This window comes from Urocitellus parryii, chromosome 11, assembly GCF_045843805.1.
Source record: "Urocitellus parryii isolate mUroPar1 chromosome 11, mUroPar1.hap1, whole genome shotgun sequence".
Lineage (NCBI taxonomy): Eukaryota > Metazoa > Chordata > Mammalia > Rodentia > Sciuridae > Urocitellus > Urocitellus parryii.
In genome coordinates, this window is record NC_135541.1 from 94,676,784 (window position 1) to 94,748,872 (window position 72,089).

A 72,089-nucleotide genomic window follows, 5' to 3' on the forward strand; every position below is an offset into this window, starting at 1 on the left:
GTAAAGCTTCACACAAGTTGCCAAGGTGGAATGAAAATAATGGTACCTCATATCTGGGTTTCTTTCCTGGGCCATCCAGACACTGTCATTTATGTATTAGATAGTCACCTGTGCACTTATTTCCCTATTTTGAGCACTGGTAATTTTATCCAATGGAAATATTGCCTAAATAATGGTCAATTGGGTTGCCTATTTTTAGACTGTCATTAATGTCTCTGATTCTACTTAAGTGGATAAATTCCTTATTATTACAAGTAACAAATATGAAACCAACCACAAATTGATTGCTTTCACTATCTGTAATTATGGATAGAAAGAAGGGAGCCAGTTACTAATGTTTATCAAATGATATGTACTAAGCTCTATACTTCCACTTAATCCTTTCAACATCCATGTGAACACAGGTAGCATTCTCTTGATTTTTCCCATGAGAAATAAATGAACAAAAACAAAAAACACCTAATGCTTAGAAAGGGTATATGACTATCTGGGATGATGAGATAATCTGTGTTTGTCATTCTTCAATGTGTTAATTAACAAAATTGATTTGTCTCCAATAATTTGGATGTGATAATGTTGCTACTGAGAAGTAGAGCCAGCAGATATACCAGGAGGATATTCTGAGAGTCAAAATATCTGAGTTCAAATTGAAGCTCTGCTGCTTATTTGCTTTCTGACTTGAGCCATATAATTTATTGTCATGAATTCTCTGCTTACTCATGTACAGAATCAATGGTTAATGAATGGATGCTCTGATTTTTGGAAAAGTGATAAGGTAATATTTCACATATCTACATATGTATAAAAATACTTCATAAAATTCAAAGACTACACTATGTGGTGGGTCAACCTATTCAAAATGTTTAATCAATAGGTACAAACATTTCTTGCTTTGCATGGTAGTAAAAGCCAGAAAATGAGCTAGTAGGCTGAAAAGACACAATCTTAGCAATCAATGGGAATATTTATAATATTTTTCTATGGCTTGAAAACTCATTGTGAAAAGTTAAAATCTTGTGAGTTCAAAAGTATAAGGAGTCCCTGTATGTTAAAATACACTCTTGTATGTCTATAAAGAACAAATAATTTTTTTTGAAAAGCATGATGTTAAATAATGCTGCACAGAAAATTTTTAAAGTATAAGGAGATGAAAAAAAAATTAACATTTTATTAGTACACTATACTTTTAAACACTGCAACATTGAAAATTAAAAATATTTAATTTTGTTGTAGAAACTCATACTGAGTAGTTTGAACAGTGTTTGCTTTCTTCATATTGGATGACTTTCAATATAAACTGAGAATTTTTTCTATGCCTTGGCAAGTTGTCATGCTCCTTTCTATATTTGGGCCAGGTTCCAACATTTTACTCTTTGTACATATCATAAAATATTTCCAAGAATTTCTTTAATGTAAGTTTTGGCTGCCATCACTTCCCCTTGGACAGGATCCTTTTCATCACAGCCACTTTCCTCATTTCTCTCAATAAAGTTTTCCTTCAGTTCTCTGGTGACATGCATACAGTGTCAGAATTAGACCATGATTAACCTCCAAGGGGCTACCTCCTTCTTCTGTAACATCATTTACATTTGATTCACATTCCATCCTTAGGTTTACCACTTCTTTTTCTTTGCTACTCTTTGGTCTTCTTTGGCCAATTTCCTCTTTTGATTATCCATTTTTATAAAATGTAACATGGGTTCATCTTAAGAAGACAAGGAGACAACACACCCATACACTTTAATGTCTGTATACAAACCAAGTAACAGACTCACCATGATTAATCACTGGCATACACTTAAAGAAGTAAAGTGATTGGTCACTGATCATGATGTATAATGGTTATTTGTAGATGAGTTTGTAGATGGAATATGTAGCTGCAAAACCCTTTTTTGCAATAACTTGTATTTTAGATAGGATGCTAAATGAAATTTGGGTTGTTATCTTTGGAGACTTGCATTATTTATACTAAGGTAATTACAATGAATATTTATCAAATTGAGAAAATGAGGACTGTCTGTTTGATAAGCTGTTTGATTTCAAAGTATGTATGTAGCTTTTTGCTCTTCATAATCATCCAAGCTAGAATCTATATTACACAATAAACACATATTTGAGGATTTAGATATTGAAAAATGCTGATTTATGGCAATCAGCTAATAGAAATAATTATAGAATCTATAACTTAGGTAACTTCAGTACTAAATCTAGGCCTATGACCTACTCAGTGTACTGTCTCTGGAACTCTGCAATCACATCAAGGCATGCCATGTATCAGCAAAAGATTCTCTTGGACTTAATACTTCCAAAATTCCCTTTAAGCTCATAGATTTGAAAACTTTTTCTGAGAGAGTTATCAGTAAGAATCATTGAACATTTTCTCTGGGACATATCTGTTAGACATTACAGATTCATTATTTTGAAACTTTTTAAGTGATATATCTGTTGGACATTACACATTCATTAATTTGAATCTCAATCATAATGCTGCCAACTAGGCATTAATCATTGTCTGTAATTATAGTTAAAAAATAAAGGCCTAGAGTCATTGGGTAAATTTTCAATGTTAGACACTTGTGTCTTAACTGGCAAATCCTAGCTCTGTTTTCTGAGGTGATGCTTTCCAGGTTGAATAAATATTCCAAGGAATACTTGAAGATATGCCAATACATAGATTCAACCTAGAATGTTAGAATTAAAAGCAATTCTCCTTCATGAATTAAGAAGCATGATTAAGCTTTTGGGGTTCTTTGTATATCCTGGAAATTAACACTTTATCTGAGGGGTGAATGGCAAAGTTTTCCCATTCTATAAGCTCTCTGTTCACACACTTGATTGGTTCCTTTACCAGGAAGAAACTTTTTAGTTTGATACCATCCCATTAATTTATTGTTTATTTTATTTCTTGTGCTTTAGGAGTCTTGTTAAGAACTTGGTTCCTCAATAAGACTCCTCAATTGAATGTTGAGTCTACATTTTCCTCTAGTAGATGTAGTGTTTTTTGGTATAATACCTAGGTCTCTAATCACTTTGAGTTGAGTTTGGTACATGGTGAAATATCGGGGTTAAATTTTATTCTATCACATAGGGATTTCCAGTTTTCCCAGCACCATTTGTTAAAGAGGTTATCAAAGAACCCAATCAATAAATGGGCAAAGAAAATAAACAGAAACTTTTCAAAAGAAGAAATATAAGGGCCAACAAATATATGAAAAAATTTTCAACATTTCTAGCAATTAGAGAAATGCAAATTAAAATTGCACTGAGATTTCATCTCACTCCAACCAAAATGGCAACTATCAAGAATACAAGCAATAATAAATGTTGGAAAGGCTATGGGGAAAAGGGTACACTCATATATTGCTGGTGGGACTACAAATTAGTGAAACCACTCTGGAAAACAGTATGGACATTTCTCAAAAATCAGTTATCCCACTCCTTGGTTTTTACACAAAGGACTTAAAATCATCATACTACAGTGACACAGCCACATCAATATTTATAAAAGTTCAATTCACAATAACTAAACTATGGAATCAATCTAGATACCCTATAACAGATGAATGGATAAGGAAATTATGGCATATTTACATAATGGAATATTACTCAGCCATAAAGAATGGCTATCCAATTCCAAGGAAACAAAGGTCAAATAGTCTCTCTGATATGTGGATGCTAACCCACAAAAAGGGGAAAGAGAAGAATAGAAGTTCAGTGGATTAGACAAAACAGAATGAAAAGAAGGGAGAAGGATAGGAATAGGAAAGACAGTAGAATGAATCTGACACAACTTCCCTATGTACATTTATGAACCTCAACATCATGTACATCCGCAAGACTGGGATCCTAATTAGAATAAAATATATTCCATGTTTATGTAAATATATCAAATAGTTTATACTGTCATGTATAAAGAGAACACACACACAAAAAGAAGCATAGTTAATATATACCCTCTAGCTCATGGAAGTCTAAGAAGCTTTTTGCTTCTTCCAGATAGATCAGTCAGCATAAATCTGGTCCAAAGGAGTTTATTGTGCCTTTCTTACCTCACTTCTACTGAATATAATGAATGATTACAAGTTTTCATAACATGTATACCACAGATGCTATAAAAATTATCACAGATGCTATAAAAATTAGCTCATGATATATTTGTACAAATACAAAGGCTTTTCAGTGTTAGTAGCTTATTTGTTTTCTTCATGTGTTTGTTTTAAGGCCACTGCTCATTTCCCTATATTTGATCAAGCTATTTTTTAAAAATGATCTAATTTAAGTTGCAATTTTAATATATCTTGAAAGGTAATATATACCGAAAAAGGAAGATCAAAGAATATAAATCATTGTAATTTTGCCATATGGTATTGTCTTGCAATTTTTTGTGAAATATAAAATGTACTTTTAATTTTGAAATATAACAAATTGCATCTTTTATATTACCATAATAAATGTAGAGGTAAGGAGAAGCATTTGAAGTTTTCACTAAATGGCTCAAAACCAGTTAGAAAAAGTAAGACTTTTACATGGGTAAGTCTTGAAGAGTATGGATAAGTGATAATTTTCTCACCCTATTTTGAAAATATTAGAGCTATAAAATTGAGAAACTGCTTACCATTTAATGAAGATTTTTTAAGGCAAAATAAAAGAAATATTTATCATTATTTTCTCTTAAAGTTATCTTACAGCTTTATTCCTTAATAATATATTCTTCTTCAGTTTCTGGTACCCCACATATTACCTTGTCTGCAACCATCCCATCTTAACTCTTCCCTTCTTGTGTGTCAGGATGTCATTCCTCCCCTCTATAGTCAAATCCTCTAACCTGTGCTCTGGATCTTATCTTCTCCTTTACTCTTGACTCATGTTCCATAAATTTTCCTTCCACGTTTTTTTGAATCTCTCTTTATTCTTGGTCATAATGATAAATGCTAGCTCAAGTCTTCATTAAAACCCTTCAATGACCTTATAACATTTCTAGCTTATTTTCTCTCCTTTTCTTGAAGTAATTATAGTCCAGTCACATTCACTCTGAAACTGTATTCTGCTTCTACTACCCCACTGAAATTGCTTTGTAAGTATTGCTGGTTATCTCCCAAATGCTAAAACTATGGATTCCGAATCCTACCTTCCTTGACATTTCTCAGCATAGGATTCTGGAATGATGTTTTTCTTGAAAATCACTCTTTCCTTTGCTTCAATGATTGATTTTTCTGGTTTTCTCCTTTCTAAAATTCCACTTGTTTCAATCTGCTTCATTTTTTTTTTACACTTTGATGTGCCATTACCCTTGGCTTTCTCCTATTCTCACTTTACATAAACTTCTTAACGATCTTATTCTCACTATTCCTTGTCTAATGTAGATATAATAGAAATCATGTGTATACATTTGTGTGGATCCCTCTATGAAATTTAAATAATATTCATAAAATGTCTCTTGCGTATACCCTGGTACTACAGTGTCAATTTTATTTTTCTTACTAAAGTTGATCTTTCTCTTGCTCTTCTTATTTTATTTAATCACACACTGTATTCTCAGTCCCCAGGTCAGTAATATCAAAGTGTTTCCCTTAACCATATTTATTCTTCACCTCTCATATATGCTCAGTTATCAATATCTGGGTAGTTTCATCACCTAGATTTTTTTTAATAAGCCCCCTCCTCTTGACTCCCACTTCCAGTGACTAAATATAGCCCTAAAATTTTGGGAATTGTTAACTGGCATTAGACTTTATTTTTTCCTCTCCTAAATCTGTCTTCAAAGCACCATTGGAATGACTTTTACAGGCATAAAGATTGTTGTGAACAGAATATGGCATATTCCTCTGCAAGCTACCATTGAACTACAGGAGAAATGCAGGCCCAAAATAATGTTGATAAGAGGAATCCTGGTTACCTTTAAGGGGGGATATTTTGTGACCCTTTTCACAGATCAGATCCCCAAACTTGGGAAGATAAGAATTATTCCTCCTAACCATAAAATCTGTAAGAAATTATGGCTAAGAATACAATTAGAACTGGTCACCATGGACCAAAATAACCTAGAGTTGTTATGGCACTGGAAACTTGAAAGTCTGATGTCATCTTGCAATCAGTCAAAAATCAAGAGGTGGACCTGGTGGGATTATCTGGAAACTTCTCTGGAATCCCCAATAAAACTGGAGTGCAACCAGGCACTGTGTGACACATGCCTGTAATTCTAGTGGCTTGGGAAGCTGAGGCAAGAGGATCACAAGTTCAAAGCCAGCTTCAGCAAAAGAGAAGTGCTAAGCAACTCAGAGAGACCCTATCTCTAAATAAAATACAGAATAGGGCTGGGGATATGGTCAAGTTCTTCTGAGTTCAATCTTTGGTACCCACAACATGCACACAGTAAATGCATGCTGTCCCTCTCCTCTCTGAAAGGACCCCACCACTCTCTTCCTTGAGAGTGTTCCTATTCCTTTTTTCTATCCCTTCAATAAATTTATGTCGTTATTTTGAGTGGCGTGTTTGAAATCTTTCTAAATTGATCTCAAGATTTGGGATTTGAAGTAGGGTCTGTTCACTGACTCAGTTTCTCCAAAGGCCCTAGCTCTGTAACAGTCACATGATCAGTCTGAAGCTCCTCCTCCTGTCCTCTAGCTGGGATGCATGCACTCTTTACATCAGCCATGCAGATGTGCTGGCAAGCCTTCAAAGCATGGGGCTCTCTTACTCCTGTGGTTAGAGCAAGGTCTTCCTCCTGCTGGAATGCTCACTTCCTGGATCCTTACATGTCCACTTCACTGCATTCAGGATGCCCCTGCTGTATGACACCTGTGCAAAGCATGCCCTGACACCACAGTGTGACACAAGTGCCTTTGTGCTTTGTGTTCCCTCTTCCTATTTCAATAACATACATGTACGTGGTGTCCCTTGGTTTTAGTTTTCATCCCACTTTTACTATGATCCTCAGTTTATTGTCTCCCATGCTAGACTGTTAACACCCTAAATATTGTGTGGACCTCACATCTGTATATGCATTGGGTACAGTGTCTGGAATTCAATAAGACCTAACTTGTGGATTTATCTAGTTATTAATTTTACTACCACTGAAAGAGAACACCATTGATTTTTCTTACTTGGGAAATGAGAACTTGGGCTTCCATAATCACTCACATCATTTTGGTGACACTGATTACAATTTCTGTGTGTCTGTGTAAAGTACTGTTCATATTCTTAGAATGTATAAGTATGCTAGGCCCTGAAATATGTTTTACTGAACTTAGATTTTATTTCTTTTAGACACAAAGGTATGGAGTCACATTTCTGAAATGCATGTACATGTGTGTGCACGTTCAGACAGGAGTGACAGAAAGTGATGTAGTATACACTACAGAGAACTTATTGGTGCACACATGAGGTTTACTATTGGACACTCAAACAATTGGTGATTTTAGTCAACTAAGAAAAACTACAGGCCACTTTTGTGTGTATGGGGTGTTTGGGGGTGGGGATCCAGAATATTTGAGCTGCTAATTTAGCCAAATTAATTCATTAATAATGCAATTATTTATTTCAATTTAATCAAAATCAGCTGTGTTAACAGAGCTCATGGTATCATATATATTCTTACATAGTCATTGATGGCATTGAGAGATGTAAAAACACTATTTAATTTTGAGGAAGTATATTCAGAAGTAAATACTTATATAGGCTTTCATTAGGTTGTCACATTCAGAGACCTGGGATCAGAAAAGAAAGATTTTGAAAATAAATTCATGCTAGAATTCATAATTCAAATTATTTAATTGTTTCAAATTCTCTGTTTAGTATAATGTGAAGCATACTCAAATACAAATAAGTTCCTAAAACAAAATTTTGATAAGTACACTACATTTTGCCCAATCTGGGTAGTAGTTTCTTGATTCTAATGGACAATGAGGACCACTATGTTCAGGTATGGATATGTAACAACATATAAAGGTTGAATCCATAAAAGGTAATGGGAATAATATGATATTCATGTAGGCATCTTATTTTACCTAGGCAGGATTTATGAAGGTTTACATAGCTGCATAAATACTGCACAACTAGATGTATCTATAAGTAAGGAAAATGTGATTAAGAGTAATTAATTGTACAAAAGCAAGAGAGAAACAGGAAAGTGTTGAACATACAAATTCTTGGCAAATGAGGCGCTGCATCCTTAGTCAAGGAAGACAAAAATTAGTTCTAAGATATTTTTAGGAGTGGTAGAAGACAAAAAAAGTCAATGCTACATGTCATTGCACCTTTAGGGTAGAAGCATGTCTATGCTTGGGAACGGAATGAATTATTCCAGTTACTGTGAAGTACATTTATTCTATAGAGTTTTCCAGAGATAATTCTGCAGTATAAAAGCAATGATGTAACCAACTGCTTTTGACGTTATCCAATATAGTTTGATAATCTATATGCCACAATTAAAATCAGCACAATCCTTTTAGTAGTGGCATCAATTTAATATGCTCTCTCTAAGTGATATCTTTGTCTTGGTTGACAAAAGAATGGGTTGTAGAGACCACAAAAATTCACTCATGACTCAAGCAAATAAGGGATATTAGAATAAGACAAGTAGGTATTAAATATCTTACTGAGCACATCCAAACCAAGGGATATAAATACAATTTTAAAAGTAATAAACCATTTACACAGATTTGGATATGAAAACTAGATTTGGCCAGCAGTTTTCGAATTTTGTTTTAGAGAACTAAGATGCATGAATATGTTGTATAAACTCCAAAAATGCTGCATAAGTATTGCTTGTCTTAGCCTATGTTTTGTAAGTTACTGAGTTAATGATGCCAAGATTTTACTCTCTGGCAAGTGTGTGACATCTAGCTGTTCAGTTTTAGCAGTAAAACAGCTATTAAGTAGATAAACTGGGGTAAAAGTGATATTTACCTGCAAAAAATTGAAAGGAAAATTTAAGTATAAACCTAAACAGAGGGGCTTTCTGCTTGGACTGTTGATATTTCCCTTAGAATGTAATTTTGAACTTCTTAGGCATACATAAAAAGATATTAGAATGTAAAAAAATAAAACCCACAAATTTGATGATTCTACAAAAGATAGGACACAGATGGAGTTTTGTAATGAAAACAACATTCATGAAAACCTAGCATGTCAACAACAAAAAGAAAAGCCTGAATAGGATTTTGAGTCACCTGAAACTACCAGTGCTAATTCCTTCCACACATTTTGTAAATGTTCAATTCACAAAAGTAGCACTTGAATAACTAACTGCTCTCCACTGGCCAAAACTTAAAAGTTAACGTGCACTTACCTAGCATGTTATGCTTCAGTTCCAATTTTCCATTAATTTTTAAAAATTGTCATCACCTATTATTTAGCAAAATCACTTTTTTTTCTTTCTCTTTTTCTTTTAATGGTACTGAGGATCAAACCAAAGCCCATCCCTCATGAATGCTGGGTCGGTGTTCTACCACTCAGCTACACCCCCAACCCTTTTTATTTTATTTTTACATGGGTCCTTACTAAGTTGCCAATATTGGCTTGAAAACCTCTAGGCCCAGTCTTCTGAGTAGCTGGGTTGACAGGTGTGCACCATCACACCTAGCTCCTATTATTTTTAGTAAGCACAGATAGTACATTTTTAGCAACAAACCTCACTATTAAATCTATGCCTTTCCTATGGAATTATCGAATTAACCAAACAGTAGCACTCAGTCACTCCTTCTCTCCCAAACAATAATTATTAATCTTTATCCCTTCACTTGGAAACATTTTTCTTCTCTAATGCCACTTTGGCCACTTTAAATGGGAGGCATTTATTATGTGATTTAATAATCCATATTCTTCAGATGACCTCAAAATTCCCTTATTATCAATCATATCACACCTAATTTAGTATAAGTCTTATTTGAATCCTTGTTCTATGTATGGCACAGGTTGAAGATCTCCAAAAGGTACTTGACTCCTTATGGCCTACGGTTCTACTGCTACTGGACAGGGGATAGGAACCAAACTCACCTTGGGTCATAGTGACTAATCTTAAACTTATTCAAGAAACAAAGGGAAAATTGAGACCCATAGTGTCAGGAGTATTAGAAAAAGTAATCTAATATTTCTATACTACAAATTCTTTGACTTAAGAAGGTCAGTGGAATTCAGGGCATGGATTAAGATACCATACCAGACATTTATGCCCAGGAAGTGACAGATCCTAATATTATTTATTCTTTCCTCAACATGACTATGCAGTTCTGAACCAATGTTATTTCTCCTTCAGGATCTCCTCACCTTCAAGTGTTTGATACTTGATTATCTTTACTTAGTAAAACTAACAGGGTACATGAATTGTCATGTACCCCTGGATTGTCCTTGTTCCAGAGAATCAATGACTTTGATTTTCATAAACTTTCAGGATCTCAAGTTCTTTTATAATTTGATTTTTAATCTAATGATGACCTTCTTCTAGCATTAAGTACCAAGACAAATTTCATAACCCTCTTATTGTTCTATCCTCTGAAGGAAAAAAAAAACATATTGAAGAAGAAAATGCATTTTTTCAGCAAATTCTCTTTCTTCTTTCCTTCCTTCCATCCTTCTTTTTTTCCTTCTTCCTTATTATTTATTATTTAATGATTTTTCTCATGAAAGTACATCATTTATTTCTGAGTGACAAAAAGCCATTTATATCTTCTCTTCAATAATTATTAAAAGAAAATGCAGGAGATTTCTAGGTTTTCTTGGCTATTGTATACTATGGATTTCTACATTTTTTGAAATTGACCTGATGAAACAGTGACACAAATTTATGTTTGAGAAAACGAATATGAACATATATTTTAAAAACTAAATTTATCACTTTAACTCTCTCTAAGTGACCTGACTACTTTTTGCACAATCTGGCTATATCCATGATATTTAATCCTTTTGATTCTGTGGGGAAGGATTTGCCACCTGTTTATTAAACACTTGGCAAGTTCCTAGAGAATTCTGCTGATAGATAAAACCTTAAAGTCTCTTTTAAACCTAACAGTTCAAATATTATAATGCTGCAAAGTCTTTGTTAAGTTCTGAAAGTATGAATGTATCTCAAAGAGCCAGCTTACATATGAATATTTTTTTCTCCTTTGGAAGTTGCTATCCATCACTATGGCAGTTAGAATGAAGTCAGTCATGTTTATTTCTTTACTAGAAAGAGAGAGAAGAAAGAAAATAAATTGCTAACAAATTCAATTTTTTCATTTTAATACAAGTTTAGTTTCTGAGAATTTCCAATGTTCCAGGAGGGGTTATTAGATATTTATTTGGATAATGCAGATCTGAATGTGCTTGATAATGACTCATCAAAAGTGAGAAACTGTCAAGATGGCAATGCCAGAAAAGATCTCAGTTCATCCTTGGATTGAGGTGGGCAGGGGGCAAAGCAACAGACCTGATTGCCCATATGAGAACATTAAGTTTCCAGAAATGAGAAAGTTAATATTTACAGAGTTGACATCTCATTCATACAGGACACTTTAGGAGAAGCAAACCTAACCTCAATAGCAATCCTTGAAGGTCTTTCCTTTTAACTTTTTTACCAAGAAAATATTTTTTTGAAGTTCATCAGACCTATTTTTATAAGATTGTAATGGGGAACTACATTTGTGGCTCAGTGGTACAGCACTTGCCTAGCACGTGTGAGGCACTGGGTTTGATCTTCAGTGCCCACATAATAAATAAATAAAAGTATTATGACCATCTACAACCAAATTTTTTAATAAAAGATAATAATACCAGCTGGGATTGTGGCTTGGAGGTAGAGCGCTTGCCTAGCATGTGTGAGGCACTGGGTTCGATCCTCAGCAAAACATAAAATCAAAAATAAAGATATTGTATTCACTTATAACTAAAAAAATAAATGTTTTATTAAATGATAATAATAACTAGATTCATATTCATAGGAATATCATCTGTTATCCAAGACACTGCCATTTTGTAAGCAAATTTATCCAAATAATATACAGGATCCATGTGATACAGACAATACTATCTTCAAGTTCTAGTCAGTCTTTCCTCTGTCTCTTCCCAAACAGTATATACTGATGGGGACTTGGTCTTAAGAAATGGCAAAGAAAAACATTTCTTGAAAAGGAGCTTATATTACTGTTATCAATTAGCAAAGAAAGTCTATAAGCTTCTAAATACTAAAGTAACACAAAGTAAGAAAGGTGCACTTACTTTCGTTAGACAATAGCATTTTAGAATTTTCTATACAGAGTTTTGCAAAACAGAAATAGACAATAGAATTCAATTTTCTCATAAGCAGTTTATGTATCTGAGGAAGTGAATTTCCACAATAATAAACACTAGTAGAATTTATAGTACATGTTTGGAGCATTTAAGTATATTAGGAAGCTATTTGATGATAAACAAACTACAAAACCCACATGGTACTTTGTTTCATGCACATGTTGATCATCTTTCATAAATCATTAAAACAAGGTAAAAGGAATAAAGAGAACAAAGAAGATAGAGAAGGAAGAAAAAAGAGAGGGAAAGAAGGAAAATGGTAGAAAAAGAAAAAGAAAAAAAGAAAAGTAAAATATAATTTTTATCTTCTAGATGAAAATGAATATAGGTTATGTGATGTGAGAAACATGCTTAACTGCCCAAAGAATGGGCTGGAAAACTTGAGGTCCAGCTAAATATAAAATGTGAGATTTTAATGACAATCTCAGAAAATCCAGCGCCTGGTGGTCAGGCACACTCAGAGCAGTTACAAGCAGCATTTTAGCCCCTAGAGCATAAGATCCCTTCCCTGGTTGCTCATGGCTGAGTACTATGGAATGCACAATCTTCCCAAACTTCCCATAGGTCTTATGGTCTCTTAAATAAACCTTAGTTGTTCCCATTTCCCTTTGTTTTCTTGGGTCAGGAAAGTCTTCTTGTGGTGAATGCATTCTGAATGCAGCTCTTACTTCTTTACCTAAGTTACTATTTCTGAACAGAGAAATTTCTATCTCTGTTGGTCAGATCAACTCCTTCCCCCACCTCCTGTTTATCAAGGGGCTGTTGAGGTGCAGGGACTTTGGATCTGCCACATTCATAGTCTGTGGTGTTATTTTGTGAGTTAACTGCTTACAACTTTTCATTCCACTCTATTTCCCCTCTGGCTGCTTTTCATACATCCCAATTTTATACTTAAGGCTAATACTGCATTATGAAAAGACACCACCGAATTTTCTATTTCTCACATGTGAGAAGGAAGAATCATGGTAGACAAAGTTCATAGTATGCCCCCATTTTGATGTATATAAAATTCATTTACGGATATTAGTCCACTTGTCAGAGATTATATTTCTATTGGTTTGGGATGAATTCAAGAATTTAAAGAAGCAATCCTTTAGGTTTGGCTGAAAACAGCCTGAGGACTTGGCTTTGAAAAATACCTTTCTATTTGCCAAGGAGAGGGAAGGGAAGTTCAGATCACAATTCAATTCTTTTTATTAGCCCAATTTTATTCTTACTATTGTCTCTTTTTCTCAGGGTTAATATTTTGAATTGTGGGTAATTTCAGCTTTTCAAAGTACTCTTTCCCAAAATACATTTTTACTTAAAAAAGATGGTTCAAGAATGATGATGTCTACTGTTCTGTTTATATAAATTTGAGCCCTCTCTTTTTATTTTCTCCAGTGGACATGTACTTCCTGGAGGATTAACATTCTCTTGTGCATTTTATTCATTATAGTTCTTCATCAGAGTAAGTCAATTTCTGCTTAGAAATATCTTACAATTTCTTATATAATTTACTAAGTATCCGTGATAATCCACAGGTAATAATCATTACCCACTTTGGGTTCAATAATGTATAAGCTATATTTATTCCCAGTAACCTGAATGTTGCATGAGGGTAAGGAATTTCGGCACTCCGTTTTGCCGACATGGAGATATTTTTGTATTTCTATTACCCTCAGAGGAGGTGCAGAGGCAGATGTAGGGTTAAGGAATGGATAATATTGACTCAGAAGCAGGTGGCAACTTTCTTTCTTTGTGTGCCCTTTATACTACTCTGCCACCTGTTCATAAGTTATTCTTCTGGTTCTTTTCAAATTAAGGAAATAAGTAACAATAGAGACCAGCCATGCTGTTAAAAACAATTGATCTAATTTTCATTCTCCTTTATCTATGGTTTCAATTCTTCTATTGTAACATTTAGTAAACATAAACAAGACAGAAAGACACACATGGCCATTAATTTTACTATAACAACTAGAGAAGAGAAATGAAGCTCCTACTATTGAGATGTAGTTTGAAATGTAAAATAATGACAAGTGTGCCTCAGGCACATTTCAGCCTCACAGATCAATTCTAAAGAGCCCCAATTCCCTAAGGATCTTTGTTCAGGTTACAAATTCTGCCAGTAAATCTTGAAATAAGATGAGATTTTTCTATCTAAAGCTGATTCCTTCAGAGGCTTGAAATGCACTTTTTGAACAGCTTCTTTTCTGCCAAGTTCTTTAATGGTAAATGGGAAACAGAAGTACCTAGAACTGGGACATAAATATTCTAGACTTTTGAATGTACTTCTTTTCAATTCACTTGATTTATGTTAAATGTGTGGATATACCAGCTGCAAAGTGGAAATCTTTCTGCTATTTCCTAAGCTTTTTTTTTCCTCTTAAGAACTGCTTTCTCAGAAATTATGTACTTTTTCCATTTACCTTTTCCCATTCCTGCATCCTGGGGCAGGGCTGTGTGTATGTGTGTGTGTGTGTGTGTGTGTGTGTGTGTGTGTGAGAGAGAGAGAGAGAGAGAGAGAGAGAGAGAGAGAGAGAGAGAGAGAGATGGATGAAGGGGAGATTGGAGCAGTTATTATGACAATATTGTTTGAAAGTGTAATACCTGAGGGGAAAAATGAAGAACTAAAGGATTGCTTTATAGTCACTAAATTATCATGAAATTCAGCAGACTTTTGATAAATTGGCCAGACCTTATGAATAAAATGACTTTATGAAATAATGAAAATATATAAAAGACTGATATGAATTTTCTTTCCTCTGATAATAAATAGACTGAGTACGAAAGGGCGCACAAGGAAGTCTTGTCCTCCAGTTTGACTTTCCTTCATCCTACTTATTTTGTGTACCCCCTTTTGACTCTCATGTTCCATTTTTTGAGACTACAGGATTAACAAGTGATTGACTTAAAATCATAGCCCTTTAGAGAAAAGGGGGCAAAAGGGGTTAACGTTGTGTTTTCACATGCAGAAGAGATGGAAGGATGGAAAGGGGAGGCAGTCCTCTGGAGCCCCTTCTATAAGGGTATGATTCCTGGTTGCCACAACTAAATCACCTCTTCATAGCCCCAGCTTCTAATGGCATCACTTTAGCATTAAGATTTCCACATGGAAATTTTGGAGGGACATACACATTCAAGCCTTAGGGTAAGATAACAGAAACCCCTGATGTGCCCATTTTGATCCAGGTTTATATCTGTTATCCTGGTACAACTATTACTAACACCTTTGTTCACTCTTAAACATGAACTAGTTTTGTATGACAAATGGCAAAGGCATTCCATGTGGAAATTCTATATGGAAAATAAGGTATAGAAGTTAAGAGATGTGCCCAAATTTGAATAATTATTTACTTCTGTCTTTAGGGCCCAAATTCAAACCAGCTTAATCTTCCTAGAGTTCTACTTATAGCACTTCAGGGTTTTCTTACTTTATATCTCTTTGCATTGCAATTCATTAATGATTTTAGAACACAGATGGAAAGGGCAAATCCACCACCCCCTAAAATAAAAGAAGCAGATAAATTCTCCAACATGAACCATCTCCTACCTGATATAAACCAAAATGTTCTGTTTACTTCCTTTTACACTAGTGTATATTGTCTTTTTTGATATCAAAAGATGTGTATGGGATTTTTTTAATAAATGAAAAATCCACAGCTGCTATAGACTAGGGGTAACATAATTCATTCACCATAAGAAAAATCAATCATCAATCAAACAGAACTCACTATAGTCTTTTAGTTACCCAGGACATACCAGCTGCAAAATATTTGCTTCCTGCTATTTAGCTCTGGGTAGCAGGATCTTGCTGTTAATGGGTAATTATGTCCTACTAAAATGAATTGGTACTGAATGCCTCCTGAACCTCTGGTTGGAAGGACTTGAATCTGAAGATTGTACCCCATCAGGGCACCCAATAAACATAGGGCAAAAAGGGTAAAAGAAGTCTTGTTGTTTCTCTATTCATTTCCTAGGCATTAGGCATTGGGCAATCTGTCAGGCATCTGCTCCGTCTAGGCTCTGTGTAATGATCTGGGAGGATCACAAAGTCTAATCTGACACAATGGCTATGTAAATGTCATATGAGTCCCTTGTACATTTGCCTGAGGGCTCCTTTTTTTTAAAGAGAGAGTGAGAGAGGAGAGAGAGAGAAATTTTTTAATATTTATTTTTTAGTTCTCAGCGGACACAGCATCGTTGTTGGTATGTGGTGCTGAGGATCGAACCCGGGTCGCACGCATGCCAGGCGAGCACGCTACCGCTTGAGCCACATCCCCAGCCCCTGAGGGCTCCTTGATAGGGCACATTTCAAAAACGATAAAGGTTATAGCACCCTGTGAAGGATTTATGCCATGCAGTCTACTGGCCATGATTTAGTTTTGTAGCAGACATTCCATTTTAAATTTAGGAATTAATCATTTAGCCGAGCTAGTTTTATTGGGTACTATAGAATATACAGGAAAGAATAAGGAAGGAGATTTTTGTACACCATTGATTTTGTTAAATGAAAATAATAAATTCTTATATTTTTCTACATTTGATATAATTCTATAATTCTAGTAAGGAGACATTAAATTAAGCAAAATCCGCTTTTGCTTTAGAATGGTCCAAGAACTTTATAATCAAATAACTTTGGCAATTAATCATTAATATAACCCAACAGTACAAACACCTAACTCTAAAAGTCAAATATAATATTCTTATATTGAATACTTAAATAATTTATGGAGTATCCTAATAACAATGGAGATTCACATATATACATACATTTAACATACACATAGTAATTATTATCACCAAACCAATTTGTAAAGACATTTCTGAAACGAAATAATTGTTTTCACCTCATAAACAGTAAGGCACCTGAAGAAACTTGAGACATGTTCATCTATTAAAATTGCTCTTTCATCCTGTAAGCCCAGAGTTCTCATCCCAGCCATGTTAAAATTGCTATGACTGCTTTTAAACAATACCAACACCTGAAAAACTCACCTCCTTTCTTCTTGTGTAGGAAGCTATGGAGAAAGCATTACCAAAGCCCACATTTGTAAGATACATGGCACAACCTAACATAAAGGCAAAATATTCATAAGAAAGTAAAGATCAAAGCATGTTAAGAAGCATGTTGACACAAATTTAGGAAGGCAATAATTAGTCTGGGGGATCTTGCTATATTTATCACACATTATTTGAAGGAATTCATAAAGTTGTGAGAATTGAATATTGTTGAAAGATTCTGAAATATGTATATCTGAAAATAGCATGAAGTAATTTTAATAACTGCTGTTTTATTTCTATAAAAAATTACTATGCTGTTCATGTTCATCTAATAAAGCAACCAACCATCCCAGTCTGTCTAGGCCTAAAGTATTTCTTGGAAATGAGACTTTTAGTGCAAAAATTGGAGAACTCCTATCTACTCAAAACTCTAGAAAAGAAGAGAAGGAAATTGCCAAATGTCACCTAAAGTTTAAAACTACGTATTCACATCCTCCTGAAAAAGCAGTAAGTTGAGGTAAATGACCAGCTCCACTAAATTTTTTTTAATATTTATTTATTTATTTTTAGTTATATGTGGACACAATATCTTTATTTTATTTTTATGTGGTGCTGAGGACTGAACCCAGGACCTCACGCATGGCAGGCAAGTGATCTACCTCTGAGCCACAACCCCAGCCCCTCCACTAAAAGTTTTGATTTACAGCCCAGTGAATTCACACTATTGTGGATATGCTTTGCCCACATTCCCCAATGCTTTCCCAGATAAAGAGCTCTTTGATTTTGTCCTTCTTTATGGTTTGTTGTCCATATTTCTAATAATGCTGTGTTGATTCTGTGAACAGACTTTGGAATAAGTTCCAATGTATTTTATTGTCTATCCTCATTTATCTTTGTCTATTTTTATTCAAATTGTTCCTCTTCCATTTCATACTGTGGCTATTTTTTACACGTTGATTCATTTTTCATTTTATTTATGTTCTTTGTTTAGCTTTTCAGTATGAATGTCTTTTTATTCAATATGAAATATTTCAGACATACAAAAAAGGATTTAAAACAAAAATAAAAGCACCTATAAAGCCACTGCTAAAGGTAAAAAGAGCATTAAAATAAAGTCAAAGCCCCCTTACTTCAATTTACATACCTTCTCTAGAGCAAAGGACTATCCTAAATTTGATATGCACTTTTCTCAAGTAATCTTTACAGTTTACAACACAAATATACATGTATATGTATATAAGATATATTATATACTAATATTATATAGATTATATTATATACTTTTAATATTCATATAATGAAATCCTACTATATGCATTATCCTTCAACTTAAAATTTTGTTGTGTATGCAAGATTCACAAGATTCAGCTGTTTTATATATATATATATATATATATATATATATATATATATATATATTCAAATATTTTAAGGGCCTAATAGTATTTCATTACATAAGTACACTTTAATTTATCCCTTCTCTTCCATTGATTAACATTTAGATAACTCTTCAACCTTTCGCTATTTAAGATAATCTATGTATCTATTTATCTATTAGTCATCTCCATAAGTACATGTGAGATATCTCTAAAAAATGTACCAAGGAGGAGTTGATTGATGATGAGGGATATTCACCACTTTCTGACATATCATGAAGACCAATGGACTTAACTATTTATGTACCCACCAGCACAACATGGACGCCTCAATTGTTCTCTGTATTTCCCAACACTTTTCACTTTCAGTGTTTCAGTTTTTGTCAACCTATGTCTGAGAAAAATTGTATTTTTGTGGAATTTATTCATTTCACTGAATATTAGTGAATTCAAGAAGTTTTTATTGAACTTTTTGACTATTTTGTTTTTCTCTTACATTAATTTTCTGCATAGATACTGTGTCCATTTCTTTGCTGGTCTGTTTGTCTTTTGCTTGAATTTTTACAAGAATTTTTATATGGCATAGATATTAATTTGTCAGTTCAACTTATTCTCTGTGGTCTGTCTTATCAGTCTGTTATAAAAAGTTTAAACTTTTAAAAAACATTTTTCTCTTTATAATTTATGCTTTTAAATATTGTTAAACAACATTTAGGCACTCCATGTGTTTATGTTTGATTTGAGATATGTTGGGATTGAATTCAGAATCTTTTGCATGCTAGGCAAGCACTCTACAACAAAACTACATAACTAGCTTCCTACATCCCAGCCCAATGTGGTCTGATATTGCTGTTTTAAGTACTAGAGTTTGAACCCAGGTCTTCTCACATGCTAGCCAAACTCTATCACTGAGCTATTCCCACAACTCGCTACCCAATGTATTTTCTTCCAAACATTTTGAAGTGGTCTTTTCCAAATTTAGGTTTTTGACTTACAAGATGATTATCATGAACAGTATAAAGGAGTCTTATGGGTAGAAGTGTGCCTTCTCCAAGTTCCTTCATGAAGTTGCAGCCTCAGTACCTTAGAATATGACCTCATTTGGAGGCAGAATCTGTCCAGAAGTGCTCATGTTAAACTGGGTCATTAAAATAGGCCTTAACCCAATACGACTGATTTCCTAATGAAAAGCAAAACTTGTGGACAGATACAGCACATAGGAAAATACTATGGACAATAAAGGCAGAAGCCGACAAGAACTTACCCAAGACCATCAGCAAACCACTGAAGATAGGAAAAGGGGATGGAAAAGATGCTTTCCTAAAGCACTCAGTGGAACCATCTTGGAGTTCCAACCTCCATAACTATGACATGGTAAATTTCTATTCTTGCAGTCCCTTGGTTTGTAGTACTTTGTTATTGTAGCCCTTTCAAATTAGTGGCTTTATTTATTAATTAAGTTTTCAATATTGTAGATAGATTGTCCCAAATCCTTTATAGAACACTATGTCTTTTACTTGCATAATTGAATTATCCTATTTCTGTGAAATAATTATTTTCCACACATCTGTATATTTCTTATCTCAATACTTCTGAAATATATATCAATATGACCTTGTGAATTGCCTTATTTAATTTAGTGAACTGTTTTATTTACTATAGCTTAATCACTATTGCTTTGTGATATGTGGTACTGTGAGATCCTTCCACCTACCACTCTACCTCAGGAGATTTTATTTTTCACATTGCTAATCCATATAAACTTTAGAATAAACACATTAATTGTGATGGTTTAGATATTAGGTGTCCCCCAAAAGCTCATGAGACAATGCAAGAATGTTCAGAGGTAAAGATTAGATTAGAGCTGTAACCCAATAGGGGGGTTAATCCACTGATATGGGTTAATTGGGTGGTAACTATAGGCAGGTAGATTGTAACTACAAGAGAGGGTAACAGCGGGGTGTAAATGTGGGGTTTATGTTTTGTTCCTCATGAGCAGAGCTGTCTTTCTGCTTTCTGGCTTTCATGTCCTGAGTGCTTTCTTCACCCACACCTTTCCACCATGATGTGCTGTCTCGTCTTGGGCTCAGAGCTATGGAGGCAACTGACCATGGAATGAACCTCTAAAACTGTGAGCCTAAATAACCTTGTCCTCCTCCATGTTGTTCTCATCAAATATTTTAGTCAGAGTAGCAAAGGACTGACTAAGAAAGCCTTCTTTCTTTGGGTCAAAATATATTTTTCCTCTTCTATGTTGTTAGGGCTTTTGGTCATGGTGAAAAAAAAAAAGATAACTAAAACATGAATTTGACTAAATAAATAAATAAATAAATTTTAAAGAGAGCCAGCTTCATTTGAAATGGAGACAACTGAATATTTATGATAGAGTATTTCTATACATGATACTTCATATCTCTCAATTTGATATCCTAAAATAATTTTAATAAAGTTGATTCATTTATTTCATAAAAGTATGGTATCTTTTGATTGATTCATTCTTTATTTATTTATTCATTTTATTTATATATGACAGTGGAATGCATTACAATTCTTATCGCACATATATTGCACAATTTTTCATATCTCTGGTTGTATACAAAGTATAATCACACCAATTCATGTCTTCATACATGTATCTTGTATAATAATGATCATCACATTCCACCGTTATTTCAAACTCCATGCCCCTCCCTTCTCCTCTCTTCCCTTTGCCCTATCTAGAGTTCCTCTATTCCTCCCATGCTCCTGCTCCCTACCCCACTATGAATCAACTTCCTTATATTAAAGAAAGCATTCAGCATTTGACTGCACCAATTTGCAGTCCCACCAGCAATGTATGAGTGTACATTTTCCCCCACATCCTCTCCAACACTTATTGTTGCTTGTCTTCATCATAGCTGCCATTCTGAATGGAGTGAGATGAAATCTTAAAGTGGTTTTGATTTAGATTTCTCTAATTGCTAGTGATGATGAACACTTTTTCATGTGTTTGTTGATTGATTGTATATCATCTTCTGAGAAGTGTCTGTTCAGGTCCTTGACCCAATTATTGATTTAGTTATTTGGTTTTTTAGTGTTTAACTTTTTGAGTTCTTTATATACCCTAGAGATTAGTGCTCTATCTGATTTGTGAGAGGTAAAAATTTGCTCCCAAGACATAGGCTCTCTCTCCACCTCACAGATTGTTTCTTCTGCTAAAAAGAAACTTTTTAGTTGGAGTCCATCCCATTTATTGATTCTTGATTTTAACTTTTGCACCAGAGGAGTCTTATTAAAGAAGTGGGGGCCTAATCCCACTTGATAGAAATTAGGGCCTACTTTTTCTTCTATTAGACACAGGGTCTCTGATTTTATTCCTAAGTCCTTATCCATTTTGAGTTGAGTTTTGTGCATGGTGAGAGATAGGGGGTTAATTTCATTTGTTGCATATGGATTTCCAATTTTCTCAGTACCATTTGTTGAAAAGTCTATTTTTTTATCTAATGCATGTTTTTGGCACCTTTGTCTAATATAAGATAATTGTAATTTTGTGGGTTAGTCTCTGTGTCCTCTATTCTGTACCATTGGTCTACCAGTCTGTTTTGGTGCCAATACCATGCTGTTTTTGTTACTATTGCTCTGTAGTATAGTTTAAGGTTTGATATAGTAATGCCACCTGCTTCACTCTTCATGCTAAGGATTGCTTTAGCTATTCTGGGTCTCTTATTTTTCCAGATGAATTCCATGAATGCTTTTTCTATTTCTATTAGGAATGTTATTGGGATTTTGATTGGAATTGCATTAAATTTGTATAGTGCTTTTGGAAGTATGGTCATTTTGATAATATTAATTCTATCTATCCAAGAGCAAGGTAAATCCTTCCATCTTCTGATATCTTCTTTGACTTCTTTCTTTAGGGTTCTATAATTTTCATTATATAGATCTTTCACCTCTTTCGTTAAGTTGATTCTCAAGTGTTTTATTTTATTTTATTTTTATTTTTTGAGGCTATTGTAAATTGGGTAGTTTTTCTCATTCCCATTTCTGAGGATTTATCACTGTTATAAAGAAATGCCTTTGATTTATGGGTGTTGATTTTATATCCTGCTACTTTGCTCAATTCATTCTTAATTATGTGTTTTGTTCTGTTTTCAGTCACAACTATTAGTAAGTTAGTAAGAACTATTTCTTTAAAAATACATTTTCTTATTGGTGGGAGAATGCAATTGTTTTCTATACATTAAATTTACATATGGCCCAGTGATTTGGCATAGGTCTGTAATCCCAGAGACTTGGGAGACTGATAATCTTGAGTTCAAAGCCAGCCTCAACAAAAGTGAGGTGCCAAGCAACTCAGTGAGACCCTGTCTGTAAATAAAATACAAAATAGGTCTGCAGATGTAGTTCAGTGGTTGAGTAACCCTGAGTTCAATCCCCAATAACCCCCCCTGCAAAAAAATTAAATATGATGATATTGTTGAATTATCTGGTTAAGTTAGTGTTTCGAAATTCTCTTAGTTTCATATAAAGTTAATCAAATAATAGGTAAATAGCCTTCTACTTTTCATTAATTTTTAAATTTCATTTACTAAGGCCTGTTGGAAAATGTTTAATAACATATTGTTGTTTTGTTTGTACCTTAAAAAGTTAATGTCTCTGATTCCTATATATGTTGATAAGTATGATATTTTATAGTTTTTTTAGATAAATATACTTTAATCAAGTCAAAGAAACATTTCAAGAACCAATGTCTCTGGAGTGGGGAATCTCAGGGCATATTCAAAAATAGTCTATGAAATACACATTTGAACTTCTATTTTTACCTAAAACTATTTAGGTAATATATGAATTGACTGAAGTACATGCAAATTATGTTTTTAAATGCACTTATAACTATTTAATTAATTAATTTATTTAGTCAGTCAGTCGGATCACAGTCTAAAATAATTGGAGACCATTGTCCTAGATGAAAATATCTCAAATTGTTCTCCAAAGTGTACTTGGTCCATATCACCAAAGCCCCTTTTCACAACAATGAATTACTAAATAATCTGTGAAATAAAGTAAGAGTGCTGGGGACATGGAATGCAAAATTGCTTTTTTACTAAATTTCTAAGTCATTATTATGCAAAGAAAAGTTTCAGGACCATTATCCTAAATTATAAAGATCAAGAAGTTTCTAAATATCCTTTTAGTCTCTTCTTTTTGTATGTGTGAAAACTAAAACTTTGGTTCCTCCAATTTTGCCTTTCTCATAGGAGAAAGTCAGTACTAAGTATAAATATCCAATTTTTTACTTATATATGACAGCAGAATACATTACAAATCTTATTACACATATAGAACACAATTTTTCATATCTCTGGTTATATACAAAGTATATTCACACCAATTCATGTCTTTATTCCTGTACTTTGGATAATAATGATCATCACATTCCACCATCATTAATTACCCCATCCCCCTCCCTTCCCCTCTAACCCCTCTGCCCTATCTAGAGTTCCTCTATTCCTCCCATGCTCCCGCTCCCTATCCCTCTATGAACCATCCTCCTTATATCACAGAAAACATTTGGCATTTGTTTTTTGGGGATTGGATAACTTCACCTAGCATTATCTTCTCTAACTCCATCCATTTACCTGCAAATTAAAAAAAAAATAAGAAAAGCTAAAACAAAATTCTCATTCCTATAAACTCAGTTCATCATTTTAGCCCGGTTGTTTTTATTGTGCTTCCAGAAAAGAGATGGGAATGATCATGATCTGTATATACAGAGAGTTTGGCTTTAGTGTTAAATAGCATTTGCTTTGCACATTTGTGAACTACTTTTTGTCCAACTGTTAAAATGCCCTCTTACATGTTAAGATTTTTCTCATAACTTTCATCCTAACATTATATTAAATAATTATAGTAAAATGGAAACACCCTACATCCCAACCACTTAAGACAAATTTGACAGAATTTTGGCCTTCATTTTTCACTGATTAGGAATCTGTATTCCTCACCAAACCCCATTTTCCCTAGGAGATCTCTAAGAGGTTCATCACAAAGTCCCCATATTCCATTCAAAAGGATACTTGTTTCTGCTTCCACTTCTCTGGCTAAATAAAGCAGAGTACACCCTTTAGTTTTTTCTCTTTCAAGGTCTCCTATTTATTATCCTCCACTTAGGCTTAACTTTTTTCTCCTGTATTTTTTAAGGCCTCCATTGGAATAACACATGTAGGCGAAACCAATAAAATCATCACACTGCACTGCCTGTGTAGACTACTGCATGACTAGGTTTGCTTCACATAAAATTATACCAATCACCACAAATGTACCTACATAGCCTATGATTATAACCAATATGTAATAGTAAAATATGGCCTAAATACATTGTTTAAATTCACATTAATATCAATTTATTCTACATGTTGACTCTTTGTCAAACAAAGGTTTGGAGAAATTATTCTCCTGCTAAAAGTTCTCAGCTGGACTTGAACTATTTATTTTCTATTCATTTCAAAAGGATTTGTGCAGAAAGCTTTATTTCTTTTTAAAAATATTTCATTTAGAAGCATGTTGAATGAGGAAAGTAATAGATTATATTAAATTTTGACCACTGTTTGTGATTTTAACTAAATGATAAATATTAATTACTATTTAAAATACAGCAAAAAGTTAAAGCTCTTAGTTGCTAACTATTGTGCACAGCAATCTACCCAGTTAATACAAATTTAATTTATAATAATTACTTTTCTAATACATAAATTATATGGTACAGTATAATAAGTGATAATAGTACATATTACAAAACAGGCTGACATCTTAACAAAAAACATCCTAACACATGGCTATTATACTGGAGGAAAATAGTACTGGGAAGTAGCTATACTTGCAATTCATTTAGAAAATGAATCATAATGCATTAATGCCTCTGAATAATTTGCAAATAAATGAACCAAAAAAAATTACATAAATGACCAGGCATAGGTATTTATTTATTTGATGTGGGGGGGAAATGAGAGGAATTGGAATAAAGCCTGTGTTAATAAGTGCATACACATGTGCTAAGCCATTGTATCATTTAACCAGCAGAGGTCTGAAATGCAATTACTTTCTATTTATTATTTTGCTGATTTGTTTTCTAATAAAATGTTATTGCCCAATGATAATGTTGAATTAACTACATAATGACGCTCTTGAAGATTAAGTAGATTAAATCACAGAATCCAATGACTGAAGAATTACTTCAGAGATCATCCAGTCACTCCCAAGTCTCCTAGTAGCAAAATCCCTTTTAAATCATTGCATTAAGTTGGCTGTTAATTCTGTCTATGACAATCCTCCAACCAATATTCAAACTCCTCTCTCACTAACAAAATCTTAAGCCTTATCAAGACTTCAAAGTGCTTTATTAATTCTTAACCATCTCAGTCAGTCTCATAGTTAAAATTGGCCATATAATATAGGCCAGTATGTTCCAGTATACACACACACACACACACACACACACACACACACACACAAACACACACACAAATTGTATACACACACACACACACACACACACACACACAAATCGGAAAAAGCAGAAATCACCTAGAATTCTGGGAAAGCATTTTATTTTCTGACCAAAGGAGCAATAGCTATATTTTTTTCCTTTCTGAATATTGAAGTAATGGAAGAACCTACATCAACTTGTGGTCATGAAAGAAAGGTCAAAAGAATTATTACCGACATGACCCTGACATCTGTGAACCCTAAGCAGCATCTAACTACTCTCAAATAATTTGTTATGTGAAAATAAAACAAAAACAACATATTTCATAGGCCATAGTGATTAGATGTTCTCTATCTCTGCCATTTATTATAGTCTCAGTTTGTAAGCTATCATGAAAATATTTCAGAGGTGTAAATCGAAAATCTTTATTAATATATCATTACCAAAATTCTTTCAACTAGATTTCCATAGGTGCTTTCAACATCATCCATCCCAGGTTGAAATAATGATGGTCATCTTTCAAGCCTACTCATGATTATATACTTCTCAACTCAGTTAAGGGAACCGTCATTCACTGAGTCACTGAAACCAAGAGCTATAAGTGTATCTCCCCTCCTTATGGGCTCAGTATGTTCTCCACATTGGTTCATTTAATCATTCTAACAACCTGATGAGTCAAGTATTGATATTGTTTAATGTAAAACTAAACTAAGGAAGTGTTAAGTATCTTTCAAATCTTACACTACTATTTAGTAACAGAGCTGGAATTTAAACATAGACAATCTGATATACCTGAAGAATCCTCATGTTTTTATTTTCGACTCAGTCTTTACATTTATTAGTTTACTGTACCCTTGATTGCTCTACTACTGTCTGCTTCCTGTTAGTGTTGCTTTGTCTTCTGCAACCATGACTACAAGCAGATCTTGATCCTAACACACCACCCTTTCCCTGCCATCTTCACATCACAGAGAATATTTTCCGAAAATGCGAATCAAGTCTTATTACTCCTTTACTCAAAGCCTCAAGCAATTAATTAATAATTAATCAGTCATTCTTTGTAAATGAAACAAACAGTACATTAGACTAGGCTATCTGTTAAATTTCAGACCAGAGCTCCAATAACTGATTGCTTTAATAATTAACTAAGCATGTTAACCATACATTAAAAATTTAAGGAGAAATCATTCTTCTTTATGTGCCTAATATAAGATTGAATCGTTGTGCACAGAATCAATAAATAAAGAAACAATGGCAAAGTACAGTGAGCAGACAGATCTCACTTGTTCCATATAGCATTTTAAAAAAATGTTATGAGGGTCTGGAAACAATGGTCTTATATTCCTTTAAGGCAACTATTGGCTAGAACTGCCCACCCAGTAATTCTGTTTAGGCCCTGAAATAACCTTTTGTGTTTATACTCAGCCTACTGTACTATTTGCAGGATGGTTTAGTGTCATGTAGATTTGAGCTTGGGAATGTTGATCATTGATAGTAGAACCTTATCACTGTTACATTTGCAATCATCAGTAGCAGCAGAAGCATTATCATTTTTACTTATGTGATAGAACAAGAGTATCATTGTGGGGGATTAAGTCCCCCACATGGGCACACCCTGCCCATGGTGACAGAAAGGAACCTTGAGTTGAGAGAAACAATTTATAAGCTATGAAAATTAAAATATTTATAGCAACCATATCACATGACTATTGAAAAATTAAACAATAACATAACTTGAAAGCTTCTAGCAATCTCCCTGGCTTCTATTAGGTACCAAATTGGACTGAACTTTCTTTCCATGTTACAGGTATAGAATGGATTTTAATCCTGCAAAAGTTATAAAATCCCTTGGAGAGTCTATTGAAAGCTGTGAACCCTCAACCTAAGGCAAATAGAATGTTTTTAAATTTCGACTTCACATAAAATTTTAGGATCTCAAGCTGTTCACAGGCTATGGAAGTGGACCTCAGGATGTTCAATGTAGGCAATCCTTCGTAGTATTTATGGATTCACAGTAACTGGGGAGCTGTGAGAGAAATGGATATATGCAGCAAGATTGTTTACTGCAGTGTTTTCAATTGTACATAAGGAAAATAATAAAACAAAATAGTTTGATTTCCAGATACAAAAGCTTCTTCCAGATATGATCATGAAAAAATTATTCCATAGATTAAAGAGTGAACATAGAATACAATATGCTATGATTGATTTATTAATAATTCTCATGGAACAAATAGATAAGTAAACAAAATTGAATTTATATTCAAAATCTTAAACAGTGTCCTAGAATAAATGTCTGGAGTATATATACCCCCAAAATATGGGGAAATCCATTAATGAGTCATAACTAGATTCTCTCTAGTCAGGATTTTATGATCAATTCATTCCAATCCATACCACATACTCCTGTCTTCCTATTCAAACAAAAGGATAAGATCTATTAAAACATATTTATAAATATATAATATTCCCATTCTTTTTCTAGAGATAAGTCAAAAGGAAAGGAAACTGACACTGAGACTCTATTACATATAGGACTGTGAATTCATTTGATCTTTGCAGTATCTCTGTGAAGTAGTTATTACTATGCCTACTTGATAAAGACTAAGTTTATAGGTAATTGTTAGCAATAAACTTTAAAACCACTTGAGATAGAGGGTAATAATCAGACATCAGTTATACAAGTATTGTAATATTGTTATTAATTTGCTTTAAGAGTAATCAATTATCCACCTAGAGACAGCAGTTTAGGATTTTGGGTAGTCAAGTACGAAAATTATGTGGCCACTTATTGTAAGTCTAGTTTGAGTTATAAGTGTGAATGGATAGATGGATCCACAAAGTTTAAATATCAGCAATTTGCCACAGCATGCTTTTAAATATGCTATATTGGCAGCTTCATAATATTTTCTGGGAGCCAAGCATAAATTGATCCATGTGGATCCAACTCTAATCACAATATTTCAGAGAGAGAAAAATATTCTGGGATGCTTGAGTTCTAGAGTTTAGAAACCATATTGCACCATAAAGCTGCCTTTGAAATCTCAGAAAGAAAAAATATTCGTTGAGAGCCAAATCAGATAAGTGATCTGGTTTTACGTTAGTTGAGTGATAACAGTTGCTTTGCCAATTTGCTAAATTTTAATATATTTGCTAACCTAAATACACATAATTTCTTCCTTGATGTCTCTTTCCCTCAGCACTCTGTCCTTCTCCCTTTTGTGTCTGATTATCATAAAATGAACATACTACAGAGCTTTGCTATTTCTTAAAAATGTAAATGCCGAAAATAAAATCTCTGCTGAATGTCAGAGTTAGGCTGCTTTCCACCATTTACAAAATGCTGGGCTCATTTTCACATGAAGCCATGGAAATTGAGGCATTAGATCACAAAATGAAATGTCCTCACAGGGTATTCCTACATGGAGGGTCACTGACAGATTTTATGGCCTTGGATCCAGAAATAAATACCATTGGGTAAGTGTTTGTACAGTCTGGCCATTAAGTGCAATGATTTGTATTTCCTCAAGAGATCCCTTAAACTACAGTGCCTTGTGTTTTCAGCAGTTTGGCAGGAGTTGTATTTTTTTTAATCCTGCAGTTCACTGTCCAATAAAGTGTGCTCAGGGCACAACACTTCTCTAGTAAGCATGAAAGAGAAGAGGTGTGACGGTCTGGCTTCAGAGTCTCAGAAAGATCAGCCGTGTATGTAAAGCACATTGAATGCTCATCTGTTTTTAAAGCAACTTTCTTCATGGATGAGGATACTGTCTTAATCCACTTTCTGTTATTAATAACACCATACTACAACTGGGTAAATTTGTAAAGAACAGACGTTTATCTTGGTTTATGGTTCTGAGTCAAGTTCTACTGGTTACATCTGGCCTTCTTGTTGTCAAGAGTCCTGAGGTGACCCAGGAAATCCCCTTGTAGGAGACAAGGGACTATGAAAGTGACCTAGCTAAATTGACTTTTATAGGAGATTCATTCTCAACATACCCCCAAACCCATCAATCCATTAATCTACTAATCAACCCTTAAAGGTCCCATCTTTCAATGTATCATAATGGAATTAAATTTCAACAAGGGTTTCAGAAGGCACCTACAACATTCAAACCATATCAAAGTCTTACCCTGTTTTGACCACTCTGTGCTCTGGGACTGTGACTACAATAGTCAATAGTCTAGATAGTTACTCTAACAGTTCTTAAGAGGGTTATTCAATTAGAAATCCATAAAAATTAAAAAAAAGTTCTGGTGATGATAAGTCAATAAATTTTCTGAAATAAATACTACCACTACTTACCAAGGAATTTCCTTAAGCAAGCAAATATATTTGCAAGTAAAGATATTTTTAAAAGGGGCTGAAATTGTGGCTCAGTGGTAGAGCACTTGCCTAGCATGTGTGAGGCACTGGGTTCGATCCTCAGTACCACATATAAATAAATAAAAAATAAAGATGCATCAACAACTAAAACATATTTTTTTAAAAAAGATATTTATAAAAATATATCCTCAGTGGAGTAATCTCTACCTAAAAATTGTTCCCTTCTACAGTAAAACTTAGGTATTATTTTCCAGCATAATTTAATCTGTTTTTTCTATTTTGGATGCCCAGTGCTATTTATGTAATTCATTAGTTCATTAGTATTCCCTTACAGGTGTTGGCTTTGTTCTTTGTATTTCTTATATGATTGCTAAACATTCACTTGAAAACTTCCTTAGAGTTTAAATAGAATTATATTGATTTATATGGAATTATTTTTTTCTGAAATTCTCTGTAAAAAAATATTGGATGCCTGCTTTGCATATTACCCAAGGAATAGTATGTATGTATGCATGTATTTATTCATAGTTTGCAATTCTGAGTTTTATTAGCTTTCAACTTTTTGTATTTTGTGTATCTTGACTTTTAAATGCCTTCAATGTCATCTAATAACTAAGAAGGAGTCAGAAAAATTAATAATTTTTTTTCATGAATGTGTTTTCTTTGAAGGCCAGGCTTACAATGAGCTTTCCAAACTAGACAACAATCCATATCTACTTCTATAACTATGTTATGTATATATGTGTGTGTGTGTGTATGTGTGTGTGTGTGTGTGTGTGTACACACATATATAAAATATAAATATATAATGTAAAATACATATGTGGTAAAAGTCCCATAACTCTTCTTTTTGTCTGTTACTCCCACAGTTCAACAACTGAAGTTCAGGAGGATATTTCTAATTTAAACTTCTAGCATGTAACTGAAGCTCAAGTTCAAAGACGTTCTGTGCCTTTCATGAGGTAGCAATTGAATTAAAGTGCCAATTTTAAATGTGAAGATATTTACCAGGTACAAATTTCAAAATATATTCAGTCCTTTTAGTGAACAGCTATTATATAACTGGCACTGTGGTAGTCTCTCTACAAGTGCAAAGATCCATGACTCAAAGGATCTACTTTTTAGTGGGAAGAGAGAAAGATACATAACTACAAAGCAGAATCAAGTACTAAATTGAGTGGCTTTATAATTTGAAATCCTACTCTTTCATTGGATAATCAAGAGGATACACTTTGAGCAAAAATAATTTATTCATTAAAAGGACTACATGATCACCAAACAAGGTGAAAGAAGACATCATGGGGGGGCAGTATTTTATAAAAATGGAGAGAGTAAATCAGTGAATGAGCCTGCATTTCTACTCGCCATTATCTTTTAAGTGAAATGTTAAGAATTATGAAGAAAATCACGCAGTATCAGGACCACATAGTCAATGATTACTTAAATATATCTTAAAACTATTAGAGAAATATAACATGGATATGACAGTTTATCATGGAAATTCAAAAATTTAACTTAGATTATTAAAAATACAAAAAAGTGATCAATTGAAATTTCTAATTTTGCTTAGGTATTTCAATTTCAAGAACATTTAATGTAACATAGATCTACAAGAACTTTTTTAGTGACTACAATGTATATAATGGAGATGCTTGTTCAGTTATCAGTGTCTTTAGTAAAAGTGTTGTGCTCTTTTTTTCTTTAAAGATTCAATATTTCAATATTCTCATGGCAATTTATAGGACCTTTTCTCAGTGGTTGGTCATAATTTCTGTTTTTATTTTGATATGTTGAAAGCATAAGCTAATGCTCAGTGTGCTTTGTAATAGTTATTTTATGTCATAGGACACTTAAATTCTCTCTTATAAGATCCTTATTTTCCCAGAAGCCTGCAGCAGGGCCCCGGAGATCCAGGCCAACTGATTCGCGTGGCCTGCCCTGCGGCTACAGAAGGCGTGGCGCCTCAGTGAAGCCATTAATTGGCAAGCAGGGAGGTTAGGGAAGGCCATTAGGTGGAATCCCACCAGCCAAGCCCACAGGGACCCTTGGGCCGAGCACGGGATCTCAGAAGGGGAAGGAAGCGGTATAGTCCCATCCCCCACAGCGGACACTCCACCGAGGCAGTCAGCGGCCACCATCCGGGAAAGCTGAAGGATACACCGCCACTCTCCTTCAGAGTGCAACATCAAAACAGGTCGGTGTCATTCAGCTCACCCCCCAGACAGCGGGAATTCGCATAAAATCTCTCCTAGGCTTGCCAGGAGAGGGAGTATCAAGCTGAGCCTCCATAAAGACTAGGGGGAAACCAGAGACACCTGACCTCCAACCCCTCCTCCCAGTAGCAGCCAAAACGAAACCTGGCTAGCCAGCGCTGGGGGAGGGGCAAGCAGAAAAAATCAAAGTGATAGAGTGCCAGGGATCCCAGCAGCCTGCAGCAGGGCCCCGGAGATCCAGGCCAACTGATTCGCGTGGCCTGCTCTGCGGCTACAGAAGGCGTGGCGCCTCAGTGAAGCCATTAATTGGCAAGCAGGGAGGTTAGGGAAGGCCATTAGGTGGAATCCCACCAGCCAAGCCCACACGGACCCTTGGGCCGAGCACGGGATCTCAGAAGGGGAAGGAAGCGGTACAGTCCCATCCCCCACAGCGGACACTCCACCGAGGCAGTCAGCGGCCACCATCCGGGAAAGCTGAAGGATACACCGCCACTCTCCTTCAGAGTGCAACATCAAAACAGCGGACACTCCATCCAGGCAGTCAGCGGCCACCATCCGGGAAAGCTGAAGAATACACCACCACTCTCCAACAGCTTGCAACATCAAAACAGCCAGCAGCAGGACCCCGGAGATCCAGGCCAACTGATTCGCGCGGCCTGACCCGCAGCTACAGAAGGCGTGGCGCCTCAGAGAAGCCATTAATTAGCAAGCAGGGAGGTTAGGGACTGCCATTAGGTGGAATCCCGCCAGCCAAGCCCACCGCCCACGCCCGGAACAGGCCCAGCGACCTGCCAGCATTTTAGTCACGACACCCCAATTGGAATAGGGACAGAGCAGAGCCGCCTTCCACTCCCGGAACAGGCCCAGAGAGCCGCCAGCGTGGTAGACACGTCACCCCAATTGGAGTAGGGGCACAGCCGCCGCCCGCACCTGCAAGGGAGACTTTTCAAGTATACAAGAGCAACATAAATAAATAGGGGGTAAATTTCAAAACATAACAGTTGCACCAAGCAGAAAGAAACGCAAGCAGTATGAAAAGACAAGGAAAGAAAGGACCACAAGCAATGCAGGTCAACTCAACTTTAGAAGAGGTAATAGCTGCAACAGATGGAATATCAGATAAAGAGTTCAGGATATATATGCCTCAGATGATCTGGAGTCTCAAGGAAGACATGAGACAGCAAAATCAGACAATGAAAGATCACATTGACAAACAAATCCAGGAAGTAAAAGATCAATTTCACAGGGAGATAGAGGTAATAAAAAACAAACAAATTGAAATTCTAGAAATGCAGGAAACAATAAACCAACTTAAAAACTCAATTGAGAATACTACCAGCAGAGTAGATCACTTAGAAGAGAGAACATCAGACAATGAAGACAAAGTATTTCAACTGGAAAAGAACATAGACAGCTCAGCAAGTCTGCTAAGAAACCATGAGCAGAACATCCAAGAATTATGGGACAATATCAAAAGACCAAATTTAAGAGTCATTGGGATACAGGAAGGCACAGAGCTCCATTCCAAAGGAATAAACAGTCTATTCAGTGAAATAATACGAGAAAACTTCCCAGAATTGAAGATTGAGACAGAATCCCAAATCCTAGAAGCCTACAGGATGCCGAATGTGCAAAATCATAAGAGATCCACACCTAGACACATTATAATGAAGATGTCCAACATACAGAATAAGGAGAGAATTTTAAAAGCTGCAAGAGAAAGAAAGCAGATTACATTTAGGGGTAAACCAATCAGGATAACAGCTGATCTCTCAACACAGACTCTGAAAGCTAGAAGATCCTGGAATAACATATTTCAAACACTGAAAGACAATGGGCTCCAACCAAGAATCTTGTATCCGGCAAAATTAAGCTTCAGGTTAGAAGATGAAATTAAAACCTTCCACAATAAACAAAAGTTAAAAGAATTCGCAGCTAGAAAACCATCTCTTCAAAAAATCCTTGGCAAAACATTACAGGAAGAGGAAATGGAAAATAACATTGAAAACCAACAATGGGAGGTAGGACAGTAAAGTGGGGAAAGTAGTCAAAGAGGATAACAAATCAGGTTTAGTAACATCAATAAACAAATATGGATAGAAGAACAAACCATATCTCAATAATAACCCTAAATGTTAATGGCTTAAACTCACCAATTAAGAGACACAGGCTAGTAGAATGGATCAAAAAACAAGACCCAACAATATGCTGTCTACAGGAGACGCATTTGATAGGAAAAGATATACATAGACTGAAGGTGAAAGGTTGGGAAAAATCATATCACTCATATGGACCGCGGAAACAAGCAGGAGTGTCCATACTCATATCTAATAAAATAGATTTCAAGCCAAAGCTAATCAAAAGGGATATAGAAGGACACTTCATACTGCTCAAGGGAACCATACAACAACAAGACATAACAATCATAAATATATATGCCCCAAATAATGGTGCAGCTGTGTTCATCAAGCAAACTCTTCTCAAGTTCAAGAGTCTAATAGACCAACATACAATAATCATGGGAGACATCAACACACCTCTCTCACCACTGGACAGATCTTCCAAACAAAAGTTAAATAAGGAAACTATAGAACTCAATAACACAATTAACAACCTAGACTTAATTGACATATATAGACTATACCACCCAACATCAAGTAGCTACACTTTTTTCTCAGCAGCACATGGAACCTTCTCAAAAATAGACCATATACTATGTCACAGGGCAACTCTTAGACAATACAAAGGGGTAGAGATAATACCATGCATCTTATCTGATCATAATGGAATGAAACTGAAAATCAATGATAAAAGAAAAAAGGAAAAAGCAAGCATCACCTGGAGAATGAACAATAGGTTGCTGAGTGATCAATGGGTTTTAGAAGACATCAAGGAGGAAATTAAAAAATTCCTAGAGTTAAATGAAAACACAGACACAACATATCGGAATCTATGGGACACATTGAAAGCAGTTCTAAGAGGAAAATTCATTGCTTGGAGTTCATTCCTCAAAAAAAGAAAAAACCAACAAATAAATGATCTCATACTTCATCTCAAAATCCTAGAAAAAGAAGAGCAAAACAACAGCAAAAGAAGTAGAAGGCAAGAAATAATTAAAATCAGAGCTGAAATTAATGAAATTGAAACAAAAGAAACAATTGAAAAAATTGACAAAACTAAAAGCTGGTTCTTTGAAAAAATAAATAAAATTGACAGACCCTTAGCCATGCTAACAAAGAGAAGAAGAGAGAGAACCCAAATTACTAGCATACGGGATGAAAAAGGCAATATCACAACAGACACTTCAGAAATACAGAAGATAATCAGAAATTACTTTGAATCCTTATACTCCAATAAAATAGAAGATAGTGAAGGCATAGATAAATTCCTTGAGTCCTATGATCTGCCCAGATTGAGCCAGGAGGATATAGACAACCTAAACAGACCAATAACAATAGAGGAAATAGAAGAAACCATCAAAAGACTACCAACTAAGAAAAGCCCAGGACCGGATGGGTATACAGCAGAGTTTTACAAAACCTTTAAAGAGGAACTAACACCAATACTTTTCAAGCTATTTCAGGAAATAGAAAAAGAGGGAGAACTTCCAAATTCATTCTACGAGGCCAACATCACCCTGATTCCGAAACCAGACAAAGACACATCAAAGAAGGAAAACTACAGACCAATATCTCTAATGAACCTTGACGCAAAAATCCTCAATAAAATTCTGGCGAATCGGATTCAAATACATATCAAAAAAATTATACATCATGATCAAGTAGGATTCATCCCTGGGATGCAAGGCTGGTTTAATATATGGAAATCAATAAATGTTATTCACCACATCAATAGACTTAAAGATAAGAACCATATGATCATCTCAATAGATGCAGAAAAAGCATTCGACAAAGTACAGCATCCCTTTATGTTCAAAACTCTAGAAAAATTAGGGATAACAGGATCATACCTCAACATTGTAAAAGCAATCTATGATAAGCCACAGGCCAGCATCATTCTGAATGGAGAAAAATTGAAGGCATTCCCTCTAAGATCTGGTACAAGACAGGGATGCCCTCTCTCACCACTTCTGTTCAACATAGTCCTCGAAACACTGGCCAGAGCAATTAGACAGTCAAAAGAAATTAAAGGCATAAAAATAGGAAAAGAAGAACTTAAATTATCACTATTTGCATATGATATGATTCTATACCTAGCAGACCCAAAAGGGTCTACAAAGAAGCTATTAGAGCTAATAAATGATTTCAGCAATGTGGCAGGATATAAGATCAACACGCATAAATCAAAGGCATTCCTGTATATCAGCGACAAATCCTCTGAAACGGAAATGAGGACAACTACTCCATTCACAATATCCCCCCCAAAAATAAAATACTTGGGAATCAACCTAACAAAAGAGGTGAAAGATTTATACAATGAAAATTACAGAACCCTAAAGAAAGACATAGAAGAAGACCTTAGAAGATGGAAAAACATACCCTGCTCATGGATAGGCAGAACTAACATCATCAAAATGGCGATATTACCAAAAGTTCTCTATAAGTTCAATGCAATGCCAATCAAAATCCCAACAGCATATCTTGTAGAAATAGATAAAAGAATCATGAAATTCATATGGAATAATAAAAGACCCAGAATAGCAAAAACAATACTAAGCAGGAAGTGTGAATCAGGCGGTATAGCGATACCAGACTTCAAACTATACTACAGAGCAATAGTAACAAAAACAGCATGGTACTGGTACCAAAACAGGCGGGTGGACCAATGGTACAGAATAGAGGACACAGTAACCAATCCACAAAACTACAACTATCTTATATTTGATAAAGGGGCTAAAAGCATGCAATGGAGGAAGGATAGCATCTTCAACAAATGGCGCTGGGAAAACTGGAAATCCATTTGCACCAAAATGAATCTGAATCCCTATCTCTCGCCGTGCACAAAAGTTAACTCAAAATGGATCAAGGAGCTTGATATCAAATCAGAGCCACGGCATCTGATAGAAGAAAAAGTTGGTTATGATCTACACGATGTGGGATCGGGCTCCAAATTCCTCAATAGGACACCCATAGCGCTAGAGTTAACAAATAGAATCAACAAATGGGACTTACTCAAACTAAAAAGTTTTTTCTCAGCAAAAGAAACAATAAGAGAGATAAACAGGGAGCCTACATCCTGGGAACAAATCTTTACTCCACACACTTCAGATAGAGCCCTAATAACCAGAATATACAAAGAACTCAAAAAATTAGACAATAAGATAACAAATAACCCAATCAATAAATGGGCCAAGGACCTGAACAGACACTTCTCAGAGGAGGACATACAATCAATCAACAAGTACATGAAAAAATGCTCACCATCGCTAGCAGTCAGAGAAATGCAAATCAAAACTACCCTAAGATACCATCTCACTCCAGTAAGACTGGCAGCCATTAGGAAGTCAAACAACAATAAGTGCTGGAGAGGATGCGGGGAAAAGGGCACTCTTGTTCATTGCTGGTGGGACTGCAAATTGGTGCAGCCAATTTGGAAAGCAGTATGGAGATTTCTCGGAAAGCTGGGAATGGAACCACCATTTGACCCAGCTATTCCCCTTCTCGGTCTATTCCCTAAAGCCCTAACAAGAGCTTGCTACAGGGACACTGCTACATCGATGTTCATAGCAGCTCAATTCACGATAGCAAGACTGTGGAACCAGCCTAGATGCCCTTCAATAGATGAATGGATAAAAAAAATGTGGCATTTATACACTATGGAGTATTACTCTGCATTAAAAAATGACAAAATCATAGAATTTGGAGGGAAATGGATGGCATTAGAGCAGATTATGCTAAGTGAAGCTAGTCAATCTTTAAAAAACAAATACCAAATGACTCCTTTGATATAAGGGGTGTAAACAAGGACAGGGTAGGGACGAAGAGCTTGAGAAGAATATTTACAGTAAACAGGGATGAGAGGTGGGAGGGAAAGGGAGTGAGAAGGGAAATTGCATGGAAATGGAAGGCGATCCTCAGGGTTATACAAAATGTCATATAAGAGGAAAGGAGGGGTAAGTCAAGAGAATACAAATGGAAGAAATGATTTACAGTAGAAGGGGTAGAGAGAGAAAAGGGGAGGGGAGGGGAGGGGAGGGGGGATAGTAGACAATAGGACAGACAGCAGAATACATCAGACACTAGAAAGGCAATATGTCAATCAATGGAAGGGAAACTGATGTGATACAGCAATTTGTATACGGGGTAAAAGTGGGAGTTCATAATCCACTTGATTCAAACCGTGTAATATGATGTATTAAGAACTATGTAATGTTATGAACGACCAATAAAAAAAAAAGAAAATTATAACTGTAGAATGTAAAAAAAAAAAAAGATCCTTATTTTCCATTTGTCTCATTCTTATCAAGTACCAAAATCCCAAAAAATGTTTGTGTCTAGCACACATCTCCCTGCCCTCCTCCACCGCTCACCCCCCCAGCCATTCAATGCTTTCTCCTAGTCCAGCACCAGCTCAGTAGACTGAGCTCTAGAACTGATTTTTAGGATGGCTCTGCAAATCTCAATGCATTTGGGCTTCCCTTAAATGCAGTTGCCTCTCATGTGTAGCACTTGAACAGTGTCTCATGTGAGGAAATCATACATAGTTTATTTTAAAACCCCTCAGCTCCCTTGTGGCAATAACCAAACATAGACAGCTAAATCGACGAGAGCCTCTGTTGTTTGCTACAAATCATAATATCAAATACAGCATCAGGCACACTGAGGAACACCCCAAAAGCAATTTATGCTGATGAACCCCAGCTATTAGCATAAGTAGCACTGTCTCTCTGTGCCTTGCTGAAGCTAGATTGGGCTAGGTGTGTAGAAATCAGAACTGAGGGGAACTCAAATCTCTAATGGCTGTACTGGAGTATAATTACAGCTGGTATGCATACAGAAGTCATGTTTAACATTTTCAGAGTACAATCAAATTCATCCTTTTCAAGAGTCTAGGAAAAAAATGAGTAAAATAGCAATTCTAGGGATTAAAATAGCCCCAGGAATTAGGATTCTTTATAAATGATAAACAAAACAATGACATTGATGAAAGTGAATTTCTAGACTCCAGGGGATTATGATATCGAACTAGAAGTGGGATAATTTTGCCAAAATAACACAGGAGATAAATTACCAGGTGTACAATGATGGATACTTAGCAAGTTTTTAAAAAACAACAACAATAACAATTTAAAAAATAGAATTTTATGCTTTTTTCCCATTCCTTCCTTCAATTGAAACATAAAGGTCAAAACTGTACATTGCTAGTTTCGATTATAATAAAAAGACAGGCACAGGTATAGTAATGAAATTAATCAGAGAGCTCCATCAGTGACAATTGCTCTAAGTCCATTTAAAAATCATATATTTCTACGATAGCAGCCAGAAGTGATGTGGGTCTAAGAGAAGAAGGATGAAAATATGTTAAGTAAGGGAAAGTGGCATTGGGGTTCTGAGGTCTCAGTGCCCTGGAGTCAGTATCAATCAATTTTGAAACAAATGAGAAGCTACTTGTGTGTGACACAATAGGTAAGATGTCATATTTCCTATAAGTGGGTTTTTGATGTCACAGTAGAAGTTTTCACCTATGTCCTTTTATAATACATGTCATATTCTAAGTTGTGGAAGAAAACAGAATATTGGAAGTTAGGAGGAGGTGTGCCAGCGGGGACACAGAAATAGGCTGTATGAAAAAGTGAAGAGTCACAGGGTATATTATGCAAACATAATTTTCAGGGAGCTGAATGGAGTTCTGTAGCTGGAGCTCACTTAAAGAGAAAAATCCTTCATCCAGATACACTGCAAAACCTATAACCCAGGAGTATTTAATTTCTTACACTTAAAAATGGGATTTAGAAATGCTTCAACATATTGAAAATTTGAGTTTTCTAAACTGTCTCCAAAGAAAAGAAAACAAAATATTTCCAAAGCATGTTCTCGCACTAGCTCTGCTGAAGAAAAATGACCAAGATTTAAACCACAAGTCTCTTTCCTTACTGTTTAAATACTAACAAATTTTTACCCAGGAATGCAAGACAGATCTTAATGTTGACATGCAGGATTATAAAACTTTGCTGAAGTGTGCAGCAGGAACCAAGGTTATAGTGTGGTTCACACAGATCTTTCTTTATACTATAAAAATAGGCATGCAAGGCTGCAGTAGTTTTTCCTCCCTCCCTTCCTCCTTTCATTCTCTTTCTTTCTTTTCTTTCTCCTTCTTTCTTCTTCTAACTACAACATCCTGCAAAAAGCCTATTAAGATATTTGAAGTTGAAGCATGCTTACTCATAAGGATGTTATGTGCACCTACTCTTCTTTAAGGCTGAATAATATATATTTCAGCTGTAGCAAATTTTGAAGAGGGCTAAAAATATTAATCTGACTCTTTTTTGTTGACTGGTAAATATATTCATGTTTTGGTTTCCATGGTAGATTGCTGGACTATTTTACAAACTCTTAGGACCCATGACAAATCACAACCTGAAGTTTCTCTGTGGCCTTCATTTTGTAAAATGTGAGGTATTACAGGAAATATGCATGATATCCATGCAATATGCATTTTTTTAAAAAAATCATTTTTTAAAAAATATCACAGAGGATAGAGGAGGCTGGATGCTGTCCTGGTAGGCCTAAAGGAGAGAACATGTATTCAACAAGAATTATATGCTTTAGACTTAAAATTTAATGAAGTTTGCCTTGCTAGGCTTTGGACTTGTTAACCTGAACGTGTGATCGCTTTCTTCCTTCTAGTTTCTTCCTTTGGGGTGATAATGTCTGTACCACCATGGTATTTTGGAAGCAAATACTTGTTTGATATTACAGGTTTATAGATGGGAAAGATTTTGCATCAGGCTGAATCATGTTGCAAGTCTCACTCATATCTGATGTAGATAATATTTAGATAAGACTTTGGACTTAGACTTGATACTGGAGTAGGTTGAGAGCTTGAGGGTTGTAGAAATAGGGACAAATGCATTTGAAACATGAAAAATATGAATTTAGGGGTCCCAAAGTATTGTTTTATGGACTGAATTGTGTTCCCTCAAATTCATACATTGAAGCCCTTTTCCCCAATGTGACTGCTTTTTAAAACAGGGCCTTTGAAGATAAGATATAATTAAGGTTAAACGAGGTTGCAATAGTGTGGCCCTATTCCAATATAACCAGTGTCCTTTTAACAAGTGGAAGAAACATCAGGAATGTATACCCATGGAGAAAAAGCCACAAGAACACAGTCAAAAGGAGACCTTCTAAAAGCCAAGGAAACAGGCCTCAGGAAAAAACATAACTGCTAACACCTCGGTTTTGGTTTTCCAGTGTCCAGAACCATAAGAAACAAGTTCATGTTGTTTAAACAAGCTGATCTTTGGTATTTTGTTATGATATCCTTAGCAGATAAATACATTCTGAAAGGTGGAGAGAAGAAGGCAGACTGTTTAAGGACCTTGGGACTCCAGAAAATATACAGTGATGTGGGCAACTTGGGAATGCCTATGGATGCAGACAAAAACATCCCAGCCAAAGCTCCTTCTCTTGAGCTGAAGTATCAGGAAATGGGCAGCCTGGACACTTTCTAAATATAGAAAAATTTTAATCAACTTCTCTACCCTAAATAACATGACAGAAAAAAAAAAGGTGTGGCTCTACTCCCAAACCCACCAACAAAAGTAGAGTGGAAAATTAGACTTCACCTTTACTAAGATGTCGATTTTCCCAGTTTCAAGAACCTTTAAGTTTTCCTTCTAGGGTGATGTCAGAGGAGGCCAAGTGGAAACGTAGACTAATAACTATCACTCAGCAGAACCAAGCCTAATACTATGCTCTCAATAAATGTCATATGGGGAAAAGTAATTAAGGACGATGCCTTTCCCAGATGAGGGGGTCTTAACAAAGGTCTTTTCCTGTCTTTGCTCAGCAGTAATGAGGAGCATCTTCTGCCATCAAGAATGATGGTAAGTGTGGACCATCACCTTTTACCCCATCTGACATTATTATGTTAGTGTACTCCTTTCCTCTGCCAGAGTAGTATCATAGAAAGCCGATTAAAACCAAGGGCTTAAATAATATCCAAACTTTCAATGTAATAGCCAACATGATCATTTTAAGTTGGAAAACATTTATCATTATACAAGCAACAGTGAAAGTGTCAATATAAGTAAAAAGGGACAACAAATGGATGCCAGCTCTGAAAAGAGAGAGGGTTAAAAGTAGGTGACTGATATTTTAAAGCAGTACATCAAAAAAGTGCTCCAAAGATCAGTTAGAAAAACAGTTTATGAAAAAAAAAAGTCTCAGCGAAGAGAGAAAATAAAGAAAAAGAATAAAATTGTAGAATTGAAAAACACAAAAGAAATAAACACCATGTAAAGGCTGAAGAGCAGAATGAAAAGCCAAAAAGAAACAATTGGTGAACATGAAGAGAAAATAAAAACTGATCAGACGTTCAATCTGAACAAAAGAGTGAAGGCAGACCAGAAAAAAGACCCTCCGAGACTAGCAGGAGGACAGTAGAAGATCTAACATTCATGTCAACAGAGCCCCTGAAAAAGGAAAAGGGCAGTCCTAAAAATTTACTTAGAGAAATAATGGTGAAGAGTTTTCCACATGTGGCAAAGGAGAGAATATACAGATTCAAGAAGGTGAGTCAAGTCCAAATAAACCCAGAGAATCTTCCAAAAACCATGTCATACTCCAACATAGCAAAATAAAGACAAAACCAATCTTGAAATCAGTGTGACAGAAAGGATACATTATGTACAGGTGGTGGGGGATTAAAACATTAATTGATATTTGATCAGAAATTATGGAGGTCAAAAGGAAGTAGCACAATATTTTTCATGTGCTGAAAGAAAAGGATAGCCAAACCAGATTTCCCTATACAGAAAAAAAACAGCCTTCAGAAACAGGGGAAATTAATATTTTTCCCAAAAAAACTTTTATAATTTGTCATAAGCCAACCTCTGTTAACAGAAATGCCAAGGAAATTTCTCTTAACATAACTAAAATAATAAAAGGATTCTTGGAATATCATCCATGAAAAGCCAAAATAAAAATAAAAATGTGGGAAAATACAATAAATTTTACTCCTTACTTGAGTTTCTAACTTTTCCATTGCAATTGAAACTAAATTATAATGTTTTCTAATGTGATTTTAAATGTATGAAGAGGACATATTTAAAATAAGTACATTAAAAGTATGAAATACAGAAATTTAGAGGGAAGTGAATTTCTATATGTTATATGAACTGGTAAAATCCTGATACCCACAGACTCTCAGTTATGTGAATCATACTTAGAACAAAAAAATAATTGACACATTCAAAATGCTATACATAAATCACAGTAGGGTTCTAAAAATACTTATGTTAGCCATACTAAAACAGGAAAAAATAGGGGGAGGGGGAATGAAGAAAACAAAGAGGAAGCAAAACAATAGAAAAGTTAAGCTCTATCATATTAATAATGGCATTAAATGTAAATGGTTTGGGGCTGGGGATGTGGCTCAAGCGGTAGTGCGCCCGCCTGGCATGCGTGTAGCCCGGGTTCGATCCTCAGCACCACATACAAACGAAGATGTTGTGTGTGCCGAAAACTAAAAAATAAATATTGGAAATTCTCTCTCTCTCTCTCTCTCTCTCTCTCTCTCTCTCTCTCTCTCCCCCTCCTCTCTCACTCTTAAAAAAAATGTAAATGGTTTAAATACATCAGTTAAAAAGGCAAATATTAAGAAGGTGGATGAAAAAACACAATACAAATATAAGAATTTCACCTCAAATGTAATACAGGCAGTTTAAAAATAAATTAATGAAAATGTTATACAAATATTAATAAAATAAGAAATGAAAATCTACTTGATTTACTTCTCACTAATATAGCTTCAGATGGGCCATATTCTAGTTCAGAAGATAAGAATTTTAAGGACTTGAGGGCTGGGGCTGTAGCTCATTGGTAAAGCACTTCCCTTACACATGTGAGGCACTTTGTTCAATCCTTAGCACCATATAAAGATAAACAAATAAAATAAAAATATTGTGTCCATCTACAACTAAGAAAAATATTTAAAAAGAGAAATTTTAGGACTTGAAATAATACAGAGTATATTTGCTGACAATAATGGAATCAAACTATAATGAATAACTAAAATATAAGTCTCCAAATACTTGGAAACCAAACCTCACACTTCTAAATAATCCACCTGGAGAGAGGAAGTCTTAAGTAAATCCATACTGAACTGAATGAAAAGTGATACCAAAAAATATTACAAAAAATTTATGACACAGTTAAAACAGTGCTGAGGAGAAAATTTATAGCTCTAAATGAAAAGAGGAAGTCTTGATTCAATCTCTCAATCTAATCTCTCTTCTTAAGCACTTAGAAGAGCAAAATAATTACAAATCCTCAGAAGAAATAATAAATATTAGAATATAATTTAATAAAACTGAAATCAAAACAGAAAAATCAGTGAAAGAAAAAAATCATTCTTTGAAAAGATCCATAGAATTAACAAACGTAACAAGACCACAAGAAAGATAAAAAAGATGTAAGTGACCAATCTCAGAAATAAAATAAAACTTATCTCTTAGGATTTAGTTGTCTCCCAAAAGTGAGAGGTGTCTCCCAAAAGTTCATGTGTGAGACTATACAAGAATTTTTAGAGGTAAAAGGATGGAGTTATAAAAGCCTTAACCTATTCAGTATATTAATCCCCAGATAGGGATCAACTTGGGGAACTGAGGCAGGTAGGGTGTGGCTGGAGGAAATAAGTCATTGGGGCATGACTTTGGGTTTCTATCTTGTCCATTAAAAGGAGAGCGCCACCCACTTCCCTTCTTTCCTCCCTCTCCCCTTCCTCGGGCCATGTCCCCAGCTGCTTTCCTTTGCCATACACTTCTATGTTCTGCCTCACCTCAGGCCTCCAGAAATGTAGTTGCCTTCTATGGTCTGAAATCTCTGAAATCATAAGCTACCCCCAATAAAATTTTCCTCCTAAAATTGTTCTTGTCAGTCCTTTTATTCATGACAGTGTAAAAGCTCACAAAAGCAGCATGTGAAGGGAATATTTTTGTCAATAAATCAATGTAATATGTTCCATGTCTATTCATATTTTAGTGTGGCTATTAGCTATTTTCATAATATCTAAATTATGGAACCAACCTAGATGCCCTTCAGTAGATGAATGGACAGAGAACTTTAGTATATATACACAATGGAACATTACTCAGCCAGCATTAAAAGAGAATGAAATCATGGCATTTGCAGGTAAATGGGTGAAGTTGGAGAATATAATGCTAAGTAAAGTAAGTGAAACCCACAAAACCAAAGGCCGAATGTTTCCTTTGATATGAGGATACAGATGCATAATAGCAATTGAGCAGGGAGCATGGGAGGAATGGAAGAACTTTAGATAGGGCAAAGGGGAGGGAGGGAAAAGGAGGGGGAAAAGGGAGTTGGAATGATGATGGAATGAGTTAGACATCATTAACGAATGGTGTGAAAATACTTTGTGTACAATCAGTGTTTTGAAAAATCGTGCTCTATATGTGTAATATGAAATGAATTGCATTCTGCCATGATGTATTACAAATCAGAATACATAAAGAAATAAATGTGGTTATTAGTTCTACAGAAACAATGAAGGGAGCTTATATGTCAACTTCTCAGTCTAGTGATAAAATGGGGCCATATATTTCACACTGGGATGCCCAGAAGTTAGTATGCAGAGGCATTTTCTTACATGGATCTCTGGTTTTTATTTCACGGAACTTTGTCTGGCTGTAGCCATTCCAGAAGCCAAGGGATCTAAATGCACAGGTATTCAATGAAATCCTGACCTGCACTTAACATAATTTATGTCTTTTTTTCCAGAACACATGAATTTATGACTTTTACCTCTCTTCTAGTAAGATTCCCAAGAATGCAAAGCTTTGCTCTGCTTAGGGCATTCCTATGACCACGTGGGATTATGAAGTGATCTGGATTTGAATCTTCTATAGGTAGGTGTACAAATAATTACCCTGTTTTCAGCCTTTCATTCACTTCTCACACAAAACACGAACATATATCTCTAAGCTCTGAAATTTTAAAAAAAGTCTTCTGCCATGATATTGTTCTCTTCATTATCAGTATTCTCCTCACCAAGCTCTTGATGTTCCTATTCTTTCCAACCAGCTGAGTCTGTTACCACATTCTCATTTCCTTTCCAACCTATCTGCCATTGTCTCCTCTCCCATAATCTTTGTCCTTGTGGGTTTATACCTTTTTAGAGTTACTTTTAGTGGCCATTAGGGAGGAAGCAAGCAGCAATAAGCACATGCAACTGAAAGTCAAAGTGTGAAGTTTTCAGAAGTGTAAAAGGGAGAAATAGGGAAAAAGTTTGACATACTGTGGAACAAAAAGCAATAAAGCACCAGAATGCTATTCAAAGGAAAGGTATAGATATAAATTGGAAAAAAAAGGAACAAAATTCCTTGATAATGAAATGAAAATAATCAATGAATACAGTCAAGAGGCTATAATTAATATGATGGAAAATACAATTAAATAAATAAAATAGTATCATATATATTAATTTACTTAAAATGTTATTTTTTTAACCAAGATGAAATTGCTTTAATAATCTGCAATATGATCTAGATTCAAGGGTGGAAAACATGTTTCATTCATTTCAAAATTTCCACTGTGTAGAAGAGTGCCTGGAACATAATGCAATTGGTGTTGCTTGAAGATCTTAAGCTCTCACAATTTAATATAATTGAGAGTCACAATATAAACTTAGTAATTTATTAAATAGGAATCTGTACTTATTTAAGGAGATTATTAAAATAAAATACAAACTACATTTGGGAAAGGACCCCAGGCTCAGAGAAATACAATGTTAAGTGTTTCAATTGTGAAACATTTTATATTGCTTTTGGAATTGATTTTGGAAATTCAATAAAAACCTTTCATTTTTGATACTGGAAATTGAATCCAAGAATACTTTATTACTGATCTCTATCCCTAACCCATTTTATTTTATTTTATTTTATTTTTTTAAGCAGGGTCTTGCTAAGGTCCTGGGGCTGATCTTGACTTGCGACCCTCCTGCCTCAGCCTTCTAGAAGTTTTATAAAATCTTCAACAAAGTTAAAAAAATGTTATCTATTTACATTATTTTGGACATATTATTCTTTCAAATATATAGAATGCACCTATATTTCAGCATTCGGTTGTATTTCAGTTAGATTCCAGTGAATAAAAACAGGGAGAAATCCCTTCTCTAATGGAGCTTATATACTAAAATGGTAGAGACATGATGGAAAAAGTCAGTAAAAAATGTGGCCCATTGCATTTTTGTCATATAATTTATGGTGAAAAGTAAACAGAAGAGGTGGAAATGTTTCTGAAAGTTTAGCATTTGAATAAAAACTAAACTTGATGGTGGAAGAAAAAGGAAAATTAACAGGCAGTGTAAAAGCCATACCATGCTTTGTGTTTTGAACTTTTAAGGAATTGAAAGAAGACAAGTTTGGGCTGGGGATGTGGCTCAAGCTGTAGCGCGCTCGCCTGGCATGCGTGCAGCCCGGGTTCAATCCTCAGTACCACATACAAACAAAGATGTTGTGTCCACCAAGAACTAAAATGATAAATAAATAAATATTTAAAAACAAAAAAAAAAGAAAGAAGACAAGTTTGACAAAAGTAGGGTGGGGCAAGTGATAAAAGTAGAAGATAACTAAGACAGATAACAGGCGAATAGGTAGTGTAATAAAAAAGTGGGGGTTTTAAAAGAACTTTGGGGTTTCACTATGAGATGAAAAACCCAAGGAGGATTTTGAGTAGGAGAGTAAAATCTCAAGAATTCCTTTCATCTGAGTTCCTGACAAGTTCTGACAGGAATGAGGCAGGTTTTATAAATTCTCAGTAAATAAAAAACAGTATCCACATTGGCTATTCCTTTACATGTTTGATGTTGACCTTCTATTGTTATCATTAAATCTTGATCCTGCAGAAAATTTATTGTTAATGGCATGAAAACTTTTAGCCCTATCTATATGCAGGACATTTGTCACTTAAACTTATAGGGCTTTTCACTGAATCACTGGGTGTGATCTTATGTGCCAAAGAACAACTGCTTACTTTTAAAATTGATTAGCCTAATATAAAAAAAACTAAAAGGTCAAATTAGGAAAAACTATTGTCAATACTCAAAATATCTCAAAATAGATTTACTAAAATATAAACATACTTTTGTGTAAAAAAGCCTTTTATCAATAGGATAAATATAAGTATGCTATTTCCCGACATAATGAAGAATGTTAAATATAAGTCAAGAGCTTTCTCATTTAGCATGGCATGGTGGTGAACACCTGTGATCTCAGTGGCTTGGGAGGCTGATTCAGGTAGATGGCAAGTTCAAAGCCAGTCTCACAACTTAGTGAGCCCCTGAGCAACTTGGTGAGACCCTGTCTCCAAAAAAAAAAAAAAAGCAGAAAAAGGGGGGGGAGATAGGAATGGGATGTGTCTCAGTGGTTAAGTGCCCCTGGGTTCAATCCCTGGTACAGAGAGGAGTGGGGGTGGGAGTGGGAGAGGAAGGTAGGTTGATTTCTCATTTAAATTAGAATGAGATAATGATCTATGGTAGGTAGAATTTGAAGATGAATTCTAATTTCATTTCCCTGGTATAATACCTTATATAATTCCCTCCCATGGAATGTAAGCCTAACTTGTGAATATGATGAGATTCTACTTCTTATGATTAAGTTACTAATCAGTTGACTCTAGATTAATAGAAAGGGGGATTGTCTTAGTAAGAATGGTCAGTAGGATTTATGATCTTCCAAAACTGTGAGATAATATATAAGTGGTTATTTGGTGGTAATATTTTATGCAGAAATAGAAAATGGAAATGGATTACATAATATCATTGAGATAAAATAAAATAGTATATTATAGAAGAAAAGTTCTATCATAGGCAATTGCTATGATTTTATGGTTTGAGTGTGACCCAAAAGATTTATGTGCTCAACATTTGGTCTCCAGTATGGTAGAATTGATGTGGTAGGACCTTTAAGAGGTGGGGCCTACTGGGAAGTATCCAGGTCATGGGGGGCATCAGCCTTGAATGAGTGCACTGTAATTCCTTGGGACTCTGTTTAGCTTTCATAAAAGTGGGCTATTCTACAAAGATCATGCCTGGGCCTGAATCTCTCTCTCCTCTTGTCTTATATATGCTCTTGCCATGATGCCATCTGCCATGTAATGTAGCTAGAAGGCCCACACCAGAGCCAAACCATACCAGTGCCATATGCTGTTGGAAATACCTTTCCTTTACAAATTACCAAGCTTTAGGAATTTTTTATAGTAATAAAATGAATTAAGACTGTAAGTGAATATTATCTGAACTTGCATGAGTAATAATACATATATATGTGTGAAAAATAATAAGCTACTAAAGAACCCAATTCTTGGCAGCAATAAAATAATTATAAAAATATGCTAATTGAAAAATATATTTTTTTCAGTTTTAAAAATTTGATGTTACATTTCTTCTTTTAGTACCATCCTCTCTTCCTACTGAAGTTCACTATTGAACTCAATTTTATTACTGGATATGATGTTAAAAATGATATATCTTTATATGATTTGTTATTTCATCATTATTTATTTTCTCTAATAGATTAGAGAACATCTCTTTTTGTTTGATGTTTTTCTGCAGGACCTCTGTATAGCTTGATCCTCAATAATTGTGATGACTGTTTATAAATGGTGAAATGAAATGTTATGTAGATGTTAATTATACCCAGATTAGTTTATAGGCACAAAATATATTTGTGAATGAATAGCACAAGTGATTTTTGATAAGAACCTTTGGTATGTAGTGAAATCATAATCACAGAAAGATATATTATTGAAACATGTTCCTGAGTGTGCTTCTTTGCTTATTTTACCATCAAGTTCATTTATGAATTATCACACTTAACTAGTGTCTAAATAAAGACAGTGTGGTAAAAAAGAGATTGTGGTAGAATTCGATGAAAGATAAAATGTATGAGTGAATATTCAATCATATAAATCTAACATAGAGCATCAAAGGTTTGGCAATTCCTTTGATTATCTTTGAATCAATACCAGTAACCTTTATTCTACTGGAGATAATAAGTGTTTGGGTAATTACATCAACCAAGGATATTACCATTCAATATTATGATCACCTTTTCGTAATTATTTTTACACTTATTTTTACATGTTAGTGTTTATTCTTTAGTATATTTAATCATTTATCCAACAAATGAAGCAGACAGTTAAGGCATAACTTTTTTCAGTATATCTAGAAAAAATCAAGTCTAAGACATTTTATTAAGGAAAATGTCCTTTGTAATGACTGAGAAATTAGTAGGTTCACTTCTAGTATCTATGGTGGGAAATAGGCAGAGGATAGAGCTCATGTATGGGAAAAATCTTAACAAAACTTGGAAAAATATCATAAATAATCAGAAGAAGGGTATTTCTTCATAATAATGATAACAGAAAAGAGAATGACAAGGAATAAGAGAAAAAAGAAAGTAAGAACAAATATCATGATGAAGAAAATATGGAAGATAAAAAAGGATTGTCATGGGAATGAAGGGAATGAAATGTTAAAATATGAGAGAAGGGGATGTGTCAATTTTATGAAAAACATACATTTGTCATAGGTGAAGAAAATATCAGAGTAAAAAGGTAAGGTAAAGATAAATATAATAGGAAAGAGATAAGAAGTAAAGTAACTGCATTGCATAGAAAGGATGATTAGAAAAAAAAGTAGTTTTAGGAAAGAAAGAAAATGAAATGAGAAGCAAAATGAATGTGAATGATTATGAAAGGCAGTGGGGTGTATTTGAATGTATGTGAGATTGATGATTTCAAGCAATATTTGTAGAAGGAAGCTGATGTTTTCTTATTCTTCTGGAGTTAATGGGCACTTATGCCATACAATAAACAAAGTACATCACCCCTCAATATGATCATTACTCAGTTAATTTTTGTAGTGATTAAATGTTAGTGTTAATTCTTACTATATGTAGTCATTTACTTAACATATAGAGCAGACCAACAAATGAACCTAAGAAATGACCCCATCAGTTCTGTGCATGTGCACACATTCCCATTTGTAGCACCATCTCTCCTCACCTTCATTCCCAGCTCTTTTGAAGGGAACTCATTGTGGAGGCTCCTCACAGTGTCAGAAATTGAAGATTAATGAGGGAGAATGCTTTAAAATCTAAGGTTCTTCATGATTTCCCAACAGCAAAGCCACAGGGAAGAGCAGCACGCCTGTGCCATTTCCACCTAAAAATGAAAAATGAGAAGTGTGTTGTTTTTTTCCTCCTTTGTCTTATTACAGAAGAGGGAAACTCTTAGGGGTTGGTGATGATTTGGACCTCTTATGCTAAGCCCAAGCCCTATAACTAACCATCCCATACGCATACTCCAGAGTTAACACTCTCTCTAATTGGGTTCCAGGCATTGTCCTGCATCAGTGTTCAATACATAGGTGATTGGTACTATCAGTGCTGTTGTAGGGTGTTTATAGGTGTGTTTAACATGATCTTATTATGTCCCCACCATCAGGTTTCTATGGGTCTTTCACACCTCTGGGTGCTATCCAACAACTTGGACTTCTAAATAAAAATTGAAGTCTGAGTGTCGTGACATACACAGAAGTCCAAGTTCATTCTGTTAATGCCTTTGCCATTCTTATGCAACCCTCCTATTTGCCAATCCATTTTCACTGACTTTTTAATTTGATTATCAGTAATATGCAGTTATCTCATCAGAAAATACATTAAGCACAATGGCTAAATTATTAGGTTAGAATTTCATTTTCTTCGGCATTTTAAGATACTCTGAGTAAACTAATAGTTAATGCTTTGGGGATGATAGCCCTCCTTTATCAATGTACAGCTTACCACTCACTGTTAAATTATTTCTTGAAATGGTTGGTGCTGAGAATAACATGGAGAAGAGAAACATTAAATGCGTTTGACTAAGCTAAGAAGCCCACCATATATTTTAAATTAGTATGTTCAGTATTATCACCCTTAATTCAGTCCTATCACAAATACACTGTTGTAGGATGGCACATTTTTCAAATAAATAGGGACCAGAGCAATGGAATTAGCCAACACTAATGGAATAGCAATTTTATGGAATTTTTTTTTTCCTGTTCAAATGAGCTCCTAAGGATAAATGTAAAAGACTCTTTGAAAACGAACTGGCATGATTCAGAAATCCCTTTTGACACATTTCAGTGACAAATTCTTGGTTTGTGAAAAACCACCTGGGTGCACAATCAAGGTGAAATATCAGAGGCAGAAGGGCAGTAGGGCGTGAGGGTAACATACACCCAAGGATGGGGCTTTGAAGCCTCAGGTTCCACTTCAGCATAGCCTTTCCTTTTAATTTTTGTGTTGCTCCCACATGAAAGAGGGAAGAGCCCCTGAAGTCAATTTCAGCCTCCTAGTTTAGTGCTCAGGACTTCATGCTTCTTTAAGACCTGTGATCTCCTAGATGTCTAACCTTTCCACTGTTTTGATCTCCTCATATTCTTCTACAGAAAATTGCTGCTGACTTTTAACCCACATTTCTCTCTCTCTTTCTCTCTCTCTCTCTCTCTCTCTCTCTCTCTCTCTCTCTCTCTCTCCCTCCCATCTTTTCATTGGCAAAGTCACATACCAATGATAAACTATTAATTTTAACATATGCATATCAGAATGTTGTAGAATATATAAAGAATAAAGAAAATACGTAAATATGCAACACCATACAAAAGTGGTAAAATTCCTCCTTTCACCTCTTTTAGGAATTTATTTTAACTGGTATATAAAAATTATGCATATTTCTGAGGTATTCATGTTGGTATATGTACACAACTTGTAATGATCAAATCTAGGTAATTAGCATTTTGCATTTCCTTAAACATGTATCATTACTTTGGGAGACTCAAATTCCTCCCTTCTGGTATAAGTATATAATAAAATATATAATAAATTGTTGCCAACACATGTCAACATATTTTGGTGTAGAACACTAGAACTTATTCTCACATCTTTAAGTACTTATTATCTAAATATTTTAAAGATTAAAAATGTGGAAATGTATATTATTAGTGTCAGTTTTGTCTAAATCAGTATGATTTACTTTGTCTTCACATTTTTTGTCAAGTTTTAGTCAATCTGAAGTCATTTATATATACACTCATATGTTCACATGCACACATACAAATACACACATAAAAATGAATGCCTAAGTGTGCATATTGCATATAGATATCATGCAATATGTTTTGAAGGATAAGCAATTGTAGTTGTCCTTTTGGAAACAGAGGAAACAGCAACCCAGTTTTCATACCACTGCATAGATTTTTAATGGAATTATTGGAATGTCTTCATGCAAAAAAGATCCACTAAGAAGGGCAATGAATGATATGTGGTTCCTATTTCAGTATGTTTCTTTGGCCTCAAGTGAAAGCACTGAGGAGGAAGCATTCCTGTATGTCATATGCAGGTACTGAAGCACATTTATTGTGACATTTGATGATAGTAATGTGCCTTGGTACCATATTATGTGGTGTGTCAGTCTTAGATCTCACGTTGCCATAACAACAGAATTGTGTGTTTAGTAGAAAGAGGATCCTTTTTCCCCCCAGTTATTTTTTCTTTGATGTAAAGAACTTGCTTCTTTTCTCTGAGATCATTCACAATATGGCATGATAGAAGGAGCACAGGTATAATTACAGAAACTTTAATAGAAAAAAAAAATATTTTTTTAAATGACAGCTTTAAGTCCCTTGCCATGTATCCCTGGACTGGCTAAAGATGATTGAAGTGATTCCTGTCTGTATCTATCACAGTGACCTTTCCCCCTTATCAGAAACCAGCTATGATACAAAGGTTATGCTTTTCTTGATTAATCTATGTGACAGGGGCAAATTGCCTGTTTTCTTCTGTTCCTGATTTTTTTTCTATAGAGTGCTAGAGGCAGGAAACTACTATGCTTCACTAGTGAGTCATAAGGAAACTTGATAGAAGGTCTCCAGTGCCCACTGGCCCTATAGCACCTGATTGATGTCATCCCCAACTTAAGTAGGCTTTCTTCCTTGAACTGAGCCCTTCAGAGGCACAGGAGGAGGCATTTAGTCCTCCTCTGCAATGGGGAAAGTAGGTCTGTTGTAGTGTACTGTTAGTCTTGTTATCTGTATTTGTGAAGGCAGCATTTTTTTATCATTGTTATCTGTGTAATGACTATTTGTGTGTGATTGTCATTGTCTTGATCATTTAAAAATATAGGTAATGGATCAGACGATGAACTTTGGTGGATTTAATGACATTTGACTCATGTTTGTGTATGTGTGTGTGCATATGTGTGTTATGTCACATAATTTATGCAAGCGTTTTAAAGAAAAGCATAGAAAAACCTTTGTAATCATTGATGATTATTATTACAGGTGTAGATAGGCATGTACAACGCTATCAGGGCCTCTTTTGGAAAGTGCTGATCTGATGACACATGATTTTTACCCCTGGACATCATTGTGCTTTCTTTCATAGCAGTATAGAAGAGTTTATCAAGTTGGCACATAAAAACTGTCTGGCTGAGTATCAAACCAACCCAAATAGCTATTGAGAAGCATTATACTAGGCGTCTAATGCTTTGTAGCATTAACATGGTGATATTGGATTGTAAGCTACTTACTATAGACTTTTCTTTTATATACTCAATGATTTCAAAGCAATATCATATATGTATGTGTATACACACACATGTACTAGGAAATATGTATAAAAATTTAATATCTGGTATGAATATCTCATCACAGTGGTTCTTGAATCTAGCTGTGCATCAGAATGACCATGGGGAGTATTGCAAATAAAAAGTTTTACAGGCACCCAACACGGATGTTCTGATTTAGTAGAACAAGGTAGGGGCCAACAAACCTGAATCCTAACAACTTCTCAGGCTATTTTTACACACAATCCACTTAGGGAAAGAGTTTGATAGTGGTTAAAATATTAAAATTTATATTATTTTTTCGATGAAAAAGAAACAATTGTCCCATTTTCTACTTTAGCTTCCCCTTTTTTCCCATATATTTAAAGCAACATAAGAAAGAGACAATATGATACTCTACATGACAAAATATAGGATGTATTCTGTTTTCACAACTGAAAAATGTGTCAGAAATAATATTGACCTTAGAGAAAAAGATTCTAGGATGCTTTGCAAAATTATCATTACCTTATACATTCAAAGGCACTGAATTTAATTTTTGCACAATTAACCTTGAATCTTAATTATTGAAGCATCTTAAATATTGTGCTCTATTGAAATTTATCTCAGCAAAAAGCAAGGTTTATAGTCCATCATTTCAAGTCTATTTTTGAATTTTCATTTATGGGGCTGGCCATCATTATAATATTAAGTAATTAATGAGATATGAAGAGTGAGACTCTTATGGAGCCTTAAATCATTTAGAGTCTATTCAGTACTATTACATCTTTGACAGAGGAAAATAAAATCCATGATGAAAATGAGAATTACAACCTCTTCTAAACTAATTTGACTATGGTTTTTAAATATCCCTTGGATCAACTCATTAGCTCTCCCTGATAACCATTCATCTCAACACACAGGTGATTGACTCAACTTTATAGTATTCTGTTAACTCCTCAGATACAGCTGACAGGACTGAAAAATGTGTGGGATTATTTCTCATGTGTCTAACGTGATCCTGCATATTAAGTTTGGCTAGTTGACAGCATGTTCTCTCAAAGCATTCCTCCTTTAAATTTAAGCTCCCATAGTCTTTCTTTTCTTCTTCTTCAGTGTTAATTAAGTGCCCCAAATCAAACAGTAATTGGGCCACAGAAGGACTTAAACAAGGACACTATGCAGACATGTACTTATATTTACTTTAGCTGGTTCTATTTTGAAATGGGCCAGGAAACTGCTAGGAAAAGTTACTTCTCTGCTTAGACAAGTGGAACTTTAGTGAGATCTTTTGAGTATTCTGCCAAGACACTTATACCTTATTATAGCCTTTCCCAGTATGTGTGCCTCTATGTTTTCTATTCTTCAATGAATTGACCCAGTTTCAAGTCCTGGCTTTTGAGATTTTTATTAATTTTACTTTAAAAAAAAAGAAGTCATAAACTCCATGTTAAATTAAACATACTTTAGTTGATTTAACTATGAGACTAAGAAATGCAAAAAGCACAAAAATAATATAAAGTTAGTAGTTAAAATGACTCCTTCAATCTGTGGTAATCTCAGGCCAGTTCCTTACCATACTATGATTATTTTCTCCTATGCAGATGGGGATAAAGATATGTACCTATGTTTCTGAGGTCGTTGGGAGTTTAAAATAAAGTAACATATGAAGATGATTTGAAATTATGAAGTATTGTATGAGAAAAAATTATGGTATTAAAATATGGAACCTCCAATTCAAGATCTGAGTTGTATAGTAAAAGAGTGAACAGGCCTTTGTACACAAAAGACTGAGCCAGAAATCAGAACCATAGTGCAGATATTTCTTCTGAGAAACATGGATAATAATGTCTATCACTTAGAAACTGCTCTGAAGACTAAGGAGATAAAGTTCATCTCTGAACTGCCTTTCCCTCCCAACCTCCACTTACATCATCCTATCTTCCAAATTCATTCATCTCAAACTTTTAGAAGTTTACATGTAAGTTTTATTTAAGAATTAAAAAGAAATCTCTCTCCTATGGCTTCCAATATACCTGCGTAGCTCCATCATGAAAAAGTATTTCACCATAATTGTTTTTTTTTTTTTTTGTTTGTTTTTTCACTGCTTCTTAGGTTATACCATAAATTCCTTGAAACATAACAATTGACTTAATTGGCTTTACATTCCCAAGACCTGCCTGACAAATGTTGGATAGTTAGCACTCCATAAAACTTTATGGAATTAAGGTAACTAGCTCAGGAAAGGACATTCAATTGATGCTAACTATATAAAAATTCTATTTTTTTGCTTATAATATTTAATTTCAAATTTTTTCTCTATTGTTTGAAATCATAAAAAACACCCCTCTGTAACATTGGTGTTATGTTGAATATTATTAAGGGAAAGTTTTTTTCTATAATAAACTGAATATTACAGTAAAATTCCATTAAAAATTTCCTCTGTATCTTGTAAATTGCAACACCATTCCTCTAAAGACATGTGTGCTATATTCATACCTTAGAGATCTTACTAGTGTTACTTAAGTTCCAAACCACCAGCAAGACCCACCTAAGTGGTTCATATGTCTTTTGATACAATAGTCATATATAAAGAATGTGTTTAGCCACAATGGAATTGTAGCTGAGGTGGATGGTATGAAATGAACTTTACAGCTTCTCAGAAATTCCTAGATGTGCAATAGTAATGAATAAAAAGGAAAAGTTTCTCACTCTGCCAGTCTTCACTCTTTTCATCTCCAGAATTGAAAAAAATAAGTTAAGTGATCTCCGTCTTCAAGTACAAGTAGTATTTGGAGCTCCCTTGGAGTAGCTTTTCCAACAGTCTGTCCTCTTACTGACTCTCTGTGTGTACATGTAGTGCATTTCACCATCCTCCACCTTCCTCATTTCCTTGGTCCTTTCTTTCTACTTTCCTCAAAAGTATGTAGAAGCAGACATGAGGAACCAAAGGAGTAATGATGAAGTTTGGAAACCGAGGTAGGAACTTCTGCCTCTGATATTTATAAATGCTACCTTCGCCCCCAAAGAACCTTAACAGCATCTGACATGGTGAGAATCACAGATCCATAGATGGATGGTCCTTCTGAGGACAATAGATACAGAATTTGTATGTTTCCTGTGTGAGAAATCTTCCAAATGCCAAACCTAAAAGTCAGTTGTTCCTGTTCAAAACACAGCACCCTCCAGAGAAAGATAATGCTTCTTTCATCAGAGAGAATGAAAGGAGTTTTCAACAGTTAGTTATTCTGGAATAGGAAAGCCAAATATTTGCAAGATATTTTATATGTGTGTGTGTATATATATATATATATATATATATATATATGTGTGTGTGTGTGTTTATGTATATAATAGTAAAAATGCTCAATGTTTGTTGGGGCAGAAAAAAAACCCTCTGTAGCTAATACAAGTATCGTATCTGAAGATGCCTCCATTCACAGACAGTAGCACAGATATCAAAAGGATGTAAACACAAAACAGTGTTTAAAGCAACTAAAAGAAATTATGAGGACATAGAAGTGATGACCCATACTGGAGAAGTCCTCATAGTGGAGATGGTACTCATCTCAGATAAGGAAAACTGTGATAATATTCACACTTGAATATAGTAAAGTTTTTCAGTGACTATATTTGTTTACCAATTTTGAAATTAAGTTGGTTTTAATCCATTTAATTGATTGGAAAGTTAATGTGAAAATGAACTGTTCAAATGTACTCTAACAAAAGTACATTTCCTTAATTTCCTACATTCCTTAAATTGAATTTGAAACAACAATAAAAGGGAACAAACTATAGTTACATAGGATAAAGACAAGTTTGAGAAAAAGCAGCCAAACACAAGGGTAGTTACTATATAAACTAACTTTCTGTGAAGTTCTAAGATAAACAACTATATGGTGATATAATGGTAGAGGTAAAAACAGTTTTCATGGGGTTGAGTGACTGAAAGAGGCTTTGTAGATGGAGGCAGGGGCCTCTGCATGACAGTAAGATCACTTTTTTATCTGGATGGCAATTATAAAGCTATAAACTCTCTGGGAACTTTGATACAACTAGAGTAAGACTTGTTCACTTTTTTGTTATGTATGCTATCCTTTATTTATTCAAATTCAAAATAAACAAATATATCAGTCATTAATGTAATGCATAGAAGACATATGAGGCAGTAAAATCTTCTTGTTAACAAGTCTCACATTTAAGACTCTAGCTGCTACACTCATATCTCTATGAACAATTTGTCATCTCCACGTATCCAAATAATTTGACTTGTTGCTTTGGTTCATTCCATCTTCTAGTTTAGACCATCTATCTACCTCACCCTTCTCTGGGGAGACCCTGTTCAATACACAAACCTCATTGTGGTTTCCCTCTGTATTTAAGAGCTCCTGATCTAAATATCTTTGAGCATCTGTAAAGGAAATTTTCTTTTCTGCCTATTTTAGTATGTGTGCTTGTGCTAACATAACTTTTAAACTTAAAGCTTCCTTGAGTCAGAAGTTGTGCTATAACCTCTAGAGATCATTTCCATCCTGAACTACTTGGCATGGTACATGGCCTATAATGGAAGCCATGCCCTATAAATAGGTGTCAAATTGATCTTTATATTAATTTTAACTTTAGTTAAATCTTTATATTCCATACCATCTTGTGGGTGATTTTTCCAGCTCCTCAGGTACTTTAACATAATATAACTATTAAGAGGAAGTTTCTATTGTTTAATATTTCAATCTACAAGATCTACTTATAATTTTTTTTTTTTGCTACCAAGAACTGGAAATTGAACCCAGAGGTACTTAACCACTGAGCCACATCTCCAGCCTTTAAAAAAATATATTTTATTTAGGATCTCGCTGAATTACTTAGGACCTTGCTAAATTGCTGAGGCTGGCTTTGAAGTCTCCATCCTCCTACCTCAGCCTCTCCAAGCTGCTGGGATTACAGGCATGTGCCACTGAACCTGGCCTGCAGGATCTATCTAAAAGGAAAGAGTTCCTCTCTTATGGGAATAAATGTGCATGTACAAGGAAGGCTACAATTGACTTCTGATGCCTCTCTCTTTTTCTAGTTTTCCTAATATCACTATCTTTCTTTCTTGTACCTGGAAAGCAAAGGACTAGGATCAGTTATGAGACTAGAAGGTGAGGTCAATGATGTATTCTTCATATTATCACACAAAATTGAGAAAGTTGTGGTATAGCTTCAAACCAGAAGCCACTCAATCTGCATTGGCCATCACTCTTCACTTCAGGTCTATATGGATAGAGATCAGTTCTGTCTCTTGGTTGAAGGATTATCATAATTTTCATTTTTAAAAAAATTTCAAGCCGGTTCATTCCCTCTGTGTTTGCTATTCATACCTCTACAGTCACTTAAGTCATGTAGACAGTTCTATATAACTTTCCCACCTGCCACTCATTTGGCACATTCTGCTGCTTGAGAGAACATGAATCAGCTGTAAACAGGTACTATGGAGAAGCTTCCAGATTGTGGCAGTTAAAGCTCCGATTTTTCCCTCCTGATGAAGAGGATGTTTTTCTCCAACCCTGAAATATTGTTTTCTTGATACAAGTTTTGCTTACTCCTTGCAACCCTGTTGCCTATGGTTTCAAAAACAAATTTTGCCCTTTGAATGAACCATGGGAGAAAAAGGGATCATGCAAGACAAACCACATTTGCCACTCAGACCCTGTCATAGAGTGAAGCTGCACTAATTAGACATACTTTTCTGTGGTTACAGATCTTCATCTGTCCTGTTGGCTGGAAACAAAATTCCTTTTCCTATTTTATTCTCATGCATCTATAAATTTATTCTTGCTCTTCAAATATGCCTTATAGATAATTCCATGAAAATAATATGTATTTTTTTTTAATTGAGCATTAGTAATGAGGGGAAAATGCACTGATAGTCTTGCAGAAGAGCTTCTAAGTGAAACATAAAAAAAAACTAACTAGAGGGGGAAAAAGGGTCAGGAAAACAGGATTACATTATAGCAGCAGATAAATATTTTTCATTAAACATTCAAAACAACATCTGTTACTCTCTTTAACAGTGTGAAGATTTTACTTTATTAAGTTTGGGGTGGTTAATGACTTTAAAAGTAATTTGCAATTTAAACATGCCTCTATCTAGTGGCTAATTCATGACAAAATCTTCAGTGTTCTCAATTCTATTAATTTCCCTCTCTTTCTTTCTCTCAAAAGTGACAAAATGGTATGTCATTCCTTTGAATTATGATAAAAAATAAATGGGTATTCTGGAACTATTTAGACTATAGCCTTTCTCAGTGTTTTCCTGTCCCATTCCCATACCCACCCACCCCCTTCTTTTTTTTTTCCACCAAGAAAGGATATTTAGAGTCTAAAGAAAAATTAATACAAGGAAGAAGCTCTCCTTCTTTCCTATGTTATTCTCCAAATTGCCAGCTGATGGTGTCATTACATTCTTAGTCATGATGGCTTTCTTCACAGAGCTAGAACCAGCCTTCCCAAGGTGTTTAGGAAATGCAGATCATAGTACAAAATTTCAGCCCCAAAGTGAGAAGACTTGACCGTACCTACTGTATAAAAATTCAGAGGATACTGGACCCATAGTGCTTGCCTATACAGACTGAACCTTCATGGTGGTTTCAGCTTTAGCTTCTTACCACCCATAGGAGCTATGCTGTCAAATCAACCATGATGTGTGGTGCTTTAAGCAATTGATGGTTAGAGATTGTTTCTCATATCTTCAACCAACAGCTGAAGTCAATACAAGGGGGACATCACAATCATTTAACCTAATGCCATCACATTCCTCAGGATCATACAGTACCACTGTTGCTCCCTTGGTGCTCAATCCCTTCTGTACTTGGCTTTTCCTGGTCCTGATGTTTCCCCTTCATCACTGATCTATGCCAGTTCCATTCCAGCAGGTTCCAAGTTGCTTAACATATCAGTACTATGAAGGATATATCTGAATTATATCCTGTGTCCCTTGATTCATTAGTCCAGGTATCAACCATTCTTTATATTTAGGAGAAATGGTGCCATATTTTTAAAAAAGGAAAGAGAAGAAACAGGGAATGAAGGAAGAAGCATTGTATGTAACTAAAACATCGCATAATTTCCCCACTTGGTACTATGTTTTTTTTTTTTTTTTTAAAGCTGTACTAAGTGCATGTTCAAATAGATCTCAATTTATTTCACAAAATACATCTATAACATTCCCTTGAATATATCTATAACATGTTTAAATGAAGTGATTACTAAAGTTTCTATTAAATAATCCCCTGAAGACAGAGAAAACTGCAGTCCAGAAGATCAAAGACATATTTGAAACCAATCCAGGCATGACATTTCATATTTTATTGATAAATTCAGGGATTTTTTTGTATTTGAAATTTTAATATGGAGTAGTTCTTTCCTCTATGTTTGTTTTTGGTGCTTGGGTTTTATTTTTGTTCTTTCACAAGTTTTGAGCAATTTGTCTGATATGATTTGGTATCATATCCTTCATATTTTTAATACATAGTTTTGCCTAGATTTTTATTTTGTTTAGAGTTTTTCTGAAACTGAAAAATATTTTGTATATTATTTTCTCTTTATTGTAGTTAGCCATTTAGCACAAATTTAGCAGTTGCAACAGCATCTATCTATTAATTCATACTTCTGTAAGTCAGAAAAAAAAAAGAGCATGTAGAGTTGGTCTTCTTATACTGTTGGCCTGATAGAGTTCTCTCTCATTTGTGTTCTCTCTCTCTTGACTTCTGGGACAAAATCTTCCTCTTCCTCTTCATCCTTTCATTGGAAGAAGTCAATTCCTTTCAGTTTCCGGAATGATTTCCCCATTTCCTTGCAAGCTATGAGATAGAGGTACTGTTGACTCCTAGGTGTTGCCTGCATTCCATGCCACATAGCCCCTTCCATCTTCAAACCAGCAACGGTATGCTGAATCCTTGTGCATCAGGCATTGCCTCTCTGTACTGCAACCACATGGAGAAAGCTCTCTTCCTTCAAAGACCTCAGGAGATTAGCAATGCTCACCCAAATACTCTCTACATTTTAGGGGTAGTTGTGCTAGAAAACAACCTAATTAGGACACTAAAAATCTACCCCATTCGTTGTATTGAGCTTTAAGTAGAGTGATTTCACTCATTGGATCGAGGAAACTTGGCACCCTGTTAAATTCTGTCAGCCACATTATTCACATACATTTTCTTACCCCCTTTTCTTTGATCATGAGGAATCTCATTACATGTGGATTAAGCTTTTGTGAAGTTTTCCTATAGCTTCCTGATCACCTGTTAAAATTTTTAGTCTATTTTCTCTCTGCATTTCATTTCAATTGTTTCTACTACTTTTTTTTTATTCCAACATGTACAATCTTTAGTTATATCCAGTGTTTTTCTCACACATTATAGATTCATTTCTTGAATGGATTCTTAAACTATCTTTTATATCTCTTCTTAATTTTTGACCATATGGAATACAATTAAAATTACTTTTTAAAAGATCCATCTACTAGTTTCAATACCTGTATCTATTCTGAATTGTTTTCAATTACAATTATTATCCTCATCATAATATAGTGTATTTTCCTGTTTATTTATGAACTTTTGCTTATATACTAATAAGCATTGTAAGTTTTACATTGTTGTGTCTGGATATCTTTGTATTTTTATAAGTATTACTGATTTTATTGTTGTTATTGTTTTGACTTCACAGGGATACAGTTAAATTACTTGCCTGATCTTTTTGGACTTGTTTTTAAGATTTGTTAGGCAGGACTAGACCAGTGATCAGTCTTGAATTGGAATAGGACAGAAATCGAGAATTCAGTTCTGGATATGTTATGAATAAAGAATCTACTAGACATACAGGCTGACATCAGGAAAATATTAGTGATGAGAATAAGTTTATTTTAATAATGCAACTAAGCAATTTAACAAATATATAAACTATGTGTCATTCAACTGAAGGAGTCTAATAAACTTGGCAGAAAGAAGATGCTCTTTGTCTTTTTTATCTCTTTGTCATGGTTCAGTAATTTTTAGAGTGTAGTCTCTGGATCAGCAGCAGTAGCATCTCCTGAGAATGAATTAATTATACAAAGCTGTGGCTCCATGGTGCTGGGCCTACTGAAGCTTCTGCTTTAAGGATAGGGCCAATTGCCTGTCTTAACAATTTGATAAGCTCAAGTGTGAGAACCACCATGCAGGTCAATAATGCTGGAGAGTACTTCAGGATCACTGTAGTCACCTTAGCTGCCAGGTTCCAACAAAAGAGCAAAATTTTCTGTATGAAGAATAGATAAGCTCATTTCATGTAAAGGAAGAAACATGAAAAGGCACTGAGTCTGAATGACATTCAAACGAATCCTTTCCTACTTAGTATATTTAAGTTTATATATATGGTCTTTATTACTTGAAAGAGCCATTCATTCTGGGTACCACTAAACACCATGTCCTAATTAGAAAACTCAGCCCAAATCTTTATTTTCCTATGGATATCATATAATGCAGGTTAGAAAAAAACATCAAGTTTCAAAAGTGTAAATTTTAAAAATATTTTGTGATATTGAAATATATAAATTTATGTGATACTTATTCAATTACTAATCCTATATTCATAATTTTGAGACCAGAAACCAGCCAGAAATCAATTTTCAGATACTCTTACAGCTGTAATTTTCCTACAAAAACTTAGGACAATATCTGATACATGGTACATATTCAGTATGTGTTAGCAAATATAATTTGTTATTTCAAAAGATCTTTACACCCCTTGGATTCTAAAATGTATCACAGGAGCACTGTGATTCATAGCTAGTGTTCTAAGTAATCTCTTTCTTTAAGGTATATGCATTTACACACCATATAAAGTAAGAGCTTGATTAATCACATTGTTTATAGCCCTATTTGAGTGCTATTTTGGGAAAATGTGGTCTTCCTGGGTAGGTATTACAGATACCACACTTCCTCCTCCTAAAATGTAAAAGATAGATGTTTTCTGTCCAAGTTCCCCATAGACAAGTTAGATTACATGCTTATAAGAGGAGCATAATGCTGAGACAAGGTCTGGTAGGCCAGCAATGTTTAATTGGCTGTCAGGTACAGGGATGTAAGTTCAGGACTGGGGGTGGAATATGAAGCCAGAGGTCTGAAGGCAAATAAAGACAGGAAATTAGTGGGAGGTGAAGAGTAAAGCAGGACCACCCAGAGCTAGCTCAGGATGAGGTGAACTCAGCTGGACTTCTCCGTACCTCTCCAGAACTCCATCTGGATGACTGCTTTTCTCTAAATGAAGATATGGTGCATAGTCTCTATTTTAATAGTTTCTATTTATTTCAGGTTTTCAATAATTCTGAAACAAGAATTCCATATTGCATTGCAGATAGCAATTCTGAAATGGCCTATACACTCTTTTCCTTACTTTTCTATTTCTGTGTAAAACATTATTTTACTTATCCGTGGATTCAAATTTCAGAAGTATACTTATCAACTCTTTCTATTGACCATAGCCACCTTTCCCACTCCATTAAAAATTGGTTAAAAAGTATTACACTTAATAGTGTAATACAATACACTGGAGAGTATATCAAACATATGGATGCAGTTATATTATTCAGAAAACTTGCTTGCACTCTGCCATGGTCAAATCAGTTGAAGATCACTTACCATTAAAGTTTTCATACCAGAATTTTATGGAAAATCACTTTTTCCATAAAGTACTGTATAGAAATTTGAGATTTCAGATCGTTTATTTTCCAAATACCTTAGCAGATTCCAAGATTCTCATTTGCTTTTGAGAAAATCTTAATCTTATTCAAGTAATGATACAGTCATGATAATGTGGACTGCCTCTGTGAAGAAGGGTGGCTGCCATCTGTCTGGCAGGAATAGAAATCAGCTTCCTCAATTCTGACAGCAGAACACCTAATGCAACTTCTTGGTCAGTTTGTCTCAAAAGCATACAACTCTTTTTAAATCAACAATATGCCATCCAGGCACTAAGTCCAAGATAAAACTATGAATTAGCTCTGACCCAGCATTATCCATAGGTTGCTTGAAGCTTCTAATACTTAAGAAAAAATAATATCATTTGTGTGATAGTCTTTTATTTTTTCAGGTTTAACTCTATCCTGACATTTAACTAATCAGAAATAATGTACCATCATAATGTTATTCCAACTGTCTCTTTAGTGGGAACATCAATTATCCATTGAATGACCCAAGATGTAGATGATACCATGCTGAGTACTTTGAAATATCAGAACAAAAGTCAAAAACCTTTTAGTGATAATAGCAAAATCTTCCATCTGTACAATATTATTGTGTCTTTTAGAATCACTATTAAAGCAAAAGCATAATATTCCCATTTTTATTTCAAATACTCATTTATTCAAAAGTATTGCCAACTGACCTTAGAGTACTATAGAAATGTTGTGGGAAACCAGTACACACGTCAAGGAAAAATGGTTCCTATTTCAAGGAAAAGGTATATTAAAGCAATCTTGAAAAATTTGCAAGTGAAAAAAATAGCTATATTAAAACTTTAAGATCATTTAAAAAATGATAAAAGATCAGGTTCAGATAATGAACCCCCTGGGAAAAAATGGGGAATTGCACTTGAAAACTTAGTTTGTAGGAAGCTTTTCCCTTCGAGGGAATAACTTTTATCTTTCTTCTATTAATATTTCTTACATAAAGTACAAAATGTTTATATTCATGTCCTTCTTGTTTCAGTGATGGGAAGTTTATTTCTTAAAATAAAATTATTTACATTAAAAAGGTCAAATGATGAGAAATGCTTTCCTAATCTTATTTTTATCAAGGCTGTCACAAACACAGGACTCATTCCTTATCATTTCAGGTCACATCTATTTCTCGATTCCTTTTCCATTATTTATAGTGACTCTATTGATCATTTTTATTTTAACTTTTGCACTGTATGTGGTTGAAGACAGTATTTTGGGAAAAAAAGTGACTAGTATTTTAGTCAGATTTTCATTGCCATGACCAAAAAACCTGACAAGAACAATTTTAAGGAGAAAATATTTATTTGGCACTCACAGTTTCAGAAGTCTCAGTCCACTGACAGCTGGCTCCATTCCTTGGAGCTATTGGTAATGTAGAACATCATGGCAGAAGAGTGTGGTTCAGGAAATTCTCTCAGGCCATGACCACCAGGAAGCAGAGATACTTCCCTCAACACAGATGTAATATATACCCCCAAAGCCATGGCCCTCACTTCCTCCAGTCATATCCTACTTGTCTGCAGTTACCACCCAGCTAATCCCTATCAGAGAACTAATACACTGATTAGGTAAGTCTCTCATAACCCAAACATCTGACCTCTGAACCTTTTTTTGCATTGTCTCACACATGAGCTTTTTGGGGTATACCTAATATCTAAAACATATCAGCTAGCTTAATTTAAAATATGCAAACACACAGACTATAAACCTACATATTAGACATTCTTAATTCCATATTAAGTATAGCTTTTTCTAATGAGCATCTATGACATTGCCATAGCATGATCTTGAAATTTGCTAAAAAAAGTATATTTTAAATATTCTCACCCCGCATTCACAGACAAGATCTCATAATCAATATATATCCAACATGTTGTGACCTGAGAAAAATTCTGTTAAGAGCACTCTTAGTTTTCAACTTAATCTTTGTTAACAAGACCAGGATTTTGTAATGTGGATTTTATGAGTGGCAACATGTTGAGCCCAGGGTATCATGTCATATATGTCTTGTTCTAATTCTCACTTATCAAAGTCCTCATTACATCTGGAGTTAGACTTGTGATCCAGTAAGGGATCCAGTAAGGCAATCTGAGGGAAGATTTCTAAAAAAGAGTTTTCTTTCTTATAAAAAGTTCACAGAATTGTGTGGCCCTGTCATTGCCCCTAATTTCCTCGACCAAAGAGCTGTGATGAAGATATGGCAGATATTGTGACCATGCAGCATGATACAGAAGCATGGGAGACTGCAGCTTCATAATGTTGGAGGAAAGCTGAAAATCCTGATTGTTCAGGGTGGAGGAAATGAAAAGGGTTCCAACTTCCAGTTATAAGAGGAATATGCTCTGAGGATCTAATGGACAGCATGAGCATGAAAATCAGTATTTTGTATACTTGAAATCTGCTTTAAAAAGTATATTTTAAGTATTATCACCCCCCACACACAAATAAGATAACTACATGGGGGATGAGCATGTTAATTAACTTGATTGTGGAAATCATTGCATATTGTATGCATACATCAAATACCACATTGTATAGCTCCAATATAAATGGTTATTTATCAATTCTACCTCAGTACAGCAAAAATGGAGGTACAATGGCATTGTTGAGAAGATGAATTAGTATTAGCAATGTCTATGTGTAAGTCTTCTAACTATATAAGAAAAATAAAGTGCTATATATTCAAGCTACTATTTTTGAAGATATCTTTGTATGGCAACAGTAGGTATCCTTAACTTGTATAGAACCATTAATTTTTATTTCTAGGATTTAATAACTTTTCAAATTGTTCTTTAATAAAGATGTCATGTATGCCACTTACCACCTTCCCACTAGAGTGATCTAATGAAGATCTTCATTAATTTTTTTTTCTGAGCCAGTTGGTAGACCTTTAATAACTGTTTGTTAAATAAAAATTAATTATCTCTTCATAATGTCCATTTATGTTTTATTGCTACATCAATTCTCTTCTCCTTCCAATAATATTGAGGTCAATCGATTTATTTTTCTGGAGCATAATTTTCATCATAACTTTTTCCTGCTCATAAATGTGAAATGACTCCCCAGTGTCTATAGAAATCCAAATTCCTTACTCCATTACTTAAAGTCATTAAAAACCTAACTTTAATACAGCCAGCCTTCTGTATCCAGGGGTGCCACATCTGTGGATACAAGCAACAAAGAATCTAAAATATTGGAAGAAATGCATCTGTACTAAACATATACAGGCTTTTCTTTCTTATCATTATTACCTAAACACTACAATATTTACATGACATTTACATCGTATTAAATATCAGAAGCAATCCAGTTGTCATTTATGTGATGCAGGAGAAAGTGCATGGGTTATAAACAAACACTACCCCATTGTATGCAAGTCCTTAAGCATCTGCAGATATGAGTATTACTGAAGGATCCTGGAACCAATTTCTTATGGAAACCAAAGGACAACTTCCCAACCTAATTTCACATTATTGATTATAATCCAAATGAATAGTATTGCTGTCAATTTTTATTACATATTTAGCCAATTGGGGGAAGTGAATGTTAATTTCCTTCCTAGAAAGACCAAGCCCTTCACATTTTTGCTCATGAATCACCTTTCTTTTAAATTCTATCTCAAATATAAGTTTTTCTCTAAAACCTTACCATAGCCCAATTCCATGTACCTTCACTAAAGTGGAACTTATTATATCCTGTTCTAAACTATGATCCAATCATTTATTTGTAATTTTATAATGAATTTATATAATGCTTGATATTGTAAGTTTCTGTGCACAAGATTCTTTCTACTCCATGGTTATACCCCTACACAAATGTGCTTTTATGAACTTTGTTGTTGTATAATATGTAAGTTTTAATATGCATAAAGCATAAAATTCACAAGTATAGCCCTTGACAAATATTTAGGACCATGAACACTGTTGGATAACTACCACTGAAGTTAAGTTTTCAAATATAATCAGCATCCCAAATCCTTTCTCATGTCCTTTCCCAGTGATTACCTCATGCCAAAGGTGACCACTGCTCTGATTTCCATCATCATATATTAGTATTGCCAGTGTTTGAACTATATGTAAATGCTATTATTTTTCAGATATTCTTTGTGTCAAGCTTCTTTTCCTTAGCATATGTTTATGAGCTATATTAGTGTTTCTCATATATCATTAGTTTATTTCCCTTCATGAATTTATTGTTTCTTTTGTATGAATATACCATAATTTTATCCATATGCATATTCTATCTGTACATAATTTCTGTGTTTATTGATAAACATTTGGTTTGCTTCCAGATTTTTGCTGTTATGAAAATATTGCTATAGAAATTCTTGTATATGTGTGTTTAGGGGCACATTAGATACATTTCTACAGAGTATATAAGAAGCTTTGAGTAATAGGGTGTGTATATATATATATATATATATATATATATATATATATTCAGATACTCAGATTTACAAAGTGGAAAAATCTATATTCTCTCTACCTACAGAACAGGTGAATATGAAAATATATATATATATATATATATATATATATCTTTTCTGAAATATCCATTTTGTTTATTTATTTTTATGCATATTTTCATGCCAAATATACTGTCTCAAGGACTAGTTTTGTAATAAATCTGAATGTATGAAAGAGTAAATGTTTCATTCTTCTTCCTTCTAGATTTTTCTCTGACATTCTTGTTATGATAGTAACATAATTGTTAGAATTACATTGAACCCATTATAGATTAACTTAGGAAAAACTGCCTTTTAAAATTTCTGAGTCATAATCTATAAAAACAGAATATCTGCTTATTAGAACTTTGCATTTTTGTCAGGATTATTTTATACTTTATATTGGTGTCTTGTATCACACTCTTTAGAATTATTTCCAGTTACTCTTTTTTTTTTTGTTTGTTTCAGGTCTTATTGAATGGTGAGAACCTCCAAATGAAATAATTATAGCAGTTTTTCTTGTCCTCTCTTTCTCAGTCTCATGTTTTACTCTTAACATGATTCTTGCTGGAGGAGTTTTATAGATAGTAATATTTTAAAATCTAATAAAACCTATTTCTAGTTTGATTAAAGTTCTTAACATGAATAGTGAGAATTCACCTTCTGACTGTAGGTAACTAGTATAGAAGTTTCAAGCCCATGGTAAACAACTTAAAAACTGGGAAGTCTATAAAACAACTTCTTTTAGACATTGCATCAAGTAAGTGATGTGGGGCTGTGATTCCCGAGAAGGGAAACAATTTAGGTGACCCCTATTGAATTTCCAGCTTTCTTCCTGGTGGAAATTTCAAGAAAGCAATGCAAGAAAGGGAAACTCAAGGATAATGTCACAGTATTCTTGCTCAGAATTAGGACCTGATATTGGAGTTTGACTAGGCTAAAGCGGCTGGAATTTGTGGGATGTGACACCAGAGAGGAGGATGCCACACAAACAGCTCCAGAAATATAGACAGCTGTTCCCTGCCATCTGTTGTCAAATACTAAGCTGCGCATCAACAGTGCACTGGATTATTTGCGGGTATGTTTTGTATTAGTCTGCTCAGGCCCCAGTAGGAAAGCATTTATTTCAGGCTGAACGGCTTAAACAATAGAATTTTATTACTCAATGTTCTGGAAGCTGGGAAGCTCAAGGTCAATGTGCCTGCTGACTTGACTCCTGGTCCTCTTTAGCCTTTAGAGCACTACCTTCTTGCTGTGTGCACATGTGACCACTGCATTCCCATAGAGAGAGCAAGGAAGAAGTAGGAGAGAGAGAACACTAATGCTCTAGTGTCTCTTCTTAATAAGGCCACTGATCTCATTTGTTCAGCCCTGTACTTTTTTCAAACCTTATTTAAACTTGGTTGCTTCTTTATAGGGCTTATCTCCAAAAAGGAGTCATGTTGGGAGTCAGCTTCAATGTATAAATTTGGCTGGAGGATACCAT